Source organism: Phyllostomus discolor, chromosome 10 (assembly GCF_004126475.2).
Source record: "Phyllostomus discolor isolate MPI-MPIP mPhyDis1 chromosome 10, mPhyDis1.pri.v3, whole genome shotgun sequence".
In the NCBI taxonomy this organism is placed as follows: Eukaryota; Metazoa; Chordata; class Mammalia; order Chiroptera; family Phyllostomidae; genus Phyllostomus; species Phyllostomus discolor.
In genome coordinates this window covers 3,134,757-3,187,757 of record NC_040912.2, presented here as the reverse complement: position 1 = coordinate 3,187,757, position 53,001 = coordinate 3,134,757, and the positions used below count along the sequence as shown (strand labels likewise).

The 53,001-nt window shown below is 57.3% G+C and overlaps 2 protein-coding genes across 2 annotated transcripts; both read left to right on the top strand.

The window, feature by feature from the left end:
- The first annotated feature begins 1,893 nt into the window (after positions 1-1,893).
- Positions 1,894-10,797, top strand: LSMEM1 (leucine rich single-pass membrane protein 1). Its single transcript, XM_028525955.2, has 4 exons — positions 1,894-2,305; positions 6,238-6,369; positions 7,953-8,081; positions 9,947-10,797. The coding sequence occupies exons 2-4, from the start codon at positions 6,243-6,245 to the stop codon at positions 10,075-10,077; spliced, it is 387 nt and encodes a 128-aa protein (XP_028381756.1). The 5' UTR covers positions 1,894-2,305; positions 6,238-6,242; the 3' UTR covers positions 10,078-10,797.
- A 7,864-nt stretch (positions 10,798-18,661) lies between these two features.
- On the top strand, positions 18,662-52,633 carry VOPP1 (VOPP1 WW domain binding protein). Its single transcript, XM_036010390.1, has 5 exons — positions 18,662-18,815; positions 41,421-41,479; positions 46,971-47,048; positions 51,721-51,857; positions 52,367-52,633. Exons 1-5 carry the CDS (start codon positions 18,762-18,764, stop codon positions 52,555-52,557), a joined length of 519 nt encoding a protein of 172 aa, XP_035866283.1. The 5' UTR covers positions 18,662-18,761; the 3' UTR covers positions 52,558-52,633.
- Positions 52,634-53,001: the final 368 nt, after the last annotated feature.

Genomic DNA, 53,001 nt, shown 5'->3' with positions numbered 1-53,001 from the left:
TTTATGTCGCTCATCAGTTTTCGTTAGTGTGTATTTAATGTGTGGCCCAGAGACACCACACGTTTGGGCACAAGCATTTTGACCCCGTGTTAGGATTTATTGTTAAACTCCTTTAAAGTGACCCATTGCACAAGCCACAGTGGCTGCTGCCTGGACTCTGCAGGGTCCTCGGTCCCCTGGCTCGCCAGGGGTCACCCATAGTCCCCTGAGGCAGGTGCCCCACCCCGCCCCCACTGCTGTCTTCCCACTGTCGACACTGCAGGAGTCTCGTTCATGTTTCTTCCTGTTTTCGTTCTGGTAGTTTCCTCATTTTTATTCCTACTCTGCCTTCTTACCAGGTTTGAGGAGGAAGAAGAGATGAATGTGATCATGTACAAACAATGTCCTTTTTATTCCTGAAATCGGTGGGTGGTTGCCGGGCCTGGCTACTGGGGATTTAATGTATACAAATCCTTGAGGATTTGGTGGTGTTTTTTGTTTTTGTTTTTTTTTTTTGCACGCGTTTTCAAGCATTTTTTATTACACCAATAGAGAGTTGCATTCTGCTTAAAAACCCCAGAGGCAGTTGTCAAAGATGAACCAAGAGGAAGGAGGGGGAGAGAGGAAGGAAGACACGGGGGGCTCAGGGATAACTTGCCCCCAAACGCTTGGGCTTTCTCAAAAGCGGCAAATGGCACGTGGTGGGCCGGTCCATTCCTCGAGTCTTGCCGGTTTAAAGGAATTTACAACGGTCCCTGCCAAAACAGGTTCTTTGTGTGGAGCCCCAAGCGTTAGTTTGGGGGCAGTCTGCATCTGTGACCAGCGCCTTTGCCTGCTGGCATTTATGGAGTTCTCTGGAGTTGAATCAAGTCGCAGTGAGAGGCAGTAGCTGGAGGGAAAAGCAAGAAATCCTTGAAAATGTCCCCAGATTAACCAGTTCGTGTCAGAATGCCTGTTTGCTTCTGTGACCCGAAACACTTTCTGATGTGGCCTTTCGGGTATGTGACAGCTCAAACGGGGTAGCCTCTCTTGATCTTTGCTCCTGGGGGATGTCCGGAGGTCTGACCGGTCCCCGCAGGTGCGCGCTTCCCGGCCCAGAGTCGGGCAGCATGCAGACTTGGGTGCAAGGAGCTGCTTTGTCTCTCCTCCTCCTCCCTGGGCCTGAAATCTAGGGCTCAGGTAGTTCGGAGTTTGTTTGTAAAACTGAGAAAGATAATTACAGTAACAGTTGACAAACACTCTCATTATTTAAGAAATCGGGCATTAACTTCTTTTTTTTTAAAGATTTTATTTATTTTTAGAGAGGGAAGGGAGGGAGAAAGAGAGAGAGAGAAACATCAACGTGCGGTTGCTGGGGGTCATGGCCTGCAACCCAGGCATGTACCCTTGGCTGGGAATCGAACCTGTGACACTGGTTCGCAGCCCGAGCTCAATCCACTGAGCTACGCCAGCCAGAGCAGGCATTAACTTCTAAATGCATAATGTGCTTTTGAATTGGTCCCTGAGTATAGATGAAGCTTTAAAAAAATGCCATTTCTTCCCCCCACCTCCAACGTAGAGTGAGGCGCAAACTGACTACCAGTGTAAAAGGACTTCTGTGGAGTGGGACGGTTGACCCTTGACCTGCCGTGTGTTTCGGGGATGACGGGTGTCCATCTAGTCCCGGCACCCTTGGCAGGGAGCCTGCACAAAGAAGGCCACTGCATCAGACCCGGAGCTAAGCCTCTGGAAAGGAAGTCGAGGGGACCAAGTGCCTGTGTCACCTGCGGTCGGCCTGCAGCCGGGGTCTCCCCCTCACGCCGGTTTTGGGGCTGCCAACAGCCCCAGGAACCCTCTGACCGGCCGTTGTCCTGGTTGCAAGGTCGAGACCTTCCTCTGGCCCCTCTGGCTGTGGTCCTCTGGTGGTTCGGAGTCCCGGGCCAGCGCTCGATCCCCGGGCGTCTATCTCAGGGGCACACCAGCAGCCTGTGGGGCGCCTGCCAGCTGCACAGGCTCCGCTCCAAAGAAGGACAGGCACTCAGTCCAGCGAGAACCTCGTCAGCCACCACGCGGACCGAGGCATGCTGGGTGTTTCTCTTTCGAGCACAGTTTCGGCGATATATTTCCTAAAACCCTTAGGTCCCATGAGAAAAGGCCGGGACTTGGAACCTTACACCTACTTGGCTAAATTCCCTCTAAATACAGACCAGCAGTTTCATGCTGGGACTCCGGTCGCGGGAGGGAGGCGAAGAAAGACCTCGGATTTCTAGAAAGTTTTATTGCAGTTGCTTCTGAATAGTTTCGTTTTTCTTTTTGGGGGGACCTGGAAGTCAAAGCCCACGTTTCTGTAAGTAATTTGCATGCTATTACTCTCCTGAGGCTGAATTCTTGGGGCTGGGAGGTCTTTTGTTGCATGTACTCCGTGATTTTAACTTTTGCTAGAAATGATTTAGACTCGATTTGAAAGAGTGCTTCCCCACTGAGACGAGGCAGAAACTCTGAAATGGAATCAAAGAACAAATTACCATGACTCACGCCATAAAGCTTCCCATTAGATGTTTTTTTAATCCTTCCCCAAGGATATGCGGATTGCTTTTTAGAGAGCAAGGAAGGGGGGGATAGAGAGAGAGAGAGACATCACTTGGTTACCTCCCGAACATGCCCCTCCTTGGGATCGAACCCACGGCCCTGTCTGTGCAGGGGGTGTCACTCCGACAACCAACCGAGCTACCTGGCCAGGGCTTTTTTTTTTTCTTTTTCTTTTCTCTTTTGTTTAATTCAAGCTTCCTACTAGCTTTGCATTAAGCCCAGTTATGACAATTCTAATATCATGGCAAACAATACTAGTGTGCGTTATTCCTGTGTTTTGATGCCAAGGACCTACGGGGAAAAAGAAAGAGCAAAGCAATTTTTCATTGACAACTGTCTTTATTTGTCAGCATATTTACTTACAGGCAGTCCAAGAGCTCCTCAATGACAAAGAGAATGAGCTGTTAGCGTCGACCTAAACCAGAGGAAAATGAAGTTACTTACGTGTTTCCCTCCAGGCATCAATTAGAGAGGGTTCCATGAAAAGGAGGCGGCTTCGGCCCTGGCTGGTGTGTGGCTCAGTGGACTGAGCACCGGCCTGCAACCCAAAAAGTCACCAGTTAGATTCCCAGTCAGGGCACAGGCCTGGGTTGCCGGCCAGGTGCCCAGTTGGGGGCCTGTGACAGGCAGCCAATCATTGCTTCTCTCCTTCCATTTCTCCCACCCTTCCCAGAGCGGGGGGAAAAAAAGAGGATCCTGTTTTGACCAGTGTTTCTTAACGAGCAAACTTGCACATCAGAGCTAGGAAGGAGGGTGGTGGTATTGCCTTGCAGAGTTCAGCAACGCTCCAGCTTCTCCGGCCCCAGGGGTCCTTTCCAGATGCCCTCATGACACCCTCATATGGAGCCGCCCAAGAGAGCAAGAACTGGGTGTCAAGCGTCAGGGCCACGGGACCTTGTGTCCTGTTACCGGCAGAGTCATTTGCAGGATCTTGGCGGCCGCGAGCCACACGCCCCTGACTCAGCTCTCTCCGCTGCTGGCGCTGAGTTCTCATTCGCATGCTTTGCAGTTCATCCGAAAGCACGCTGGAGAGAGCATCTACTTACATCCCAACATTTCCTTCCGGGGCTCCGCAGAGCCCACTCTGAGTTGTTGTTTCTGTGCTTTGGGGCGCGGTGGTGTGCTGAGTCACCTCGTTAGTGGGTAGCAAGGCCAGTAATTTGGAGACTTCGTCAGCTGCCCTGCTCTGGCGTCAGGGCTGGTGGTGAGGATTTCCCAGCTGGTCCGCGACTCGGTGAACTCGGACTCAGCCTCCGGGTGAGACTGAAGCGCAGTCCTGACATTCCCGAAGGGGAAGCTAAGGCTCACGGACTCTAAACCGGAGATCCGGAGAGCAACCCCGCCTTAGTCACCACGCCCAAAATAGAAGCGGCTTGGGATGGTGATCCTCTGACGGAGCACAGGCGAACTTGACTCCTCACCACACAGCAGCGCGGGGGGAGTGAAGGACAAAGGGATGACGAAATGGAAAGCTTTTCTAGAAGAATGGTTTCAAAATGTCACAGGACACCAGCCAGTAGCCTTGATTTTATGGTGCTACTTTTTTTTGGGTCACTTTAAATCTTTCCCTTAGGAATGCCTGTGAGGTATCTTTATAATTGGAAGTCAGTGATATCCGTATCTAAAGTGCTTCCATGGTATCTTCTCTGGAACAATCAGGGACCTTTGTGTTCTTGCTCATTTTTTTAAATTCTTTTTTTGCATTTTTTTTATTGTTGTTCAAGTACAGTAGTTGTCTCCATTTTCTTGGTAATTAACATTTCAGGATAACACCCTTTTTAAATTTTTAACTTTCAAAAAAAACCACAACAGGTCCATGATTTACCGAACACACTGAATTTTTTGTTGAGTATCTCGGGGACATGTGTTTTCCAAGTACTAGTATGTCTCAGGTATTAGCGGGAAATTGCTGGGGTTTCATGTTTTTATTTTACTTTTTTATTTTATTTTTTTAATGGGTTTTGATTTTTTAGAGTGCAGTTCTCTGGGTGTTCACATGTTTTTGTTTTTTCTTGTCTACACTTGGCTCCTCCTGACTCGGTTTCTCTCCACTCCGGAGCAGGCCGCTCCAGGACGTGTTTTAAATGTTCACGGGAAGTACAGAGGCGCTGCCGGCATCAGGCCCAAAGTCCTGGGCCTCCGGCCGTCCAGATGCCCCAGGAGCACTGCTACCCTCAGCTTTGTTTCTGTCAGTGAGCTTGTTGTTAACCGCCTTGACTTCTTTGAAAAATAGTGAGATTAAAACCCCAAACAAAGTATTTTAGGTGTCCCGCCCGAACGGAAGCCACTGGCTTCTCAACTCAGCGGCGCGGGCACGGAAGACTAGGACGGGCTCCACCCCTGCGGGGGGCGTTCACCCCTCCCTGGGGAAGCCAGAGGCGGAGGCGGACCGCCGCTCTGAGGTTCCCACACGCCCTGGTAGGAGGGGGGACGGGGTCCGGCACGCGCACGCAGGAAAGGCAGGTGGATTCCGGGGGGGGGGGGGGGGCTGGAGCAGAGCGGTGAGCGAGGGCGAGGGAGGGCTGGGGAGGAGACGGGACACCCAGGGGGAGGCGCGGCACATCTGCCGCCGTCTAAAGGTCACTTTCCTCATTTGCGCAAAGGATGAAGCTCGGCTGGAGCTCTGACAGCAATGGCAATTCGCCTTCCTGGGGCCGCCTTTCACAGAATTAATTCAAAGGCCGCAGGGTCTCTGTCTGCTGGAGAGGCACCTTAAAATAGACCTGTGAGTCCATCCGGGCTTTTCAGCGTTGCTTGAACGTGGGCTGTCATTAGGGGCTATTACCTTAAATGTAAACCTCAATTTAAAATCGATTTATGATGTGGGTGGCATCGGTCTAGGGAAACCGGGGGTGGGGGACGCCAGAAACCCTGGAGTCTGGCTTCCAGTGGCCGCAGGTTCCTCTCCGTTCCGTCTCAGCCTGCCTGGACTTTGCCTGGAGGCCCCACAGCCAGCCTGCAGTGGCCTGAGAACACATTCAAGGTGGAGACTCGTGCACCACATTGGGGCACGACATGGAAAATCCCAGCCCTGGAGGGAAGCCTCATGTGATTCAAATGGACCCCAGTAATATTCTCGTCTGCTCTCATGGCCCCAGGCGGATGACCTTGATTTTATCTTTCCAGATGGTTAGGCATGGTCTTCTTGCTCGATGGATTTGAGTTATCTAGCCAGAATATGAACAATGTGGTATAAGGGACATATTTTAACCCCTGGCTGGTGGCTCAGTTGGTTGGAGTGTCATTTCCGTACACCAGAACGTTGTGGATTCCATCCCGGGGCGGGTCATGTACAGGAGGCAACCAATCGATGTTTCTCTCTCACATCAATATTTCTCTCTCTCTCTCTCCAAAAAAAAAAAAAAAACCCTATTTTTCTTAAGGGGAAATACTTAAAATCAATGACAACATGAAAAGGTGGCAGGGAAAATATAGGCAGAATGGAGACATCGGGGAGGAGGGAAGAGTGTGCAGATAAGCAGGGTGTACAAAGCACGGCACAACTGTTCAAGCAAAGCGAGAACAATAGGAACCAAGTCGTCCCCAAACGGAACTGTTTTCTTCTGGGCGAGCGAATCTTTTCCAGGCCTTCAGCTGGAAGTGGGATATGTGGGCACTCCCCACGGGTCCTCGTTCTTGGGGCGCAAGCTCCCCAGGCCGGCCCCAGGGGTGACCGCTGTTTTCTTCCAGGGACGATGAACCGCCCCTCTCCAGATGCTGGCTCTCACGACGTTGCTGGAGAGAGAAAGCTGTACGTCGTGGATTCCATAAATGACCTGCACAAGCTAAACCTCTGCCCTGCCGAATCCCAGCACCTGTTCCGTACGTGCGCCCTCCCGGGCTGAGGGCCGGCCCTGCCGCGGGGCCGCCTGGGACCAGCAGAGGCTCCTCCTCCGGGGGTGCGGGCGTGGGGAGGGCCGGTGGGCCTTGGAGACAGCTCCGCGCCAAGGTGCCCTGGTTATCAGGGTGCGGGACTTCTGGGCTCCTAAGTAAGATCCGAACCCTTGCCGTCCAGGCTCTGAGAAGTCCCTGCGGAGTTTCCCTCCCTGGAAAGGTGGGGGAGGGGCTCTCGGGCCTCGTAGCGTCCACAGCCAGGTCACCGCGGGAGCCCCCTTTCCTAGAGCGAACTGCTGAGAAAGTGTTCCACACACTTATCTCGTGTTTAAAGAAAAATCGTCAAACAGTTGTTGGTCAAAAAAGTCCACTTCAATTTCCAACAAGTGACAAATTGCCCCAATGAGAGAGCTAGGAAAAAAAAAAGGCGGGGCTTGGGGGAGAGCAAAACAAGAAAATCTGCTGAACGCTGACTGCGTATCTCACCCCACACATTGTGGACGATGCCCCATCTTTTCCAGCTTAAACGCCCACATTCACGCACAGGTGCTGGCGGCACTCTCGACCCTTGTTTCACGGGCGCTCTAAACTCGTGTGGTGCCGATTTTGTGTTTCTCCTATTCTCTTCCTGAATCTTGCTTTTCTTTTTATTTTAAAGTGTGAAGTTTTTTTAACCTGTTTTACTTGCAGCGGTCAGTCTCAGTGAAAGTAGGATTTCGGGCGCCAGCTGATGGGGCTGCTCTGATTTAGAAGCAAAGGCTATCTGCGTGGGGGGGGGGATGTAGGGTGTGTGGGATTCGAGCCCCCCCCCTCCCCCAGCACAGCCGGTGGGACTGAGGCAAAGTAGGAGAGAATAAAAGCCAAGTCAAGCCTCTCCGGTGCCCCGAGTTCCCATTCTTCTTCGTATTCAGTTTAATTTGGGGGGCTACGGGGCAGGCCTTCCAAGTGATGATGACGTGCAGACCACTGATGGTTTGGGCTGGAGCTGCTGGTTTTATACGCACGGCTGCACACCCAGTTCAAGGGCAAAGCGTTTGAAAGACCCTTGTTTCCAGAGCGTGTCCGTCCTGAAGACTCCTTTAAGAAACCAAGATCCATCAGGGCCACGTTTTGTTCATCTGGGCCCAGGCTCAGCGATGTCCCCTGCAGTGACGGCCGTTTCCCGGGGCGAGGGGGGGGGAGAGCCCAGCACTGGGGGTCCCGCAGCCCTCTGCCTTTCCTCCCGGGTCACGCTGGGAAGAGGGCAACAGAGTCTCCACTCCGAACCTTTAACTTCTTTATCCCCTCCACCCCAACAACAACAACAAAAAATCCACGTTCTGCCACGCTCAGCGTTACCACGATCTTCAAAGAAGTTCCCAAACTGGGGTGAGGAGCTGGCTGGGCCCTGCTGGTCCTTTGAATACTGACGCGGGGGGACGCAAAGAATTCCCTTCCCACAGGGGGCGCTGCGCGCAAGGTCAGGCCGGGAACCCCGCTTCGCGGCGTGATCAGAGGGAACGGACCCCCGGGACTGTCCGGCTCCGCTCCGGCTGGGCGCTTCGTGACCAGGCTGTCTGTGTTTCTGTTAGTGCCCACGGAGAAGGTCCCAGGGGGCGGCGCCGCCTCGGGAAGCGGGAGCTACGGCCTGTTTTTCCTGGGGCTCATCGTCGTGCTGATCCTCAGCCTGGCGCTCGTCTCCTTCGTCATATTTCTAATAAGTGAGTACCGCGGGCGGGGAGGGGGGGTTCCCGCTGCTTGCAGGCGCTAGCTTCGCGGCTGATGTTTCGTTTTGCTCAGCAAAGGCCCCGAGGGCGTCCCCAGTGCCGGGAGTTCACAAGGACGGACGTTAAATATTGCTACAACGCTTGAATTTCTCCCTGGGAGCCTCTAGCTGTCAAGTGGTAGGCAGTTTGTTCTGCAAATTCTAGGTTTCCTTAATCCCACGCATAGGCGTAGATTTCCCCGTGAATGCAGGTCTGTGACATATAGTCATGGTCGGTTTCCAACTCCTTCGTGCGGATTACTCTTCTGAAATGTTGTGCCAGCGTCAGGGGGTGCTTCACACGCCCTGCCCGGGCGGCCCAGTCAGCTGGAGCCATGGTTGTGTCTGGACCCACAGTCAGGGCACATGCAGGGGACAACCAGGGGGTGTGTAACTTAGTGGAACAACAAACTGATCTCTCTTTCCTTTCCTCTCTAAAATCAATCAATAAAAAAATTAAAAACCAAACCAAAACAATGCTTCATCCTGCCGTGCCCGCCTTGGGTAATGACGAGTTAATACCCAGTTAAACTTTGGGGACATTTTGGCCACGCCTACTGGCCCGGCAGCAACCCGAAGGAGGGTCTTGCTTCGCCGGGATGGTGAGCAGTGAGATGACGGAGGAGGAGGGTGACGAAGAGACGCTGTGTGTCGGGTGCTCGCTCTGTCCCGGGCACCGGGCTGAGTGCTTGATGCCGGTTTGCCCAGTGCTGACACTCAGGCTTACAGAGGTTCGTGAGCGTGCCCAGGGCGCACAGCTAGCAAGTGCTGGATGGGGCTCACAGACATCAGGGGCTGGGCACTTGAGTAGCATTATTCTGTCCCTCTGGTGTGAAGAGGGTTTATCGTACATTTGCTTCTAGTGTTTTCTGTTGAGGGCAAAGCTGTACTAAGAAACAGAAAGAAGACTTGAATAAACAAGTATCTTTTTATTGGACAATTACTCTGTGCCAGATGCATCAGTTCATTAACTTAAATTCTTTCTCTACCCCTCAAGGTAGTGCCTAGTATTTCAGATTTTACTGACGAAGGACCATGTTCCAGAGAGTTCAACTCTGCACATTTTCCCAGCAGAACTGGGGTTCGGGCCTGGGCCCGTGTGACTCCAGGCGCACTACGCTGCCCAAGGTCGCACAGGCTGGCACGGAGAGGCTGTGAGACTAAGTCACTTGATGGGTGATCTAACCCTTAGCAGACCTCTCCCGGACCTGCTGGCTGCATGGACTGTCGGAGCGGGGGTTCGCCAAAGGGGGCTTTTCAGGGCTCAGGCTGTGACCAAATGCGGGTCCGGCCATGCTCACGAGACAGGTGCTGGTGGGAAGGAAAATGGTTTATTCAAGTGCCGGTCACCTGAGAACAGGGGGGACTCTTGTCCCAAAGCCTATCTCCATGACTCAGGGCAGGCAGAGGTGGTTATGGGGGTGAGAGGGGAACAGAACCAGGAGATGGAGGCAGGGGGTGAAAAGTTCTCTACGTGCAGACGAGCACAGTCAAGAACATCGAAACTGGTCAAGGGATGGTCTGGGGTGTGTCATCCTGGTTTTATGGTGGAAGGTCAGCAAATCTCCCAGAGCTGGGGCGCCTGAAGGTCAAAGTCTGTATCTTTGAAAGATAGTTCCCAGGGTTTTATACAAACATGCTGTGTATCTAGCAGCTGCATATTAGTCAGAGTCCCCACTTACAGAAACAGTGTCACAAGAACGGTGGGGCGGGTTCCCATCTCCCGCGGGTGCAATTCCCCAAGGTTACAAGCTGAGCACCTGCCTACCCAGGGCTCTGACGCTGGCAACCAATGTAACATTTCTGCTTTCCATTTTGAAGTTCAGACTGGAAACAAGATGGACCACATGCTGCGGAGACTGGCGGCTGAGGGAAAGGACATAGATGATCTCAAGAAACTCAACGGCATGATTGTAAAGCGGCTCAACCAGCTGCACTCGCGACAGAACTGAAGAGAGGATCTTCCAAGAGCACCTGCTAGCTCCATGCTTCTGCCGGGCTGGGCGTGCGCGGGGCTGGGAGCCCGGCTTCTCTGCCGAGGGTGGATTATCTGGACAGGAGGCCCGCCCTGGGGCCAGCTTCCTGCCGCAGGGATGTGAGCAACTCCGCGGCCGGCGAAGGGGTGCATAGTGGCCACAGGGGCTCATTTTATGGCCAGGCCCTGCAGCTTTAATGGGGTGAGGTGGGTGGCTGGCATGAAGGGCAACCAATAAGAAGCAAGAGAGTTCAGCCCTATAACGCAATGTCCTGACAGTGGTGCTCTGTCACCAGAACAAGGTCACTGTCCCAGCAAGGTGTGGGGTGCCTCCCGCACCTTCCTAAACTCCCACAGGGAAGGACAGCATTTGTGGTCCAGGGAACCAGAGGACAGGCAATCTTTTTAATAAAAGACATTCTGCTCAGGTGGTTAAACGTGGACTCTTATTTCCCCAGGGACAGGCGACGGGCGGACGGCAGGGCTGGTTTCGTCCTGGTATTTGCTGGTAGTCATGTGTGTATGGTGGGGAAGGGGGGGTCAAAGGAGAGACCCAGTTTATTCCACCAGCGTTTATGGAGCTTTCTGCACACTGCCCACTGTAGAGAGGCTTACACGCCAGTGGGGGACAGAGGAGAGGTATCATTGTATGTAAACATAGAAGCTTTGTTGGCTTGGTTTCTCACACACAAAAAACATCCTTCAGTCCCCCGCCGATCCACTTGGAAGAAATCCGGTCCGTCTATGTCCAGACTGCACTGCAGCAGGAAGTGGTGCATCTGGAATACTTGGAACCCGCCTGGTGCTGGCACAAGAGATGAGGCACACGGTTTGTAAGATGCAGTGTGGTAAAAAATGAGCTTTAAAGGCTCTGTAACACTAAATAGTTAACGAAATAAACACAAGATGTTTTACCTATTTCTACACTCAAAAACACTTGCCCTGCATGCTCCTGGGCTTAAAATGGACAGCTAACACACAGAATACTTTGAAAATCTGAAATGTGGATTTACCGGAAAATTCTTAGTGGCCTGTTGTGGGGACGTGGGAGAGGAATCCTCAAGGTTCGCTGTGACTTTGCTTCAGAAACCAGAAATGAGGAAGACCCGATTTCCCTCCTAGAATCTGTTGGTGCTTGTAACGTGTTTTGAAACATCTTTCTACCTGCACGGTAGATGCATTTTGTGCTCAGGGAAAAATGATTCTTATTCCAAGGAATGCGCGGTTCTTACAGCACCAAGTTGTGTCCGACCCACCCTTCACCCCGCTTTGGGGATCCACCCCCCAGGACCCGCCCTGTGTGGCCGGCGGGGCCCAGGCCCGGAGAACTCCCGCTGGCACGGCCCAGGCATTTGCACCCACGGAGAACAGCTTCCGTGGACCCAGTTTTCAAATACTGGCTGGCTGCATGTCACCCTTTTTTTTTTTTTTTTTTTTTTGTGGAGAAGGGAGGAACGCTGGCGTGCATGTCACCTGGACTGGGTGAAAATACTGTGCCACGATAGCCCGTTTTGGTTGCTCAAAAAGATCGTTTCCTTGCAAACAGATCGCTCTGTGTCAGGGTGTCTAAACTAATTTTCTGCCAGCTTAAAGGGATGGCTCCATTTAAACTCAGCAGAGGATGGGCAGAGGGGAAGTGTCTTCAGAGGAGACTGCTGATCTACATTCTCCGTGAGTGCGTTTGCCCGACAGCAGCTGGGACACGGAGAGAGAGTGTCAGGACCAACAGCCAGCCTTCCACGGGGTCAGCAGGTGCATTTTTAAAAAATTTAATTTGTTTTTAGAGAGAGAGGAAGGGAGGGGGAGAGGGGGAAACATCGATGTGAAAAAGACGTATTGACCGGTTGCCTCTCATATGTGCCCCGACCGGGGACTGAACCCACAACCGGTGACTTTTTGCTTTGCGGGACGATGCCCACTCACAGAGCCACATCGGTCATGGCAGGAAGTGCATTTTTTTAAAAAGAGGAAACATGAAAACAAGCTTTATCAGCATCCCTGTGTTCACCCACTCTCATTGGAGGAAGGCAAAGGCTTCTCAGTTAACATTTTTAGGGAAAACCTGATTGGAAGGCAAGTCTAGTTTCTGCGAAGAGGGAAAGGATTCTTGGAAAACGAAACAGCAACGCAGAAGGGAGTCAATTCCGAGTGACGAGTGGGTGTTGAGCCACGGGCGCGGGGCCCAGCGGTGAGCGCTGACACTCCGGAACATTCCGGAGGAGACGGAGACGCGGTCCCGGCTCCACCCGGTGAAGGAGACGTGGGCGGTGAGAGACAGTCATGGCCTGCGGACCCCACTCTCAGCGAGGCTGACGCCACGGGCGGGAATGCGGGTGGGGACCCGTGGTTTTCAGGAACCACGGTGAGTCGGGGGCTGTTCGGTGGGGTGGCTGCGCGGAGAGTGGGTTCGGAGCGAACTTGCCTGCGGATTCCGGTTCCAGGCAGGCGTCCCCATGTGGCCGTGACCTCTCCCGATGACCCCCCTGAACCCGGCTTACTCCCCAGTTCTGGGAGCTGGTCAACGTTTCCGGGGGGCGTTGGGGGCTGTTCTGACAGCAGAACACGGGAGAGAAAACCTGCAGGGGGCAGACAGGCGGCTGGAAACACAGCCGGTGGTTTAACCTGCGCTTCTTGCGCGCTGGCAGCCTTTTGGTCCCCAGGGCGCACGGGGACGACCCTACGATGATGATGACCGCAAAGGTCGCCACCGGCAGACTGCAGGAGACTTCCACTCCGCATCCGCCCTGCCCCCACCCCAGCAAACTTCTTTCACGTTGTTCCGTGGGCCTTGACTTCCGAATGACTGTGAGTCCGCCGAGGGGCACTCAGAAACGAGCTCTTACAGACGCGGACGCAGCAATGACGCAAAAGACGCCAGGCAGCTCGGAGGCGCCCCCTAGGACCGGCTTTGGAACCCCTGTTCCGTGCAGATGACGGAAAACCCCGGTTCCCGCCGGATGGCTTGTCACAAAGGGGACTGTCTTCGCTGTTGCCCCGCCCACTGGAGCCGAACGCTTTACTCCCAGCCCCGGATTTTGCCTTGTGATTGCGTGCGCGTGCGTGTGCCTGGGGGCTTCGAGGGGCTCCTCGGGGCGCAGCGCCTGGCTCAGCGGCGTGACTCTGCGGGGCCGAGCCGAGCCAGGCGGAGTTTGCAGGCCGTGGCTTCCGACGGCACGTAGGGCTCAGTGGCTCTCGCTGACAGGAGAGGGGGGACACCTGGTGGCAGCTGGCGGCTTCAGGGGACGGAGGCCCGTGCACAGGAAGGAAGGAGGGAGGCGAGGGTCACTGCGGGGCAGCAGCAGCAGCAGCAGCAGCAGCAGCGTGTGATGCAGGAAGGAGGGGAAACGGCTGCTTCCAGCCCAGCTGGCTGCCGCGTCCTGTCCGGGGAAGGGGGCTTCAAGGCTAGACGCTTCTCTAGACGGTGGTGAGCCCCATGGGGTGGGGGGCGTGCAGACGGCTTTCCCGGGACGGCTGGCCAACCTGCTGTCTGGCCAGGGAGGAGCCTTTCCTCCCAGGAAGTTTCCCCCCCCCCGGCTCTGACCTTCTGGGCCACCACGCTGGGCACCGAACCGGCCTTATAGCCCGGCTTCCATTGCGTGTCACTCTCGTCTCCCCACTTCGGGGTGAGCTCCGTGAGGGAAGCACGTCCTCCCGGTGAGAAGACACTGGGGACTGACACGTTCCTGTCACCCACACGGGCAGACACGTCCCGACAGAGGCCACACCGCACGGATGCCTGGGGCAGGCGGACCTTCCTGGCGGTGGATGGAGAGACCCCTCGCAGGGCTCACCAGCTTGCCCGCCCTCGAGGTGGGCTGCATAGAAGTCAGACTGCCAGGGCTTTTAAGGTTCGAGCTTGGCAAATGAAAACCCCTGCCATGAAGCCGAAAGATGCTTCTGCCACTTTGGTCAAGGCCCAGGGAGTTGGAAAAGGGCTTGTGGCAAGTTCAAGTGCTGCAGGCGCCCGGAGCCTCGCCCTCGGCTTCCTCAACAGCCTCCCCGAGATCCTCGTCCCCAGGGACAGGGGCCCGAGGGACAACAGGGTCTTTTCCAGCACCGCCCCCCACCCCATGGGCCCCCGGAAGCTTCTCTTCACGTTGGTAATGAGTCTCTCTCTCTCGAGACAAAGCCAGTGTGCGGTTTACGAAGCAATGGGCGCTGACCCAGTGTCAAAGGAGGGTTTATCAAACCCCCCAGCCTCGGGCGTCCCGATAAGCAGCAGATCCCCCTTTTCCTTGTTGAGTATGAAAGAAAGGAAATCTCCCCAAAGCAGGGGGCTCACCACAGACCCCTAGGACACTCCACTCAGCGGCCGGAGCCTCCTTGCCCCAGAGCCGCTGCGGCGACTGTCCCCTGGGGGAAGGCCACAAAGGACCCCGTTCCAGATCCCCAGCGACCCCCGTGCAGCAGAGCCCTCCGGAACTCTCACCGCACCAGCACCCTTGCGTTTGCAGCCTCGCTCTCTCTGAACCCCTTCTGTTAGCTGCTCTTCACCCGCCTCCCTCCAGGTGTCAGAACCCCTGCCCGTCCCACCCCGCCTCTCCCTCCCGAGACCCAGGGAGCCCCTCACGACAGTTCGGCACCGACTCCTCACCTCCCGGCTCCTCGGGACGGTTTGCAGGAGGCTCCTGCAAAAGCTCCGGGTAAAGCTGATCTCCCGTGGCTTACAGCCGGGTCTCATTTCAAAGACAGAAACGATAAGGGCTGTGCAGGAGATGCAGTTGCAAGCCCTTGGGACGTCGTGGAGGCAGCGTCCTCACCACTGGCTGCTTCGGCCCGCCTGGCCGAGCCGTGGGCCCCCACCAGGGTGTGCCACAGCCGAGGGCAAAACCGCTGGCATTCACGCCTCGGCAGGGACTCTGGAATGTCGTGCGAACAGTGTGGCTTCTGTACATCCATCGGACATAGAATGAAAAAGAAAATGGCCCCTGTGTTCGGGAGTTATTGCCTGCCGTGCTTTTACTTGCTGCCTTTGCATTATTAATACCCGGGGCATTCTCGGCTCGACTCTCTGGAAGCGAAAGGAAATCACTTTGTCGCCGTTTCCTGCAGGGAGGGCGGCCGTGAGGGATCGGCAGCTGGCAAACCTCCGTCTTGGCCCACGGGGGTCATTCCCCAGTCGGTGACTTAGAAGCACCGGCCAGAGAAGCCCGACAAACGGCTCCGGAGAGAGAAACACGAGGTTGGAGATCCAACCATCGCTGGCTTGATAAAAGAGAGGGCTGTGAGCCCTGGCTGGCATAGCTCAGTGGATTGAGCGCGGGCTGCGAACCAAAGCGTCGCAGGTTCGATTCCCAGTCAGGGCACATGCCTGGGTTGCAGGCCACGGCCCCCAGCAACTGCACATTGATGTTTCTCTCTCTCTCTCTCTCCCTCCCTCCCCTCTCTAAAAATAAATAAATAAAATCTTTAAAAAAAAAGAGAGAGAGAGAGCTGCGGTTCAGACCACTCAACAACCCCGTCGTCCTGCCAGCCACGCTCAAGTCTCCGCTGTGAGTGGTCAGTGGGGGACAGACGAGCTCAGCGAGGGCAAGCCACCAGTCCTAGGCCTGTCGTTTCCTCGGTAACAGGTGCATCTGTCCCTGAAGTGAGCCCTGTCCATCGTGAAAGGCACCCCGCTCTCTCGTCCCCCTTGGCCAGAGGCCCTCCCGGGGAGGCCCGGGCACGCTGCCCTGGACGTGTGTCTGATGGGCCACTGGAGGTTTGCACGACGGGCCTCACACGCGCGTCCCCCCTCCCGTGGACATTTCACTCAAGGTCTGTGTGGTATGATCTCTCACTGCACTGGCGCTTTCCCCGTGGACAGACCAGGGCCTCTTCGTGGCTGATGTCCTGTCAGAGAAGGTGACCAACCCCGGGGAACGTCCCACGAAGTCCACGGTGAGGGAGAAACGCCCGTGACTCCTCAGCTGCTTCAGCGAGCCTGTGCTGTTTGGCCAGTGTCACGACCTTTGCACGGTGCTCACCACCCTCGGTCCTCAGGTGCAGCCAGACGCCCTCACGTTACCAACATTCAATGGACCAAGTTCGCAGAAACCCTCCAAAGAGCGTGGCCAAAAGCAATGCTGTTGGTTCCTTTAAATCTGAGATCCACCCCCCTCAGGCCCATAGGCTGTCTCCTTCTGAGATGACGCACCCCGGGACCCCCTCCCCCCCCCACCCCGCATCTGGCTCCCGAGTCTCTGGATCCACAGTTGGTAACAGGAGACGCACTTCAACACTGGGAAGGCCTCGCTGCTTCTACTAAAGATCGCCCCGCTCTGGCTGAGGAATCATTGTACAGCACGCTCCAAGGAGGTGACAACCGACACTCACGTTCTGCAACCTGGAGGTGATGTTCGCCGGCAGAGACAGCCTCGCTGGGAGGCGCCTCCAGGTGCTGCTCGAGGCCAGGGAGCAGACTTGGGTGCGTGTGTCTCACCCGAACGAGGCACCGAACCCTGACGAGGCCCACACACAGCCCGTCACCCCAAAGCAGGCAGCCTCCTCGGGGGACAGCTTTCCCCCGGCGACCACATCAGGCCCTCACGTCTCATCTCTGTTTCTCGCTGTTCGTTCTCACTCGGTTTCCTTCCCTACTCCAGCGTGGAAGGAGGAAGCCTTCCCGGTGGCTGGGTCTGTTCCTCAAGAACCTGGATCTGCCCTAGATAATAACACCACCCTTGTTCCACCGCCCACGGGTCTGAGCCCTGGTGTCAGGGGGTCACACGGACGACGGCGTCTGTTATGTCGCTCTGATTCTGTTCTGTGTCCTTGCTCTTCAGCTCTGCTCACCTTTGCTCGTTAGCCCGGGACACGGGCTGCTTCCCGATCCATGCGCCTTCCCTCGGGTGGGAGAGACGACAGACGCCCAGAAGTCCTTCACGACGTGGAGGCACAGAAGGCTGCTGACGTCGGAGGCCCCGACTGCTGACCGGGGATGTTTTCAGAGGAAGTGCTGGATCGAAAGGTGGGGGGGCGGGGGCAATGGTGCGATGTTGGCAGCGACCTAACCCATGGGATGGAGCGAGGGTTCCGGGGGACGTTGTCACACGGCACGCCCCTGCCCTACGTGTACTCCCCACCTCTGCGGGGGCAGCAGACCCTCCCCTTAACCCCCCCCCCCCCCCCCGTGAGTTCCTCCTCGTCCCTGTCCCTGTCCCATTCGATGCGTGCGCATGTGGCTCGCACACGCTCTGGACTGCCACCCTGTCTTTCACCCCGGTAAACCCTTCGGGGGCGGGGTACCCGGCGCTTCTGTCTTTCCAGTCGACCGCCTGCACGTCAGTACACCTGTTGCCCAGGGAACACCGGTCAGACTTGCATTTTAATCCATTCGTGGGGGAACCCTTAGGATGACGAAGTTGTCTCGAAGGGGAATGCAGGCAACTGACCTGGACAGCAGCCCGTGAGAGAGGCGGTGGGGGGAGCGGGGAAGGAACTCTCCGGATGGCATTGATATATGAGATGGGAAACTGGTTGAGATTCTGCCCCTAGCACAGGTCATTTGCATTTTCATAGATGATTTGCATCACCAGTAGAGAACATTTGCATCTCTATTACACAACGTGAGGCTTGAGGCTTAGTTTTCTACAAGTTAACTTTCACCCTTAAAAAGAGTGGCGACCTGCTCTCCCTGCCAACAGAGTCACCTACCGGCATCTTGTTCTGGACTTGCCTTGGGGGGGCCCTCTTTTCCGGACCCCACTCCTTCCAGCTCCGGTGGTGGGTAGGTTCCTGTCCTTCACTCCATCGTCCTCAACCCCGCCTGTCCGCAGGCCCAGCTCTCTGTAACTTCGCTGTGTAAGCGACTATCTCTCCCCCCACAGACTACGGGCGTGGTTTCTCCCGCCCTCCGCGTGCTGGCCCTGCAGCTGGGCTCTGGTACATCCTACAGGCTCAGTAAATGCTGGTTAAGTAACGGCCTGAAGGAGGTGGGATCTGAGCCATGGTGTGAAAAAAAAAATATGGTGAACGCGGTGGGGGGGGGGTGGAAAGGAGCATCAGCCGAGTGGAAGAACGCCACACTCCAAGCGGGAGGAGGGACTCCAGGGTGGGCGGGTTTCGGTGGAGCCCGGGCCAGGCCAGGGCAGGAGGGGGCCGGCGTAGAAAGCCCTGAGCGCAGTGAGAGGCGAGGTGCGGGGCCCCTTCTGTGGGCAGTCTGCCTCCCGCGTCCTTGGGCCGTCCTTGCCATCCCTTGTGGGGAGGACGCACGGCCCCTCGGTGCGCAGGAACCAGAGGGCGAAGCACGAACCGGGAGGCACCGGGAGGCACCGGGTGCAAGAAGGAGCAATGGTTCGGGGACAGCCGCCTCCCTGCAGAACCTCGCGGAGATTTTGCTCCTTTGAAAAAAAGACTCCCTAGGTCTATCAGGGGTGACAGGACGGCCTCTCTCGCCGAAGGAGACCCCTGGCAGGTCCTGTGCCACTCGCAGGACCCGGCGGCCCACCTCCGGGTCCCGGCCCAGCAGCGGAGCGCCCCCGGCCGCGCTCCAGGTGTCCGCGGGCGCGCGCCCGGGCGCGTTCCGGCCGAGGGCGGGGCGCGGGGCGGAGCGCGGCGAGGCCCGCTGGGTCCCAGATCCCCGCCCGCCCGCCTCCCGGCCTGTGGCCCTGCGCCGGGAAAGTGCCGCTGCCCGGCGCCTGCGACGCGAGCGCGGGGCGCGCCCGGGGACGACGCGGAGCCATGAGCCGCCTGGCCCTGAGCGCCGCGGCGCTGCTGCTGGCGCTGCTGGTGGAGGTAGGGGCCGGGCCGGGCCGGGGCTGCGCCGCCCGGGGCACCAACCGGAGGAGCCCGGGCAGCGCGAACAATGCGGGGGCCGAGCGGGGACGTCCCGGGAGACCCTCTGCGAGAACCCGAGGGGTCTGGCGGCCGAGCGCCGTGCCGCCAGGTCCTGCCTCTGGCACGGTGCTGGGAAGTGTAGGGACCCTGGTGACAGGGAGGCTCCCCCGGCCTCTCCGCGGCGCCGGCGCGTCTTCCCCTGTGTCCCCACCCAACCCCGCCCCAGCCCCGAAGGCTGCTGATTTCTCTGGCGTCCGGCTCCTGCCTTGGGAGACCCGGGAGAGACCTTTCCGCGCTACTCTCTCCCGACCCCCACCCCCGCGGGGACTCGGATCCCGAGGAGGGGGCGTGGGGGGGGGGTGTCCTGGGCGCGGCGCAGGCGCACAGAGCCGGGGTGGGTGGGCCGCGGGAGGGTCCCTGTGCGAGCGCGGAGGTGTAGTTGTGAGAAAATGTCACGGGTGCTGGGAACTAGCGGGGCACGGCAGGAGGAACATTCCTGCTGGTGCAGGCGACGCGCAGGGGCTGCGGTGGGCGTGCGGCTGGAGCCCGGGAGGGACCCTGGGGGAAGGATGGAGGGAGGACGCGCCTGGTGACCGCAGCTCTCCCGGGAACCCGGCTGTCCCGGGCGGCAAGCGAGCGGCAGCCTCCGATGGGGGCTGGGGGCGCGCCCTCGCCGAAGCGGGTTCTCCAACACGTGAGCCGGTGCCCTCCCGAGTGTCCAGTGTGAACTCGGGCTCCGTCCACCACTCCGCTCACCTTTCTTGTTGGGCAGGAAGTGTGCGTTACATTAATGGAGTCAAGGTAAACGGATGACGAATAACTTACATCTCTTTCTGTCCTTTGTGTGTCAGAGGGTTGTAACACTCTTGAATAGTCCGGTGTTTGTGCTGGAAACCGCTCCTGGGTTTTCCGAACTTGCTAAGAAAGAAATGTTACAAGATGTTGGGAGGGCGAGTCTCTGGCTCCCCTGAAAGGGAAACTGGAGGGAAAGTTTCTTGCCCGAGGCTGTGCCGTAGCAAAGACCTGGTGTTTGTGTTCTTGATACCGCCCCAGGCTTGGTGTGCTAAGGTCCTTGTGCGGTGCCTCCTCACTTGCATCTTTCCATTCGTTCAGGTATCTATTCGTTTATCCATCGTCCCCGAAGGGGACAGCATGGTTGGATTTTAGAGAGGGGAGAAGAGAGGGGGAGAGAGAGGGAGAGAAACCTTATCGGTTGACTCTTGAAGGCGCCCTGACCGGGGACGGAACCACAACCCAGGCATGTGCCCTGCCCGGGAATCGAACCCCCAACCTTTTGGTCTATGGGACAACTCTCCAACCAACTGAGCCCCACCAGTTCGGGCTGTTCAGAATTTTAAAACCGTAGGAATAACTTCCTTTCCGTGAGTCACTGGACATCGTGGAGCAAGGAATCGGAGAGCGCCAGGTACATCACAAAAGACACGTGTCGGACCCTACCCGAGCACTGCCCACCGCCGCCCCCTTTGACAACCGCGCAGGATGAAAATGTCCAGCATCCGTTGGGTTCTGCTCCTGCCGGTGGGCAGCATGCGTGGGGCTGTGCTCGGGGTGTGGAGCCGAGGCCGCCTCAGGGACTCAGTTGCTCTCAAAATAGCCGTTTGGTTGCACCGGCATTGTCCCCTTCACAGAGAGTTCACATCGTGTCCAGAAGGTTGGCAGGTCTTAAAAGCAGGACTGTCACAACACCCGCCCTAAGCGCCTAAGCCAGCGCTTTCGCCACCTCGGTCGAACAGCTGGCTGATCGGCGATGTTTGTTGTCAACAGGCTGGCGGCGGGGGGGGGGGGGGGGAGCCCACTTTTCCACAGTGATTACCCCGAGGTGTCTCTGAGGAGTCCAGGAGATTTCTTTATAATTCATCACGTGGAATTTTATCCCCGAGATCCAGATCTAAACATCTCAGGCTGCGTCCCCGTTACATGGGTCGCTCTGAGTTTCACCTGAAAGACGCTGTTATCACAGCACCTTGGATGCTTTTGAAATCCCGAGTGGCACGCCTGGAGGAGCCGTTGCAGCCGCACACACAGTGTGCGGGGGCGCGGAGAGCCCCCTCGCGCCGGAGGGCGTGAGGCAGGAGCTGTCTGGTGGCTTCCGACAGCCAGCTGCAACCTGGGACGCGTGTCTTTGTCTCTTTGTTCTGCCCGAGCTGGCTTCATTGTTGCTGCTCGTTGCTCATAAACCACCTGGAATGAGGGGGCCCAGGGACAGTGGTTATTGCACCCCGGCCATCTAGCACCCGGGGTCACAGCAGAGGGGACCTAAAGCTGTCTGGGGCAGGGCCGTCCTCCCCTGCTTCATCCCTGTGTAGAAATGCACATACCTGTGAGACATAAAGAGTGCTTTTTTTTAAAATTTTTTTTTTCTCTGTCCGGCATTGTTCTGAACATTGAACACATGTCACCTCGCTAGTCCTCTCGGCAGCTCCGTTTCTGCCCGTTTTTGTTTCAGATGGGGAGCTGGGGAAGAGCTCGCCCAGCAGGTCCGTGTGGGGGCAGGGACGTGAGCCCAGGCTGGGGGCTCCGCTGAGGCCTCTCCTGCTGCGGGCACGGCGTGGCCTGGACACACTTTGCACACGGCACTTCCGGAGGCTGCCGGTGGCCCTGGGTGGTGTGCATCCCAGCCCACAGGGGAGCCAGCAGCCCCGCCTTCAGCAGCTCGGTCCTCCGGGCGACGGTAGAACTGAGCATCCGGCAGACACTTCGGAGAGTGAGTGGGAGCTGTGGACCGTCTGCCCTCGGGCATCCACAGGGCCGTCAACCAGCCTGAGCTCATCCCGAACCCAGACGGGGCCTGAAGCAGGCGTGGCCGCTGACAGCATCCTCCCCTCCCCAGCGGCGCCGCTTGAAGCTCCTTACTGGGGTGCCCTTTCCTCGGTGGGAACTCAGAGCTTCCTGGGACTGGCAGGAGGGGCCAGCGAGGGCTCTGCGTTCCGCTCTCCCCTCCCCCAGTCACTCCGTGCCAGTGGCGTGGACCCCAAGGGTGGACCGTGGGAAGGGGGACCTCCAAGCCCCTCTGGGTCATAAGGTTTTAGGCTTCTGCCCTGTGCCGGCCTGCGAGGTCCTGGGCCTGCGGCCACCGCAGTGCAGGCAGAGTGACTCCCCGCGCCTTCCCTGGGCTGTGGCAGCTCCTCAGGGACAGAAGGAGAAGAGCTCTCAGAGCTGCTGGGGCTTTAGCCGAACCCGGGGAGTAGCGGGCTCTGGGTGTAGGCACCTCCCGTGGGCTTTGAGGTGTTGTCACTGCAGCCTCCTTCTAGAGGTAGGTTGTGGATGCTTTTGTCATAGAGTTGGTTTTTTTTTAAATTTAAGATTTGTGCATTTATGTTTAAAAAAATATTTTTTTTGCTTTGATGGATTCCAGAGAGAGGGAAGGGAGGGAGAAAGAGAGGGAGAGAAACATTGATCGGTTGCCTCCCGCATGCCCATGACCTGGGACCGAACCCACAACCCAGACATGTGCCCTGACTGGGAATCGAACTGGCGACCTCTCGCCTGCCCTGCAGAACGATGCCCCACCAACTAGGCCACACTGGTCAGGGCTGTTCTAAGGGCTCTGTCCTTACTAGCGTGAGCCCAGAAATGTATGCTGTACTATTTAGTGTGAAATTCCCCAGTGCGGGGGGCTGGGGTTCGCCACGCCCATTCATGGGGTGGGGGCGGGGGGATGAACTCCACTTGGTTATTTTATACAAGGACTGGCGTCGGGATCTGCTTGCTTCTTCCACAAACACGGAACCTTTAAGCAAGGCCGCGGTGTGTTTCAAACTTCTTCTGGGGAAAGAACAGTGCTTCCCGGGTGAGAAAAAGCGGTGGCCTCCTCTTTAGAGAGGGGTGGAAAGCGAGCATTATCTTTTACAACTGGAGAAAGTAGGAGTTTTACTGAGTGTTTTTATCAGGCCCTGGGTATGTTGACACCCAGGAGTCTCGAAAGCAGAGCCAAGTGTTGTTCCGGAGGGACTCCTTTTTGTCTTGTGCCAAAAGGTTTTCCTGCCCTGGGGTCCCAGTGACCGTGGCAGCCCCTGCACGCCCCCCCCCTCCACATGCCAGTTCTCTGAAATAAAGCTTCTCAACCCTCACGATCTATTGGAGTCTCTGGGCCACACCGGAAGAAGAGTTGTCTTGAGCCACACATTAGATACTTGGCAACACGTAATCACAAAAAACCTTCATCGTATTTTCACTGAACTTATGCTTTTGTGTTGGGTTGCATTCACAGCCGTTCTGAGCTGCATGTGGCCTGCGGGCCGGGGGTCGGTCACCCCGGCTAGAGAGCTTTTAGAATCTGGCCAACATGCAACTTGAACGAACAAGAAGAGTGTGGGCAGTCTGTCTCTGGAAGCTCGGTGGGGGCTGGGTGTCTGCTGACGGGAGGTGACCATGAGGGGTGAGCAGGGTGGCGGGACGCTGCTCGGAAGTGGGGAGACCCGGCTCCAGGTGTGTGTGCCGGGAGGGCCATGGCCTGGGGCGCAGCCTCGCAGCTCTGACGGCTCTGCTTTCCTTGGGCTTACGTGACTCCGGACGTGCACGGGTTAGGCTGGCGGCCACTCCACTAGCTAGCTGTGGATGGCGAGTCGCTCTCCTGGTTACCTTTCCTCGGTGAGGCCGCGCAAACGTCGCCCCCTGCACGAGCTGGCCTTGACCCCCCCCGTGTACAGCTCCAGCCCTGGCGGGTGCAGCTCAGCGGATTGAGCACCAACCGGCCTGCAAACTGAAAGGTTGTCCGGTCAGTTCCTGGTCAGGGCACGTGCCTGGGTTGCAGGCCAGGTCCCCAACTGGGGGCGTGTGAGAGGCAGCCAATGGGTGTTTCTCTTGCACAATGATGTTTTTCTCCCTCCCTTCCCCTCTGTCTAAACAAACAAACAAACAAACAATAATCTTTGAAATCCCAGCCCAGTTCCCCTCCCATCCCCCTGCTGTGCCCAGTAGCTCCCTCCCTGCTCCTTCTGTTGCCGTCACAGTATGATGGGATTTACTCTCCACCGTCTCAGCATCTGGGGTGGGGTGGGGGGGGGCAAAGGGTTTGCTCCCTTCCGTTCACCGAAATGCCCCCAGCTGCTAGCACCGTGCTTGAGACACAGTGGTCCCTGTTTAATTTATTTCAGGAAGATGGACGATCGTAATTACATTGTCCAGGCTTTGTCCTGTTCCCTGTAGGGACAGTGACAACACAGAAGCCCAGACTGAGAGCTCCATCCTGGCTTTGACCGGAACGCCTGGAAGCCTGGAGGCGGCCGCCCGTCCTCCCTGCAGTGTGTGAGCCAGTGTTCGCCGGCCACTGGCAGTCGGCAGAGGTCCTGAGCCTTGTCTTCCAAGGGCTCTGCCACCCGGTCTGGGCCAGTGCAGTGCAGTGACTCCGGCGGGTCCTGGGGGGGTCTTTTGAGAGGGCAGGGCTCCCCCAGCCACCTTTCCTCTCTCTCTCTCTCTCCTGGGCGTGGAGACCCTGTGCAGAGATGTGCCAACTGGACCCGCCTTCGCAGGGAGGTGGGGTTCGTGCCCTGGGCCTCCCTGAGTCGTTGGAGGTGTATAATGTGGAGGGAAACGGGCAGGTCTGGAGCCAGACAGACCCGTGATTTCAGCTGGTTCCTGTAGCCTCTTTCTGGTCACGTCACTTGGCTTCCCGGGGTTCATTTGTCGCGCCGGGGCCGTCCTGCCTGCCTGGCAGGAGACACGTGCTCTCAGAGAGCCCGTGTGAGTGCGCAGGTGTGTCAAACAGCAAGTGTTTCTGTGCGGAGGCCGCGGGCCTTCCTATGTGTGGTTGGTGTCTGACGAGACAGGCGTTTGAGATGGAACCCACTCCGAGAGGCAGAGCGGAGAGCGCAGCCCGCGGAGAGCACAGCCCGTGGAGGCCAGTCCGCCTCCCTGGGGTGAGAGGCATCCTTGTGCAGAGCTTTTGAAAGCAGCCGACTTGCGTCTGCTCTCTAGCTGCGGGTGCTAAATCCAGAAGGTGCTTGTGTTTTTCCATGTCATTCGTCCATTAGGGCAGGGGTCCCCAACCCCCCGGGGCGCGCGGACTGGTACCGGGCGGGCAGCGAAGCTCACCTGAGCTCCGCCTTCCGTCTCCGTGGAAAAACTGGTCCCTGGTGCCGAAAAGATTGGGGACTGCTGCTTTAGCGGGCTGCGTTCCCACGGGATGCGCGCCCAGCCAGCAGAGGGCGCAGACTTCCACTGGGGTGGGTCCCGGGCTTCCCTTCCCCCGACTGTGCCTGCTCCCCAACCTGCTTCCCAACGCGGTCCCCGCCCCAGTCCTCCCTTTGTCGACTCAACGCGCATTTGGTATTCGCTCAGCAGCGGTTTCTCCTCTCATCAGCTTCCGTTCGCCCCCCTTCCTCTGGCTGGGGGACTCCTTCCTGCTCGGTGTGGCTCCCCCCCGGCGGAAGGAGTCAGGCCTGCCTCCCTCTGTTTTTGTGTATTTATTGTCTGGGTGGGGTGGTGGAAACTGGCCTCTGGGATGTGCTTTGAGGCGCGCTCAGAGTCTGATTGGGCCCGGAGCGCGTGCTGTGCTGGAACTTTTCACGGGTCTAGAGGGCCGTGCGCTTCTGTCCATGCCGGGTTCCGGTGTCGCAGAGTCTAGCCTTCCCGGGCACGGCTTGGATCCCTCCGTGGCTCTGGAGGTGCTCACACAGCAAGCTCAGCAGGTAGGTTTGGTTCCTGCAGCCTCCCGCTGGTCGGGGCGGGTGCCGCAGGCTGGGTGCCCCGTTGGGAACCCGTGGGGAAACAAGGCGGCCATGGGTGAGGACCAGTGAGGGCGCCCGGGTGAGCAGCGGGGCGTGGTGCTTTACGCCGGCAATTTGCCAACCAAACCGAGGGCTCAGAGTCTCCCAGCTAGAACCTGCCCCTTTGCTTTCGGCCATGCTGCTCCCCGCTCTGGGAACGGCCTGTCTTCCCGTGGTTCCCACCTCATTCCAGATACAGCCTTCTCCCGGGAGCCTGACCTGGCCCCTCCAGCCACCGTAACCTCTGACGTTCAAACGTCAGACTTAACGTGTTGCATTCTCACTGGGGAATAGAAACTGGAAAGTGGAGATATTCCCAAAGAAACAGGGGTGGCGCTCGTAAGTCACCGCGCAGAGCCTCCAGCAGGTCCCCAGAGCTGCCTGGAAACTCTGCTCAAGGTGGGGCCGGACACATCCTGGAGCAGCTGTTATTAATGCAGGGACACACACAGGACTGGATTTCCTCCTTGAAGTGTTCACCCTCTCATTTGCATATTGGGACTAGCCAATCCCTGCGGGCCCGGCCAGAACTCTTCATTTGCATGAGAGAATTACACCTGTGGTTTGGCCTCTAGGAACCTGCCGTTCTTTGTTCTCCCTGGGGTGCAGCTGGGCTGCTGCCTGCCTCCCTGTCTCCCAGGCTGCAGCTCCTTTTGCTCAAATATGGAGCCAATGATTTTTATTCTGATTTACCATGTCTAAAGTTAATTTTGACCGAAAGATTTTTCACAAGAAAAGCTGGACATCTAGTTTTTCCTGTGACATGTCCTTATCTGAAAGCTACTGTGCGCCAAAGAGCCCACGGCTGTGGGTGGCTGGTCGGAGCAGGCCGTTCTTGACTCGGCCTCCAGGAAGGGCTTGAATGACCGGCACACTGGCTTCTGCGTGTTTGGAGATCTCCGTAAAGGTCTCTGCCTGCCGTTTCTGAGATTGACCGGATGCCGCAGCTCCCAAGAAGCTGGCGAGGGTTGCTGGTATATAGAGACTTAAGTTTAAATGATAGATCCCTATTCTTAAATGTCAGAGAAGAGCAGGACTTCCCCATAAAATTAGTCAAAATGTCTTGCCAGGGCTCAGTGTTTATGTGGCGTCACAGTTAGAAAAGAGTCAGGGAGGTCCCCTGGCTGCTGCCCCTCAAACTCCTCCCCCCTCGGTGGCCAGGAAGTCACCTGGGGAACTCCTGGGGGTCTCTGTGTCTTCCTCCCCAGCCTCAGAGATGGGACAGGGGATGACCTGGGTGTTAGTGGCCTTAGGTGAGGGCCTTGGAACACTCTCGAACCCACCACGACTTCCTAGAGCCTCGAGCATGCTCACAGCCGACCCTGGGCTGCTACCTTCCAGTTCTGTGGGCGGAGGTGCCCGGCCTCCTGCAGGGTGGGCAGTTGATTGGCAGCCGGCACCACGTGGGTCCACAGAGCCCCACTCGTCTCTCACGTGGCTCAGGGTGCTGCGCCCTCTCTGCCTTTGCTGGTTCATTCATCTGCACACCGGAGGCCGCCCGGAGCCCCGGTGCCCGGGGCATGCTGGGGAGGCTGCTGCCGGCAGCACTCAGGTGTCCGTGGCCTCTGTCCGCCTCAGGAAGGAGGCCACAACCCTGCAGGCCCCATGTGACCCGCACCCCCGGCCCCTCGGCGGCCTCTTCCCTGCACCACCCACGTCTGCTCTCAGCCGCCGTGCTTCAGGTTTTCATCGTCGCTTTGTCCTGGGCACGCTGTGTTTGTGACCCGCCTTGCATTTCGGAATAACTCCAGATTTACAGAAAAGCTGCCGGGCTAATAACAGAGTTCCTGTGTACCTCTCACTCACTGTACACTAATTTAACATCTTCTATTGCCATGGGACATTTGCTAAACAAGAAACCTACATTGATGTAGCACTAGTCATTAGACTTCGGGCTTTATTTGAATTTGCCCAGTTTTCCTACTAATGTCTCTTTCTGTTCCAGGATCCAACCCTGGATACAGTATTGAATGCGTGCCCACAGTACTTCCGTTTTGCGAGAACTTCCTGCTTCCTGTCACATGGCATGGCCTTTGTCTTTAAGCATTCTCTCTGCGCAGTCACTGGCCACTTTGTGGATTCCCTGGGAAGGACTCTGTGTGCCTTTGTGGGTTAATTTTTTGAACGCAGAGCCTTAACTCCACCATCCCTCCCCACACCTTCCCCGATGACACATCTGTTAGCTCAGAAGGCGGGCGACCTAAAACAGACACGGGTGGGGGGCTTCTCGGATGCCTGGAAACCGAGTCAGAACAGGTGGTCTTCAGGCCCAGCTTCTCCCTGTCGCTGAGCTTTGTCTCGGGCGTGACCCGTCTGCTGGGTCTCCAGCTGAAGTCCCGCCAGGGTGTGAATGTGCCTGTGTTTATCTCTAGGGTGAACTCGGTTACGCACAGCGAGCCGGGAAGGCGGAGCAGGAGAGAATAAATTCCCCTCCCCTGCCCCCCCCGGCCAGGGCACCTTTGGTTGTGCCCAGCCTACCACCTGTTGGCTGAGCGCTGCTTTGTGCTGGTGGGGGACACTGGGAGAGGCCTCCCAGGACAGGCGTGCGAGCTCTGGAGAGTGACGAACGACAGAACCAAAGTGACATGAGTGCCCCGAGGGCTCCAGTGCTCTGCCCAGGCCCCATCCCTTGCCCAGGCAAGGTCATGTCTCGTCTGCTTGGTGGTGGGCGGCGGGAGAGAGCCGACTCCTCGGCCCATAGCTCCGGGCCGGTGGAACTCAAGGACAGACTGGGAGTTCATTTATTTTATGAGCTGAATGGAAATCTGTTGCCTCGCCAGGGAACTGAGCCAACATTTATACGGTTATTTCTGTGAGAGATGGGTCCTAGATTCTAAATCAGTAATTTAGATGCAGACGTTGGGAATAGGGTCTATTTTTAAGTCGGGATATATCTGTGTTAATTCATTAGTGTTCTTTTCAGTAGCTACTCCATCACATGGGAGGCGGGGCGTGCCCAGTTTTATGTAATGTATAAAAAACATTTATCCCTTGTTGACCCCGAGAAGAAGATTTCTACCAGAGAGGGCTCCTTGTGGTTAAGTGGGCTCAAGTTCAAAACCAGCCTGGCAGCCACGGCTGGCAGAGGTCCCTCGCCTCCCTGCCTTTCAGGCAGCCAGGCCTCTTGCACCGTGCCCCCGCGGGCCCAGTCAACCGTGATAAGAGGGCTCCGGGGTCCAAATTCAGCCAATGGGACTGAGCCTTTCCCCGCCCAATAGGAGTTGTGCAGCTTTATCCTCACGAGCATCTCCGTCACTAATCAGAGCGGCTTTTTTCTGGCTTTTCAGGATGGTACTTTTTGGACCAACCGTATTGTGAGGTCTTCCTTTGCGTAGAAATGGACCAATCAGGGAATGGGGGCGGGGACTCCGGTAGAAGCCAGGTTCACCTCTGCCTCTGGGAGTGCGCTCGCCGTTTCCGTGGAAGAACGCGTTTCCGCGGCGGGAGCTGCACCGCCGCTGCGGCATGATCTGCAATGCGGGGGCTGAGCTGCAACACCTGGGCCTCAGCTGCAACACCTGGGCCTCCTCGCCAGAGGCGCCTCATGGCCGAGCCCTCTCACCATGGAGCTGTTTTCACTGAACCAAGCCCCTCCCCTCACGCACCCCACATTGGAAACTTGGGTTGGTGTTGAATAGATGGCAGCGGCCTTCCGCTGACACCTGTTGTCCTGTCTCGTTGCTTGTAGTTGGTTTAGCAACCATTTACTGAGTCCACCGACAGCCACCACCGCTGTCCCAGGACCATGGCTGGAGGGCGAAATGCCTGGGACCTCTGTCCTCCAGGCCTCACCCTCTGTTCGGGGAGAACTTGAACTCCGTCCAAGGCAGGGCAGGTGCAGGCTGTGGCTCTTGCACCTGGAAGACCTGATCGTCCAGGTGTGAATTATTCAGGGCTTGTGTTTCGCTTCCTTTCCGCCTCACCTGTGGCCACTACACAGATCACTGATTTTCCTTTAAGGACAGGTTGGGGGAGGGCTGGACTGGGCTGGAGGGGGCGGGGCGGGGAGGAAGAGGAAGAAATTGAGTTCAGGTGTTTGAAGCTTTGTTGTAAAAGGGCGAATGCCAAGTAAAATGGCCTTCTTAAATTATCTGAGGATTTCATCGATGTTGACCTTGCTGCCTGTTGTCATCAATGATGGATAATGGACTTGATGGTTTTAATCTTTTGAACAAAACAAATGCATGTATATTGTGTAAGGAGGTGTGAAATGGACAAGGGGGGACTCTCCCAGCCCCCGACCCCCCCCCCCCTTAGATTCTCTCTGCCAGGGAGCTACTGTTGTTTCTTTTGCAGTGCTCTGAATTTTTTAAATGTATACGCCCAGATACTTTGTTAAGAGTACACAGATGGGATCATGTATACACAATGTTCCGCATCTTTTTTCTCCTTTAATTTATAGGAGATGTTTCTTGGAGGTGTTTCCGCAGCGGATTTCCCTGCAGAACTCTGGTGTTCTTTTGTATGAGTGATCGTGAGTCATTCATTAATCAGCTCTGTCGTCGTGGACATTTAGTTCCTTTCCAGCTTGCTTGCTGTTGAGCACGATGCCCTGTGAAACTTTTGGGCAAGTGGGTGTCCTACGCTCCTTTGCAAGTGTGCATTGGCAGATGGTTACGTTTGTCATTCAGCCACGAACCGTCACTGTTGACCGTGATCCTCAGCTGGGCTGTGGATTCGTGAGGCTTTGATTGTGCGTGACTCCCTGTGTGTGGCTTGGGTACGGCGTGGTAAGAAAGGCTCACATTCCGATTTTGAGAGGATATTTGAGCATTGTGTTAGGAGAAGCCTCAAACCTATTGTTCCCTTCAGGGGACTGAGCTTATCCTTTGCACCTGTGTATTACTTGGGACGCCAGACGGGTCTGCTGGGGCTTGGAGACAGCCCGAGGGCTCGGCTCAGGCAGAGACGACAGGTCCGAGGAGGACAGTGGTCACTGGCTGTGCACAGCTGCTTGCGAAGGGGATGGCGTTTGTCACGAGTACCTGCGCCTTCAGGTGTGTGGTGATAGAGTGGGCCACATTTCACGTTCTAGAAACACTTTTACAGCAAGATGGGCCCGGAGACATGGATGAGCAGGCGGAGTTCTCCAGCACATCCGCTGGTGAAGGGCGGTGTCTCTCAGCCCGGGGTTTGGTGGGGGGGCATCGAGGAGGGTGGGGTGGGCCCCCTGCATCAGGCTGTGTGAGCACCTCTGCGGAGTTGGGGCTGCTCTTTCCCCAGCGGGGGGCGCTGTGTGCCTCCTCCTTGGCCCGTGGAGAGGAGCGAAGGATGAAATGAAGGATGTGGGGGAAACGCAGGTGCACACACTGAGGGCCTGATTCATCCCGGCCTCAGCCCGGGGCCGGGTGGGGCGGTCAGAGCTCAGGACTCACCGCGTGGGTCTGGGGGGACGCACTGTCCTGGGCGGCTTGAGGGCTGCGTCTGGTTCACCCAGTGTGGCCTCGGTGAAGGGGGAGGGGTGGGGGCTGCTGGAAGGTGGTGGTTTCCAAAGGGCCTGGGAAAGGGAGGCAGAGCTGTTTTTTCTGTGCTTTTACACACATTCCTCCTAAAATACGACTCCAGTGGGGAGGCCGTGGGCAACCTGCGGTCGGTGGTAACCCTCATCTGTTTTTTGGCATTTTGCTTCTGAAGCAGACATCCTTACTAATCTCTCTAGGCCTTTCTGTCCACCAAAGGTACGAAGCTGGTATTTTCTCCTGAGTCTGGAGGTGAAGTTTGGCAAAGATTTAGGCCTAACTGGAAAGAAGGGTCTTTTTTTCCCCTAAATTTAAAATATGTGTATTGATTTTAGAGAGAGAGGAAGAGAGAGAGAGGGAATGAGAGAAACATTGATGCCAGGGAGACACATCGATTGGTTGCCTCCCATTCATGCTCTGGCCTGGGATTGAACCCGCAGCCTAGGTGTGTGCGCTGACCAGGAATCGAACCTGCACCTTTTTGTGTACAGGACGACGCCCAGCCCACGGAGCCACCCGGCCAGGGGCAGGAGTGGTCTTTTGAAGGTTGGGTCTGTTGTCCACTGGTGGGCACTGTGTGAGGAGGCCGGAAACAGCCAGCCGACCTGTCCCTGTGCTCCTCACTTCCTGTGCTAGCATCCCAGCCGGGTGCCAGGGTCACAGAGCAGGTGTTTGCCCAGCTGAGCAGGTGACCTCCGTCAGACGCGGCTCCCGCCCTCTGTGCAATGACATTGAACGCTGACGTTCCCGGACCCAGGCCTCTGGGAGCGCATCTGAAGGTCTGGTCCCCGTTCAATGTTTTTGTTGGACTCGGGCCCATCTCAATGCAACAGCAGGTGGAGCGTCCCCGTGGGTGCCAGCCCAGAACAGCAGCACCGCCGTCCCCATCTGCTACCCCTGCGTTCAGACCCGGCTGATGAGACGCCGTCAGCCCTTGCGTGAATCTGTCCCATTCACCTTTTCGGCTGCACCCCATGCCTTCCTTGGTGGTGTTCTGCCCTAAAGCTGCGCCTCTGGGAATTTTCAGCGGCTGAGACCTCTCTTCCGAGAGGGGAAGAGGCTGGTGTCTTGCTTGTCCCACTGGCTGGGCCCCGGCCCCTCTGAGGTGTGGCTGCTCCTGACGCATCGGCCTCCTGAACAGAGATGACAGTCTTCTGGGCAAACCTGCGAGGTAGCCTGGCCCCTCACTCTGTGCACGGAGAACCCGCAAATGGTAGTGCTGAGAGGTGAGGGGTGCTCCTAGGCATGGTTCCTAATGACCCACAACAGGTTACTTTGGGGGAGTGGGGGAGGGCTCTTTCATGGGGTTCCCGCCGTCATTTGAGTTTTCTTCTGCAGAGTGAAGCAGTTACTATGGTAACTGTGAGTCTGGCCCCGTGAGAGGTCTGGCGGGCGTACCCAGAAATGGGGACTGTGGGTTATCTCGGCTTATGTTGTCCCCCCTTTTCCCTATGAACGTATATTTATTTTTACATTGTTACCTTATAAATATAATGTGTTTTAAGTGATTGCATAAAATGAGCACTGCCCACGCTGTTCACCTTTTTACGCCCACAGTTTTAATTGCTGGCTGCGTCTTTGTTTCAGTAGACCCTTCCTTGTATATTATTTTTCACAAACTTTGCTCACCTGTTCCTTCTTACTTAAATGCTAGTTAGGTAATGTTCACTTTTATGGGTGAATTATATTTCCTTAATTTAAATATCTCTTTATATTCACTCTCCATTTCTTTACTGGGCTGTAAGTGATCTGCTTTTTAAAGTGAAATTTCATAGAAATGTTAAAACAAAATGTTACGAGTTCTAGACAGACAACTTGGAAACCTGATCACCAAAATAGACAATGAAAAAAAAAAATCACCCCTCATGTCACCAGAAAGACAATTTATTGTCAGTATTTTGTTACCTGTCTTTCCATATTATTTTCTCTCCCCTATGATGGATAATATACTCTCCCAGATGCACTGTTTTATTGGCTTTTTTTTTCTTAGCAAAATGTTTTTTCTCATGCCATCAGTATTTTTTTTTTTTACAGTCTGATCAGATTGTGCCTACTCCTACGTATTATGGATGTATTATTATTGTTCACCAAACTCATACTTTGAAAGTGTTGGTTATTCCCAGTTGTTATTTCTTAATAACATTTATTCACAACCGTTACTCTGATTCCCTGGGTGTCAGTGCGACAGCCCCGTTTCGGTTACGTGCACGCTTCAAAGGCGTGTTGGCCCACACTGAGACTGTCTCTTCCTGAGACGCTGCGGTGACGTCCCCTCACACGTCATGTGCTGCCCTGGTCCTCCGGCCCCCAGCGGCAGGGTAGTCGGGGTTTGATGGTTGAAGCCACGCCATTATAATTTAGCTTTATTTGATTACTAATGAATCTTGTCTTTTAAAAGGTTTATTGGCCTTTTGCGTTTCTTCTTTGAAGAATTCTCCCATTTTATCTCATCCTATTGGGATTTTAATCTTTTTCTTCTTAAATCATACAAGCTCTGCATTCTTTAGAGATAGTGACCTTACTATATTTCAATACTTTCTTCTATCACTTGCCTTTTAATTTTGGTTATTGGTTAATTTCCATGTCCTGCCGATGAGGGTTTTTACCTCCTTGAATTAGGGACCTCAAGGAAATTTGCTTCTGGACTGCTCTTTTGTTGAAAACTGAAGCAGATGAAGCAAAGAGACGTCATTCAGAGTAAGTTGTGAGAGTCCACGGGTTTTTCCCAGCGATGCGCAGCCGGAACTAACTACGTCCTGTAGCCGGCCTGGCCCCAGGACCTTGAGAATGGCAGCCGACAGCGCCGCATCCCTGATGGGTCATTGGGTGCGTTCCTGATGTGGTTCCGCCTGCCAGACGCGGAGGGATCTTTCATTTCTCTTTTTCAAAAAAGTTTCTCTGCTTTCTTGCCTTGGATACATGATGCTCGCGAGACACCTTGGGCTCTTATTTCTGAGAAGCCAAGGTTCCTTGCAGGTGAGGTGTTCCTGAAAAACGGATTGCCCATACTCCCAAGGATTAAATAATTGGCACTTAGGGAATTGACTAAAAGGCCAACGCAGGGCCCGGAAGCATGATCGTTGCTATTATGTGAAATTTGGATGCCCTGAGATGATCACCTGTCATTTCCTCATAAGCTTTGCTGGGGTCTCGACAAGACTTAGCTCTGCCCGCTGCCTCTGTCCCTGGTCCCGAGTGTCACCTCTGTCAGCATCCGATAGGTTCCCTCTCTTCAGAGCCTGTGCAGAGCGTGACTCCCTTTGGGCGGGAACTGGATGCCTGGACACCGCCAGGGTCTCATGGCCATGTGTCAAGTTCAGCCCTGATGAACTGAAAAAGCCATTGGGCTGATCTTCCCAGGGTCTTCCCACCACTTACTGGCTCAGGCCAGACTGGCTGATGTCGCCCCCACAGTAAGTAAGGTGAGGACCCTTAGGTCCCAGGTGTTGGCAGGATTAGCTCTGCTGGGGCAGCGTGGATTTGGCAGTTTGCTGTTCGTTTAAACACCCGCCCCCCCACCTGCCCCTGAACAAAATGAGCACGGGAGGAATTTAGATAAGACCCACTGTGCTTTGAATCCCTTAGACCCTAATCCTTAGCTCCCGTGGGTCCCAAAGGCACAGGTAACGCAAGTCTCCCTGGGCTTGTGCGGGCTGGTGAGCCGCCGGCACCCCGGGAAGCGATGTTGCCCAGCCTCTCCAGGGCGAAGATGCCTTTTATGGAGCACCCCACACTCATCTGTGTGGGCATTCCCTGGAATCTATCCCCAAAAGGGCGAGTCCCCTTGCAAAACATGTGTGTGTTTTTTAAAGATTTTATTTATTTATTCTTAGGGAAGGGAGGGAGAAAGAGAGAGAGAGAGAGGGAGAAACATCAATGTGCGGTTGCTGGGGGTCGTGGCCTGCAACCCAGGCATGTGCCCTGACTGGGAATCGAACCTGCGACACTTTGGTTCGCAGCCCGCGCTCAATCCACTGAGCCACGCCAGGCAGGGCAAAACATGTTTAAAAAGTGAATCAATGAAAGAAAAGCAATTCCACCGTTTTACGTTCACCCCTAAACGTAGCCCTACTTTTTCTGCAAGGATTACCACCAGGGTTTCTCCAGAAGCCCCCCTCTGCTGAAAAAGAAAACGTGTGTTTGCTGAGAGGGGTCGGGTCCTCCTCGGCTGCCTGCCGTCCCCCAGCGGCCTCAGCCGCCGGGCGCTGTCCGAGGTCCTGGGCGGTCAGCAGCCCCTCCGCAGAACAGAAACGGGACGGACCCTGTTATCCAGCAGGGGCGCCCTGGGCTCTCCTCTGTGGAGTGTGGCTAGATGGGGAACGATGCAGATCAACATGAGGATCATATGGGGGATTGGTGAGGATTTGTTCCTCGGGGCTTATTGAGAGCCTGGCCGCCTGTGGGTAGCTATATTTAGACGGGCTTAACCGCACCGATAGATACACATCCCAGGTGTTGAATAGCAGGCCACCGGGGTTCCTCCCTGACACCTCTGCCGTTTGGCTTCTGGGTCCCCGCGGGCGATGGCTCCCGATGGTGCTGGACGCTTTCTCACAGTCCTGGTGTTCTGCCTCGTGAGCAGTTTGTACAGCAGCAGCTGGATGTTGCTGCTCTTTATGATTGCTTCAGGAAGCCGATGGCCGTGTTTGTCGTCGCTCCTGTGGTCCAGGTGGAAGGGGCACTACACTATCAGCATCGAGGGGTGGCTGATGGTCCAGCACCTCGGACAGTGCTGGGGGTTCAGAATGATCGGGAGTCATCGGCAGCAGCTGGCCTGGCCTCTCCTAGCGAATATATTTTCTTTTTCACTGGGTGGGCAGTTATTTTTTTATTTTTACTTTATATATATATATATATACATATATATTTTTTGCCTTCACCCGAGGGCCTTTTTTTTCATTGCTTTTAGAGAGAGGGAGAGAAAGAAACATAGAAGTGAGGGAGAAGCATTTACTAGTTGCTTCCTGTGCTTGCCCGGACCAGGGAACCATATGCGCCCAGAATGGAGGTTGAACCTGCATCCTAGGCGTGTGCCCTGACAGGGAATCGAACTCTCAACCTTTTGGTTATGGGACGGTGCTCCCATCAACTGAGCCAGGGCTCGGTATCAGGGTGCTTCTGAAGAAGCCCTGGTAGTGATCTTTGCAGACTGGCTAGAGCTACTTTTAGGGGAGGCTAAAACCCTGACATTGATTTTTCTTAGTTCACTCACTTTTTAAACATTTCCTTGGGGACAGGTTTGCTCTTTTTAGGGGGATTTTGGAAAACTACCACACGCATAAGTGCAAGGTGTTCCATGTTTAGAGTCTTTGTTTTTCAGAGGTTTGGCAATATCGCTTCTGCTCCGGTGACAGGGGGTCCCAGGAAAATGGGCCTTGGGGATCGTTTGTCCCAGAGATAGCAGTTCCTCTGATGGGTTGGGGCAAAGTGAACCGAAAACCTTCTGGAGAAGAGTCACCCTCCTAGGTACCATTAGAAGCAGGTGTGCTTCGCGGCAGGAGGTCAAAACAGCAACCCTAGCAGGAGTTGGGGAGAAGTTGATTCCAGCCCATCTGCGTGACTTTGAGGGGTCAAGGTTCCGGTGGGGGAAGTAAGTGCCCCGTGCCCTGCTGGGAAGAGCAGGGGAACTGGGCTTAGCAGTGCAGCCTGAAGAGGGGACTGAGCGGCTGCAGCCTCACGAGATTGAGATTACACTTGAATGAGCCAGGAGGTGCTTCTGGTGGCTGAGCAAATGAGGTGGTTTTTGTTTTTTTTTTGATGTGGGACCTACCCCTGCTGAAACGACTGTGAAGACGACTGGAATGACAACACAGGATTTAGTGTATGATGTGAGTTTAGTTGATGGGGCAGCCGCCGGGGCTGAGGAGGTGGATTCCGAGTCTGGAAGACGTTCTGCTGCGGGTGAGATGCTATCAGGCAGCAGCAGCGCCTGCCCCAGAGAAGAGTCGGCGCATGTGGCCGACTTCATTGTTGTCTTATTTTAAGAAACTGCCCGTCACCCCAGCCTCCAGCGGCCTCCACCCTGACCAGCAGCCATTAGCATCGAGGTGAGACCCTCCATCAGCAAAAAGATTAGGGTGTGCTGAAGGCTCAGATGGTGGCCAGCATATTTTAGCAGTAACGTATTTTTTTATTTCTAAAAAGATTTTATTTACTTATTTTCAGAGAGGGAAGGGAGGGAGAAAGAGAGAGAGAGAGAGAAACATCAATGTGCGGCTGCTGGTGGCTGTGGCCTGCAACCCAGGCATGTACTCTGACTGGGAATCAAACCTGCGACGCTTTGGTTCGCAGCCCGAGCTCAATCCACTGAGCTACTCCAGCCAGGGCCTAGCAATAAAGTATTTTTAAATTGTGGTTATGTCCACTATTTTTAAGGCATAATGCTATCACACACTTAACAGACTATAGTGTAGTTTAAACATAACTTTCATACGTGCTACAAAACGGAGAATCCCTATGGCTTGCTTTCCTGTGATGCTCGTTATACTGAAGTGGTCTGGAACCGAGTGCTCCAGATCTCCGAGGTCTGCCCGTACAGTCGCCGTCTTCACGCAGATTCCATCAGGGACGGTCCGCCGAGAGGACTGGTCCCATCAGAGCGGAAAAACCTCTGTTGCCTAGCGACGTAGCCATGGTAACGCTGGAACACAACGCGGTGCTGGCCTGTCTGTGGTGACGCCGGAGTCAACAAACAAACTGCACCGCCGGCGGGTGCAAGTAGGTCACGTGCAATGACGTGGGGCAGGATGTGCGGCACCTCGTATGGATCGTGGTCGTGGGTGACTGCGTTTTGGTTCCTGCGTTTCCTGCCTGTCCGTTTTATCATCGTTGTACAGTGCACTCTCTCTACGTATTAAAACGATCCCCGTCAGAATGCCGTGTCGCCCCAGCAGCAGCCTCTTGCACCTCATGCCTGCGGCATCTCTTCGGCTTGGTTTAACCTCCTGTTGCTTTATAACTTGAGCGCAGCCTGCCTGCAGAGCGTTTACAAAACCCACCGCTGGGTGCAGTCACGTCCCGGCCTCACACTCCCTCTCCACTCACTCCCCGAGTCGCCCGGACCCACGTCCAGGCCCGCAGCCTCCACTGAGGGCAGCGCTCTGCACGGGTGCGCCGTTTGCTATGCACTTTATGGTATTTTTACTGCACCCTTTCTCTGTCTGGGTATATTTAGATACACAGCTACAACAGTGTTACACCTGCCCGCGGTGTTCCGCTCAGTAACAGGCGCACGGGTGTGCAGCCCGGGGACAGCAGGCTGGACCACACAGCTGGGCAAGCAGCAGGCTGGACCGTCCAGGTTCGTGTGAGCGCACTGTGTGATGTTCGCACAACCACAGAACCACCTAAGAGCGAATTTCTCAGAACAGAGCCCCCTGTGAAGCTGAAGTGGGCGTCCCTGGGTGGCTTGTGCAGCTGGCACTGCCCCCTGGAGGTCGGGTCAGGCCGCCTCTGAGATCTCCGAATCCTTGGCCTCTCAGTGCTCCGCTGGGGGGACGCCCTGTCGCTGACTTAACCGGCCTGCTAGGAGTGGGCAGGGACGCCGTTCCCAGGGTTTGCCGTTGGAAAGAACACCCCTCGCCGAGTAACCGAGTAGCCGTGTGGAACGCTGATGACGAGTGAAGGGCCGTGCTCTCCCGGTCTTCCAGATACCGCCCGCTTCCCTTCCCGACCGCCGGGCGTGCGAGTGCCGGCAGTGGTGTGCTGCGCCTTCATGACCCCGCCGTGGCGCCGGGGCCCATGCCTTGTGGATCACATGCTCACCGGTGCCTGTGCGTGCCCCCTGCCCCCACCCCCCACCACCCAGGGCCGAGCACGGAGGAGGTCCAGGCTGGGAGAGCCTTCCCCAGGGGCTGTTAACTGCCAGTGGAGTGGGGAGCAGGTGTTGGATGTCTCTGCCTGGCTCCAGGCCACCACCCTACAGTCAGGGGACAGGGGTGGGGGATGGGGGTGTGGCACTGGAGGGGGGCGGGGTGGGTTCCTGGGGCAATGCGGCTTAGTCTAGGAGGAGACGCCGTAGTGACTCTGAGCAAGACACTCATCCAGGGCCCCAGCGTTTTTGTCTACAAAACCGTGTTCCTGATATTCTCAAACCAAGAAAAATATCCTCAAAGGCAATATGCTAGTGTTATTTTTTTGTTACCTTAAGAGTTAGGAGGTGTGGGCTGGGGGTGTGTGTGTCTCAAACCGTGTGACTGCTTCTGATTAGGGAACTCTTTACTTAAAGGGGAACCCCACAGCGGACAGCCCTGGGCAGGGCAGGTCTTCCTTCCCTGCACCCTGGGGTGTCGCCGGCCCCCACCGGGCTTTGGGGGGACTGAGTCTGGGCTGGGAGGGGAAGGCAGGGCTTCCGGACGGGAGTCCTGGTGGTCCCCGGGCTCCAGGCCAGCGTCCCAGGAAGCGGCTCCTTGACACGGCGGAGCTCGCGTCTCAAGGGTGAAGGAGAAAGTGTGCCCGTCTTTGGCGGCGGCGGCGAGAAGAGAGGAGACACTGAAAACGCCCCCTTGAAGACACACTGGCGAAATGAGTTGTTATATGGGGCAGGGCCCTGCAATGGCTGTTCCTGTCAGAAGAAATTGATTTCTTCGGCTGCCTGAACTCCATCTCGGGCGCTGGGCAGGAGCTAACACTGTTCAAATGAAACTCATTTTCCGTTAATAAAACCGGGTCCCTGGGGGCCGCGTGAGTGTGCCTCTGAGTGTCTTAAACGGCACACACACACGCACACACTCCCAGACACGAGCCACCAGCGCTCCTTGCTCTTTTCATAAGGCTCCTGGTGTAGCCAGCGCGGTGCATAGTGATTGCACTCGCCTCTCCCCGGGCGTTCTGCTCTAGATTTGGGGTCTGTTTCTGACCTTCTTGCTGCTGTCAGGCAGCCTGGGACAGGTCGGAGCCCTGCCAGAAGGGTGGGGGAGGGAGAAGCCCCGACCCTGGGGGGCGGGGGTCAGGGGGGCCTGGGGGAGGGGTGCTGGGACAAGACAATTAGCTCCTGCCTCGCTCACAGACAGCTTTGTTGCCTCCATGCCTTTCTGGTTCCCGGCCGCCGGTAGCTGTGTACGGTATTATTTTGAAGGTCTTACATACACCTTAGGGGTCACTGAACTAGATTCTGGTGGTAGGAACCTGTGAATTAAAAAAAAAGATGGTGGCATGAGTGGAATAATTTTAGAAAATTATCTTGTTTGAATGTGTTGGAGCATCTATGCTTCGAGTTCTTACGCCACAGTGGGTGCCTTTGGCTTGGTGTCACGTGGGTGGGAGAGTCGGCCCACCAGGGCGGTGGCTTCCACCCACTCCCCCCGACACCCCAGGATGTCAGTGTCTGACTCCCTGGGGGAGCATGGGGGCTCCTGCTATCTCCCCCCCACACACATTGTCACCCCTCAGAATGAGAGGGGACAGTGGGTCCTGACTCAGGTGGCAAACAAGTCCCCACTGGGGGATCCATGATTTGAATGTGACTTTTAGAATATTCTGGAATATAAAGATGGCGGGAAACGTCTTTCAAAACTGAAAATTGAGGGGGGCGGGTGGAAATTTTTATGGTACTTTACCTCTAACATTCTTTAGGTATCCGAATACCGTGTACATTTAAAAATGGATTGTCTCACCCTGGCCGGGTGGCTCAGTGGACTGGAGCATCATCCCGTACACCCAAAGGTTGCAGGTTCGATTCTCGGTCAAGGCTCGTATAGGAGGCAGCTGATCCATGTTTCTATGCTACGTCGATGCATCTCTCTCCCCCTTCCCATCTCTCTAAAATCAATGAAAAGTATGCCCTCTGGTGAAGATAACAAAGTTTAAAAAATGCATTGTCTTTATTTTACCTTTTCTTTTTTTTTTAAAGATTTTATTTATCTTCAGAGAGGGAAGGGAGGGGGAGAGAGAGAGAGAGAGAGAGAGGGAGAGAGAGGGAGAGAGAGAGAGGGAGAGAGAGGCAGAGAGAGGCAGAGAGAGAGAGAGAAACATCAATGTGCGGTTGCTGGGGGTTCTGGCCTGCAACCCAGGAATGTACCCTGGCTGGGAATCGAACCTGGGACACTTTGGTTCTCAGCCCGCGCTCAATCCACTGAGCTACGCCAGCCAGGGCTTATTTTACCTTTTCAATACATTGGTTACACTCAGTGCATTTAGAGATACAAAAGGCTAGAAAAATACCCAGGGAACAGGAGTTTTCCTACTTTATTTTTTCACTTAAAAAAGAAGAGACGGTCCAGGTGGCGTGGACCTCCCTCCTTCTTCGTCTCCCCCGGATGCCCGGCTTTTCACGCCTTTGGCTCCGTCCTCACCCTTCGCTGCTTTCTTTCCGTGGGACCTCCCCCACCACGTGCAGCGGGCATGCCAGTGACCGGGTTTCCTTTTTCTCGTTGCAGCGCGCGGAGGCCAAGAAGCACTGTTGGTATTTTGAAGGACTCTACCCGACGTATTACATGTGAGTACCCCGCCTCCCCGGTGGCCCGGTTCGGGGGACACGTGTCACTCTGGGGGTGGGAATTCTTCGACATGGCTGGGTGGGAAAGGAAATGATAGCCTGAAAGCTTACCCATAAAGGTCATTTTCCACATAAGTTCCCTGATAAAATGATTGAAACACGATTGACCCTGTAAGTCTTTTCCACGAACCCCTTTGGAAGTCACATGAGGGAGGGTTTTTGTCCCCGGCCCCTTTCTCCGCCCTTCCCGTTGCCGCTCCTCCCCACGCGCCGTGTCTCGAACACAGACTCAAGGATTCACAGTGAAAGGCATAATTGTGCTTCCCACAAACCAGGACCTCCACCGGGCAGTGAAAACAAGGTAAAAACTGAGCCAAACTTAACTTTTCTCAAAAAAAAAAAAAAATACAGGCCTAGGGGAAAAATACAAATTAGGATGCATAATAAGATTATCTTGGGGAAATAGACATTTTCTCTCTTTCTACTAGAAATAGCAAAACGCTCCATAATATTGGAGTGTTTTTTTCCCCCCAATTGCTTGGCTAATTAGTACACATTCCAACAGGGTCATGAAAAGAAAAAAACACACACTGCTAAGCCAGAGACATCTAAAAATGACTGCTTTGTAAGTGTTTTGGCTAGTTCAGCGGCCAAGAAAACACGGTGTTTGGTCTCTAATTAGATAGTGCAGAAACAAAAACAGATACAATTTCTGGGGCTTGAGCCAACATGACCCAGCAAAAACTTGTCGTGACGTTAGCTGGAGGTCTCCGTCTTCCCCCCAGAACGGAGACAGTGTTCCCGGCAAGCACACAGGGCCCCGGACAGCTGCCAGCGCTCAGCTCCTGCCACCTCGGAGCGCAGTGAGGCCCCTAAAATGTTGGCTTTGTTACTTCGAGAAACGTAAAAATGCAGCTGAGACAGACAAAAAAGGTCTGTGCAGTGTGTGGAGAAGGGGCTGTGACTGGTCAAACATGTCAAAAGTGGTTTGTGGAGTTTCTTGGTCCTGTTGACATTTTGGCCAAAGAATCCTTTGCCGTGGGGCTGTCTGATGCACTGGAAGGGGTTCAGCAGCACCCCTGGCCCCCACCCACTGGGCGCCAATAGCGGGAGAGAGCCGATGTACTCAAGATATCCAGATCAGTGAATTATTGGTGAAAATGAAAAACATGTCTTTTATTTTATGGAAAAAACCCACATGGGCGTTTTGGCTGATGGTCATTTATCCCGGATCGCACTGAGGAGAGAGAGGGCACCCGGCCCGCACACCTGCCGTAGTGGTAGCGACCATGGTCTCCTAGCTGAGGCGAACTCCGTGCCTCTCGCCAGAAATCCCAGCGGCACTGTCGCTGCTCCCCTCGCCGCTGCGTGCTCTCGAATTTCGTTCTCGTGTTACAGCTATCAAGCTGATAGAGGCTGCAGTTTTGTAAGACAATTAGGTTTCGACTGTTGCTACCCAGATGTACAAAATTCTTCTCACCTGTGCTGACGTCATTATGCCCAGTGACAGCACCTGCTCCGTCCTCTCCCTCCTCCAGGTGTTGGGCTTTTTTTAGTTTGTTATCTTACCGGTGTGGCGCGGGAAGACTGCCTTTGTACCTGCACACCCAAAAGAGTGTCCTTATGTTTTTGAGTATTTAATGATTTACAGAGATGAGAAGGGAGGGAGAAAGAGACAGAAAGAAAAGCACTGATGTGGGAGAGACACATCGACCTGTTGTCTCTCGCAGGCCCCTATCCAGGGACCTGGCCCACCAGCCAGGCATGTGCCCTGACTGGGAATCGAACTGGTGACCCTTTGGTTTGCAGGCCAGTGCTCAACCCACTAGACAGGGCTCATTGCCTTATTTTTGAAGAGAAAGGCCTTTTGGAGCTCAAACAGAGAAGCAGCACACAGTTCAGGTCTTTCTCCTGTTGTTTTTTCTTTCCTCCTCCCCTTCGCTGCCTCTCTCTCCTGCCCTTCTGCCCTCCCCAAAGCTTTTAATGAAGCGTGCTCCTTGGAGGGCTGTAGTTCAGGGCTACTAGGTGTCTCTTCTTAGCAACAGTGTGATTTAAAAACAGCAGGGCGGTCACATGCCTCCCCGCCCTGCCCCGCCCCAGTCCACTTCCGTCCCCCTCCTTCCCTGTTCCCCACCTGCCTGGTCCTCCTGCTTAGACCCATGTGGTGACCTCGGGGACAGCAGCACAGCCTGGGGCGCTGGTGGCCCAGGGCTGCCCGGAGCTGAAGGCGCTGTTCTCTCTGCTCCCTGTTCCCTTCGAGTTCGGATAGTGCTGCCAGCCGGCCAGCCGAGGGGACGTGTGTCAGAGACAGGTCTGAATGCTGCTGCAGGTCCCGGAGCTGGCTTCGACACGCAGGGAGCTGCAGCATGCGCTGAGCTCCGTGTCCTGCACTGGGTGACCGGCAGCGTGTCCTGCCTTGGGCGAGGCACCTGCAGCTGCAGAGGGGGTAAGCGGGTCAGGGCCCCCAGCTCTCACCATCTTGGTGGGTCACGTGGCCTTTTGCCTTAGTTGTCCCCTTACGAAGTAGATGTGGCTGTGGGAGCTGCCAGTTTCCATTGCCGGGAGGGCGCATTCCTGTTCACCCATCACTAATTCTGCTGTCTCGTGGCCTGGAGGGGGCCGGTGGGTCTGTGCCCAGAGACGGATGGGTGGGAGCCGTGGCTTCAGACTCAGGGACCGCTTCCCAGAGGGGCAGGGGGACTGGACGCAGGTGCCTCGCTGCCCAGTCTGCCTTCGGTGATTCTGGGAGGGCCCCTTCCCAGGGCGTCTCCGGTGTCCAGAGGTTGGGGGCCCCCTTGGTGCCTGAGCGGGCACCCCCATGGCCATGACCAACCCCGTCGTGGGCGGTGGGAGCCTCTCCACCAGGAACAGTGTCTCTGCTGTCCCCAGGGCCTGCCCCCCTTTTCTGATCGGCAGCCCGAGGCCCCGCAGTGGAGCAGGGACTGTCTGACAGCCAGGGACGTGGGTGTTTTTGAGACTCTGACTCTCTCGTGTGACTTTAAGTGAGCCGGAGGAAGCTGGCGACGCAGGTGCCAGGTGCCTGTTCTTTCTGAGGGGAGGTGAGTCTGGTCATTGCCCCTAGGAGATGGAGGGTGGGTTGGAAGGCGGCTGGGTCTTCCTCACTAGACACAAGTAAACAGATTTACATTAAATGTGAGAAGAACCCAGGGGCCCTCTGGAGAGCTGGCGGGGGGCAGGGTGAGGGCGGGAGAGCTTTGACCCCAGAGCCGGGCCTTGCTTTGTCTCCATTCGCTCCACCTATCAACACTAAGAAAATCTCAGGACGGCCTGGACCTGGTTTTACAAACCACACGGCTGACGGTGGGAGGAGATGTGAAGCCCCTCGCTGGGGTCTCGTGCACGACGGGGTCACATCTCGGACACCGCCTGGAGGGAGCCAAGGGCCCGGGGCGACTGGGTGCTGGGTGCCCTGTTTGGGCACTCACCGTACTTCTGGGTTTGGACCCACGCGCAGTAGAAGGAGAGAGAGACGGTGGGGAACCTCGGAAGTCGGCAGCACGGAGACTCGGGGGGGCCCACACGTGGAGAGGACGGACGGGAACAGATACGTGGAAAATGTTTGCTCAAGTGTAAGAGGGAGACGGGACGTGTGGATTAGTAACACAGTTGGTGGGCGCACCCAGCAGGGTCCCGCTGTAATTACTCCAGAGTCTACCACACCACCGGTGAGCTGAGCATCAGGGAGCCAGCATGTGCAGACCACTGTGGGGGGTGAAGGCGAGGGAATGGGGCCCGCCCTGCAGAAGCTCCTGCCCCTGGCTGTGCCCCTCCTCCCCGGCAGGGCGGTCTGTCCCCGGGTTGCTTCCAGACCCCATTCTCAAGTCTCCCACTGGAGTGTGAAGCGCCTTGTATCAAGTGCTCGCCTTACCCTGCCTGATTGTGTCTCTCTGGGCTCCCTTGTTTGCTGTGAATAATTAACGGGGTGAGTGGGTGAAGTGTTGGCGGGTGTCTGAGCAAGATCCTGGAAGCAGGCTCCGTGGAGCTGGGGTCTGGCCGGGCTGCCGACCTGCCTGCTCACGTTGGAGACACCGTGACTGGCTCCGATGGCAGACCCGGGCCAGTGCAGCTCCCTCTGCCGTGTGGTCAGCTCCCCTCGGGGGGCGCAGGGCTGGAAAGAGGGGAGTTGAGGAGGGCACTTCCCCCACGTGCCCCTCTTCGGAACCCCTGCTGTTCTCCTTGGCGAGCCAGCTGAGCGCAGCCTCTGGGGAGGGGAGGGGAGGCGTCTGGTCTGGGGACAGACACTCTGGATGGGGCCGAGTATCTCTGCTCCCTGCGTTGTTGAGCTGACCGGTGATGATTCCTGGTGCAAGTCGGAGGTGCTTTCTCATTCCCAGAACAGGGAGAAAGGTTTTGCTGGGGTGACGGTTGCTTAGGAACTCTGCCTACCTGCTGCATCCGGAGGTTTGGGTGCCCCTGACTTCACGTGCTCAGTTCTGACCCCCGAAGACGGTGGCGTGAGCAGCTACTGCCCTTACAGAGCAGCTCCTTCCTTGCTGCGTCTGTCGCGGGAGCTCACGATGGGAAGGCACCGGCAGCGGGCCAGAAAGGGAGCGCTCAGGGGATGCGACCCTGACCTTGAATGTCCAGCCTCCAGAACCGTGAGACGTAAACTTCTCTTGTTTATAAGCTGCCCGGCCAGGGGTGGTTTTATTTAGTGGCCCGAGTGGACGAAGACCATCGCTAACGTGCCATCTTTCCAGATACATGTTCTGTATCTTGATTTTTTCCCTTTCCCACTTGGTAAATGTCCTTCTAAATCAGCACGCAGGGCAGCCCGGTTGTGTTGTGTGGTGACACGTGTTCTGTGGTGACACATGTTCCGTGGTGACGCGTGTTCCGTGGGAGGGCCTGTAAGTCATGACATGTTTCCCCCGTCGTCGCTGTGCTTGCGGGTGGAGCCGGCTCCCTGGGGTTGCTTTCTCCCATCAAAGGCCGCAGTTTCTTCTCTGTTGCCCTAACGTATAGAGCGGCGTTCCCCAACACAGCGTTTCATCACCCCCTCGGCAGCCAGGTGGCGTGATCAGACGGTTACATTCCTTTAAAAACCCCATGTAGCCGGCGGAGAGGCCGGGCCTCACCTCCTTGCTTGTCTGGCCCTGGAAGCTCTGTCTCCAGCCTCCCGGGACCATCGTGGAACGCACCCCGAGTAGCACCCACACACAGCTGGTCTTACTGGCCTGCGGCAGGACAGCTGGGTGCCCGCTGCTCCTCCCCTGGGGCGCCCCCCAGAAGGAGCCGTCCTGATTTTGCCCACGGGCACGAGTGGGAAGCCAGGTGCTTTGACTTGCACTGACCGCATCCGTCTCGGCGCCTTCTCTTCGGGCCGCCAGACGGACAGCGGTCAGCAGGGCTCATTTGGCGACAGGCAGTGGTGGCGTTCTGTCCTTTGCCCCGGGCCCCGCCTGGGCCTCGTGCGAGGCTGGGCCCTCCCCACGCCGGACGCTGACCAGCCCGCGCCCTCTCTCCGCAGATGCCGCCCCTACGAGGACTGCTGCGGCTCCCGGTGCTGCGTGCGGGCCCTGTCCATCCAGCGGCTGTGGTACTTCTGGTAGGTCACACCCTCCCCGGGCCGCAGGGCTGGCTCCCCGCCCCCGGGGGCTCTGCCCGCAGCTAGGACTGCCACCGCCACGGCAGCGTCACCTTCACTGGGGTCACCGTCTCGGGGACGGCCTCCGTGGGCAAGCGGGCAGATGTCATTGGCTTCCTGGCGGCATTTCTGCTCCCTGAGGGGCAGGGGCTGTTTCCACCGCCTGCAGGCGGGGGGTGGGGGGGCCAGGGACAAAGACAGATGCGAGGTGGCGGGGCGGCAGCTCCTTGCCAGTTCCTGGAATGACGCCGAATCGGGGAATCCTCAAGTCTTACGGCCAAGTTTCTGCTGCCTGCGGGCTTCCCTGGGCCCTCGGTGGCAGCTGGGCCCTGACTCCCAGCCCCGGCTCTCCTGAGCGAGGCTGGAAGAACCGTCTGGAGTCCGTGAACCTGTGCGATGAGAGGGGGCGAGGGAGCGATGCCGACAGTGCCCTCGGAGAAGGGGGTGCCTGAGTCTCCACTGACAGGAGGGACCCCCAGCGGCTTGCCCGCTCGAGGGCGTGTCCGAGGGTTTGTTCGACTGTGTAGGAAGGAGCTGTGGCTTCCGACTCAGGGATGGCCGAGCGCGTGGGCACAGCCGTCCTTACACCTTCCCACCCGCCCCACGGCGTGGGAATGCCATCGAGGCAGACACCCCGGAGCGTTGGGACGCCACTCGCTGCCGGACGTAAGCTTCTCCCGGACTCTCAGGTTCTGAGGGTACTGACCTCCGAAGGCCTGAGGCTTTCGCTGAGCGTGTCGCAGGAGCCGCTTGAACTTGAACTTGGCGGTGGGGTTTTGTCTTTCCTCCTCGACACCTGTCCCCGATGTTTGCTCAGGGAAACTGCCCATAAGTGGGACCTCATGTGTCGCATGTCTTCGCTAGGAGACACCCCTTACATTGTCCCCATCACCGCCTCCTCCTGGGGCGTTGGCTGTGGGGGCAGGGTGGGGGCTGGACTCACCGTCCCATCGGACCCTGGCCCGGCCTCCCTGGGCGCTGGCTCAGGTGTCCCCCACCACTATGTCGCTGCTTGTGGCTTCTCCCCCCATCACAGGTGCGACTGCCTAAAACTCTGTAATCGAAGGAGACTTTTCTCCAGCCTCGGATTTCCTGGCTGTAAACACATCTGACGACACACACTTCAGAGCCCAGGGGTCCGGCACTGAGGCCGGGGGGAGAGGCTGGGACAGGGTGGTGCTCAGGACTTCTCTCCGTGGGACTGCGTGGTTGAAGGAAGTTGGGCTGTCCAGGCACGAACCCCGAAAGGGTTCGGGACGGTGTCAGGTTGGTCCGAAGCACCGGCTGAGTGAGGGGGAGGTAGGGAGCGGCTCCTGGAGAATGAGAAGAGTTGCCGGAGTGCAGGTGTTACGTGATTGACAGGAAGAAAAGACGGGGAGTCCCGGAGAACTGGGGGAGGCCCGGGCCCCAGGCAGCTCCGTCCCAGGAGGGTTCCCCAGGAGGGTTTCTGTAGCAGGTGCTTCTGAGCTGCTGGCCAGGGCCCCTCGTTGGGGCGGGGGCACCTCGCAGGTCCCAGACAATGAGGGCAGGTCCCACGGGGCTGGAGTGCCAGACGCCCGAGGGCTCGCTCGGATTACCGGCGTTGAGACACCTGGTTCTAAACCTGAGCGGGGGAGAAGGGGGGTCGAGGGGGGGGCCCAGCGCCCCAGCCGACGCCGGAGGATGCTCCACTCTGCTCCGTGTGTTCCTCCGTCACCACCGTCATCATCAGTGTGCACCAGCGTCCCCTGCAGAGGCCCCTGCCGTGGTCAGGCCCACCAAGGAGACTGATGTCTGAACAGAAGCACCCGCGGGACGTGGGCACCGTGCCCTGGAAGCGGCGTGGCGCCTCGATGTCGGCGCGCTGGGGAAAGGGGCCAACACAAAGGGGTCAGCGCGTCGCAGGGACAGGGATGCAGGAAGCATGGGCCCGGCTGAGAGCATGCTGGGAAGCCCGTGTGGAGGGGGGCGGGGAGGGGTCCTCAGAGCTAGACATGGAGCGAAGGAGGGGCTGCTCTCCAGCCCGGCTCCCACCCGACCTCCGGGGACTCCGGTCTCCTCCCTCCAAGACCGACGTCCTGAAGGAGAGTGCTTCCAGACCGGACGTCCCCGAGCACTCCGGACTCCGGAGTGACCTTGAACCGGAGTGACCTTGAACTGGCAAGGTCTGAATGAGGTCGGCAGACCACCTGTGATGGCAGCCACGGCACAGACTTGCGAAGGCCTGGAGAGCTCTCCAAACCAGACCGGCGGAGACGGGGAGACGTGTGGAGAACCACCTTCCACCGGGAGCTCAGACCTGCCCTGCTCCCTGTCCCCACGTCCCCTCACTCACGGGGCAGCTCTGCCCCCTGCCTCTCTCCCTGCCAGCTTCCCTCGGAACTGCGATGTCCTCGGACTCCTGTTTCAATAAGGGACGCGTCCGACCATGGTTGTCCTCGGAGCCGACCTTGGCCTCCAGCCACGTGCCTCAGTTCCGACCTTGCCTCGTACTCATTGGATCTGTCCGAGGTGCCCAGTGCAACATCCTTTCCGTTGGTCAGGAGGGGCAGGGGGTGCATTTGACAGCGTGACCAACATCTTGGCTTTTCCCACGGGAGAGCCCAGGACCTCGGGGGGGCTGCTGCATTTCCCGTCCTGGGACGGGGGCCGGGTCTGCTGGGCGTGAGCTGCCTGTCAGGTGAGAAGGCAAACCCTGAGGGCACTCAAGCCCCGTGTTGCTTTAAGTTTCGGCTCCCGTGTGACAGCCGGAGCCAGCGCTGACCGTAGTGCGGTCCCTGAGCCCGCCCGAGGGACGTTAGGTCGCAGAGACCAAGCTGTTCTCTGTGATGCGCAGGCACCTCGCTCGGAGATTGCAGGCCTTGCAGCGTCTGCACAGCTGGGTTCTGCCGGCTGCCTTGCAGCGTCTGCACAGCTGGGTTCTGCCGGCTCCCAGGAGGGCACCCCCAGCCCACCCCCACCCCAGCTCATCCCCTCCACAGCCTGCCCCCTCCACGGCCCTCCCCCTGCAGCTGCACCCGGCCTCTCCGGGCCTCCCGCTCACCTGGCCTTCTGGCCGGACGCCGGGCTGCCCCATCCACCCAGGACGCTCCTTCCCGTCCCTTCCACTTGCCTCTCTCTCTGCACCCTTCTGGCTCAGCTCACACGCTGCTTTGAAGGAGAAGCAGCTCCTTTGCTCTTCCTGACCGTGGCAGCCACGCTCGTAAAAACCCTGGTTGCCCCGCACGGGACACTTACAGATGGCTGCGGTGGGCATTTCCGAGACCACGAGCCCACAGCCCACAGCTGCGCCCCTGGTTTCCCCCCAGAGCACGGGTGACCAGCCCTGTAAACACGTCATTTCAAAGTGGTCGATCACCGTGCTCCTCCCCTGCTGAGTGCCAAGTTCACGGGTGGGGCGGGACCGTGCCTGTCCTCCTCCCTGTAGGACAGCAGGTGCTGGGAGCTGGCAGGTACTGCAGAGTCACCTGGGGAGTGAACCGGGTTAGAGGACAGACCAGACGCCGCAGTGGGAGCCCTTCCTGGTCCCCTGCTGCCTGTGTCCTCGGTCTCTCGTCCTGGCCACGGTCCCTGGTTGTCCAGTAGATACCTACCGACGGACAGACAGACTGGCCCTAACATGACCTTGCCAAGTCTCCAAGGCTTTCTCGGCCACTCTGTTAAGTGTCACTCACGTGGGGACACATGCCTCTGACGGCGACACGGCTGGCTCTGCGGTGTGCTCATTCTTCGCAAGGCAATGTGCGGCCCCCACACACGGCGTGACGGATGGTGGCAGGTTCTGGAAGGTTCCATCACGCAAGCTCACGTGTGGGCAGGAGGTTCCCTTTCACGTCTCTGCAGGGAGGACAGCCGGCCCTTCTCTGCACGACTCCCCTGTTTGCAGAGACACAGATGCCGTTGGATGTGAAGGTGACGGCAGTCGCTCCTTCCTCCGGCAGTCACGTCCGGACTCTCACCCGCGGGTGCGGGGAGTCGCCCAGAGTCCTCAGAGGGGCCGCACAGTTCCCGTCCTTGCAGAGGCAGCTCTGCGGTGCCGCAGACGCAGGGGTCGTGGGAGGGAGGCGCCCGGCCGTTCCCAGAGGCTGGGTCGCACACCTGCAGCCTCCCTCTCGCGTGTGTTGTCCCGTGACCGCAGCGTGGCGTGGGAAGGGCACCGCCTGACCTCTCTGTGTGGATGTTCACGCACCCACAGGGGGAAGACTGCTGGGAGGCACCGTCACTCCCGCCGTGGAGGGTGGGACCCCGGGAGACTGGGAGCGAGGGGAAGGCCGGGTCGGCCCGGAGCTCCTACCGCACAGAGAAGGCACTTCCTGTGTGGGTGGCGGTGTCCGGTGGAGGTAAGGGCAGTGGCGGGGAGGCCATGCCGCAGCCCTGTGACGCCGGCTCGCCCCGTGCAGCTCTCTGAGACCCAGGGCTCGCCTGGCTTCTGAGCGCGGGTGGCCTCTGCCCGGCGGCACCCCCGGGTCGGCGGCCCAGGGTCTCCTCCCTGTGGTCATCCACCCAGGGCACGTCCTGGGGCAAACAGCCAGGGCAGGACCAGCCCGAGAGCGGGGCACTCAGCACACTCCGCTCCCTGCGCCCGAGCGGCCGCGGGTGCCCCGAGCCCGCCCGCCCGCCCGGGTGGGGCGCCTCACCGCCGTCTCTCGCCCAGGTTCCTGCTGATGATGGGCGTCCTCTTCTGCTGCGGAGCCGGCTTCTTCATCCGGAGGCGCATGTACCCCCCGCCGCTGATCGAGGAGCCGGCCTTCAACGTGTCCTACACCAGGCAGCCCCCGAACCCTGCGCCAGGTCAGCCGGCCCCCCGCCCCGCCCCTTTCTGCCGGGCGCGCGTTCTCCGTAAGCGTTCAGGGGGGCGCCCCCCAGAATGTGCTGGGAGAAAAAACTCGGGCCACGTGTCTGTGTTTCCTTTCTCTAACTGGGCCGGCCGCCGTAACCCTCAATGTTCACCTGTCGCGTGTTCCACCCCTGGTGGGTAAGGTGGGGCGGGGCTGGCGTGCCCTTGGCTGTGGGTGTCCCTTTCCTGTTCTTCCGCTCCCGTGCGTAAAGTCCCCACCACCCCGAACCCCAGACCAGCCGGCTGTGTCCCTCCTCGTCACTGTGTTGCTGTCCCCTGTGACCACCTCTTCTCTGAGGACGGAGGAATCCAGCCGGTCAAAGAAGCGAGCCCCCAGTTGCGCTGGTGCAGAGGCCGCTCCCACACAGCGGGGCCTCGCACGCCCGCCCTGGCGGAGCTCCGCGGGGGGCGAAGGGCGGTGGGTTTTCTGTGCCATGCTCACCCCGGCTCCTCTGCCTTGCAGGAGCGCAGCCGCCGGGGCTGCCCTACTACACCGACCCCGGAGGACCCGGCATGAATCCTGCCGGCAACCCCGTGCCCATGGCTTTCCAGGTGCAGTCCAGCTCGCCGCACGGGAGCCTGGCCTACCCCCCGCCCCCTTCCTACTGCAACACGCCCCCGCCCCCCTACGAGCAGGTGGTGAAGGCCAAGTAGCGGGGGTGCGCCGGGAGCCTGCCCGGGGGACGGCGCAGGGGACATTTTCCGGCCTGCCTCTCCGGTCCCCATCGGCGGCCGCTTCTGGAACCTTCTCGCGAGCCACCGAGGGCGCGTCCTCCTCTGCTGTCTTCTTCGAGCGGGTGCAGCTCCCTCCCGGGCGTCCCGGGGGCACGCGGCGGCGTCTGACTTCCTCCCGCGCCTTCCCTTTCTGGTGTTGTCTGTGCCCTGGCGGAGTGCGGACGGGCTCCGAGGGCGCGCACCTTCGGGCGGGCGGCCTGTCCCCAGGCCCTCGGGGCAGAAACTAAGAGGAGGCGGCCAGCGTGGGCCGGGGCCTGTGCTCAGGTGAGTGCAGGGGGAGGCTCCTGCCACCGGCTGGGAAGCCTTGAAACGAGGCCCCTCGTCCTGTCCGTCTTCCTCTTCAAGACGCCGCCCGAGAGACGC

Excerpts from the sequence above, each read along its gene's own strand:
- LSMEM1 (XM_028525955.2), top strand. The coding sequence starts at position 6,243 with ATGAACCGCCCCTCTCCAGATGCTGGCTCTCACGACGTTGCTGGAGAG. Across the intron at positions 6,370-7,952 it reads CGAATCCCAGCACCTGTTCC|TGCCCACGGAGAAGGTCCCA; the intron begins GTACGTGCGCCC and ends TGTTTCTGTTAG. Across the intron at positions 8,082-9,946 it reads CTTCGTCATATTTCTAATAA|TTCAGACTGGAAACAAGATG; the intron begins GTGAGTACCGCG and ends TCCATTTTGAAG.
- VOPP1 (XM_036010390.1), top strand. The coding sequence starts at position 18,762 with ATGAGCCGCCTGGCCCTGAGCGCCGCGGCGCTGCTGCTGGCGCTGCTG. Across the intron at positions 41,480-46,970 it reads CTCTACCCGACGTATTACAT|ATGCCGCCCCTACGAGGACT; the intron begins GTGAGTACCCCG and ends CTCTCTCCGCAG. Across the intron at positions 47,049-51,720 it reads CAGCGGCTGTGGTACTTCTG|GTTCCTGCTGATGATGGGCG; the intron begins GTAGGTCACACC and ends TCTCTCGCCCAG.